This window comes from Dipteris shenzhenensis, chromosome 2 (genome assembly GCF_047967505.1).
Source record: "Dipteris shenzhenensis isolate YYH24624 ecotype China chromosome 2, Dip_SZ_1.0, whole genome shotgun sequence".
Taxonomy (NCBI): Eukaryota; Viridiplantae; Streptophyta; class Polypodiopsida; order Gleicheniales; family Dipteridaceae; genus Dipteris; species Dipteris shenzhenensis.
The window spans coordinates 36,043,869-36,115,957 of record NC_141597.1 but is presented as its reverse complement, the minus strand read 5'-3'; the positions used below and the strand labels follow the sequence as shown (position 1 = coordinate 36,115,957).

The following is a 72,089-nucleotide window of genomic DNA, read 5'->3' as shown; positions in this document are numbered from 1 at the left end:
GCTTACAATCCTCTCTAGATACCAAACCAGACCCTTCGACCAAAAAAAACTTCAAGCTTTCATAGTAGAGACACACCCGCTCGTTCAAGAATCTTCCAATAAGTGCAGTCGACTTCTCCTTTGCAACGATAGATGATCATAGTCTCTCTATTGTTCACAGAGTGTGACCGCATCGCCATGGTCCTCCAGCTTGTGTAGTAGTGATGCTCCCTGCCAACCCAGAATCCCTCCACCATGAGCTCCTCAGCAGAGCCTTCCTCCTGTGAACTCCTTTTCGGCTGCTCCTACTGATCGCGTACCTCTTGGCGACCTCCCTAGCTCCTGAAAGATCCCCGGTCTCCTTTTCTCTCTGCGCAATCCTCCCCCCCCTAAAACTGTCCTCCTTCCTTTCTCCCCGGGGGATTCACAGGGGGAAACTTATGATATCACGTGAGTGTACAACGTGAGTGTACAATAGGGTTTTTTTTTGAAATGAGGCATAAGCTTATACATTAAGGGTGGGGGCCCTTTTTTTTCCCCAATATTGAATTTAAGCTAGGGGGACCATGTCATATTTAAGAAGGGGGGACATAATATAGGTTACCTTGGGTAACTAGTCCAAACAAGTTTGATTTTTTGTATGGTTTTAAATAGTCATAGGGAAAGTAACCTGAATTTGCTTATTGTGTAATCTAAATGCTTGAGAGAGAATGTAGATTTACGGAAAGGGGGGGACATAATGGAATTTTGGTGGTATCTTATAAGCTTAAATAGGGGTGTTTTATCATCCTACGTGGATCTTAAATAGGGGGTTTTCTTGAAGTTCATGCACGCAGGTGATGTACCCCTTCAATGAAGAGTAAATCCCTCGGGCCTTTCTCTAGGTAGAGAGAGAGGCAACCAAGTAGCAAGATCCTCCGTTGCCACCTCGCCCTCCAGAAGTATCCTTTCCTCATGTAGCATGCATGGCTTCCCCAAAAATTGCCACATCATGCTTTCCTTTTTACCCCTCCCAAAACTTCCTTCAACTTTACACCAAGACCATTGATGCCAAAAATCCCATCCTTTAACACACCAATGCATGCCACAATCACTTAGCATCTAATCACCCACTGACCATCCACATATAATGACACATCTCGACCCTGGATACCATGAAGTGTTCGAAAGCTGCTTACACAAAATCTGATTGAATGCTAGCAAGCACACACACAAGTTGAACATCACACATGTACATATGTACAAGACAAGTTTGGGGTTTTCAAAAATCTTCACACACCGTGTTACATGCTTCATCCCAGAAAGTCTTTGGCAAATCTTTCCCTTTCATCATAATCCTACCCATTTTGTAGATGACGCGCATCTTGCGCTCTGCTACTCCATTTTGCTATGATGTATGTGGCGGGGGTTTCTGCCTCTTGATCCCGTGACTTTTGCAATAGCTTTTGAATTCACTTGATGTGAACTCTCCACCTCTATCTGAACTCAACTTCTTCACCTTCCTCCCTGTTTCTTTCTCGACTATTACATGCCATTCTTTGAACTTACTAAAAGCCTCATCTTTAGTCTTGAGGAAGTATATCCATATCCTTCTACTGTAGTCGTCGATCAATGTCATGAAGTAGTAGGAAACACCCAAGGCTTCCGTCTCCATCTTTCCGTGGAGGTCCATGTGAACGAGCTCTAGAGGAGCCTTTGCCCTGCTGGCCTCTTTAGGAAAGGGCTGCCGATGCTGCTTGCCCATCATGCAAGCTTCACATACATCAAACAGATCTATAATTTCTGGTAGGTTTGCAATCATTTCTCTTTTATGCATCTCCTTTAAAGAGCTAAGGTTTAGATGACCAAACCTCTCATGCCATAGCTTACTATTACTCACATCAGCTCGAGCACTAAAAGTTGAGAGTTCGTAGATGTTGTTGCGCTGTGTACCTTTACCACCATTGAAGATCCAAAATCTGTGCGCCATTCTTATCGAAGTGAACTTTGAGGTCTCGAAACGATCCGTGATCGCAGAATGGAAAACAAGTTCCTCTTGATATCTGGCACATAAAGAACATCAAACAACTGCTTTACAACTCCATCTAACTTGAGAGCAATCATACCTTTTCCTTTTGCTAGACATTTTGCATCATTGCCGACTACTACCAGGATGTCATTCCCTACTGGATGTAGAGAGGTATACCAATCCTTCTGACTGGTCATGTGGCACGATGCACCACTCTCAATAATCCAAGGTTCATCCGAAGGTACATGAACTACCTTCATGCAAATCTCCTCAATTGCTATGAATAGCTCTACTGGTACTGCCTGCACACTATTGCTGGACTCTTGCTTTACTCTGTTCTTCTCATCTGCAATCTTCTTCTAATACTCATTCTGCTTGTGCCCTGCCTTGTTGCAATAGAATCATTTGATCTTCTTCTTTCTCTTTTTATCATCAGAAGAAGATGGGTTACAAGAGTCCTTACCCTTACATTTCTTTGATCCAACCGAGAAAGCCGAATCTTCTCCAGTCCTCATCTTTTGACGCATCTCCTCCTCTAGAAGCATCACGTTGAAATCCTCAAAGTTGAGGGGTGGATTTTTGTTCTACGTATTTAGCATCGTAACAAGACCGTCGTACTTTGGTGGGAGAATTCGTATGCACCTTTGTGCTAGAATCTCACTGGTGATGGTGATGCCAATCGCAGTCATCTCGTCGCATAGATTCTTCACCCTGGTGATGAGCTTCTCTGCCGTTTGAGACTCAGACAGTTATCACTTACACTGCAAACAATAGAACACAGTGCATCTGCATTTCTTCTTCTCCATGGGAGAATAGGATCTGCAGTTGGTACTTTCTGTTATCCTGCATTGGCTGGATTCGGTCTCGCAACCGGCTTCATGTCCACTGTAGTAGTCTTCATCTTGAACTTCTAGAGTGGATAGTTAGTGTCGTCCAACTTTTCGGTTTCGCCGAACGGTGGGATTCGCAGTCTTGCGGGCTGGGCTATCTCTCACAATCTGCTTGCAAATAGAAACACACTACCAAATCTTCTTGCTAGAGCCCAAGCTCTGATACCATGTAAGAAAATAATACAACGTCTGTGCTCAACAGATAGCAGGATCTCATATGCAAGAGAGAAAAGCAGATAGTATGGAGAATCAAAATTTTGATTACTGTAAAACTGATACAATAGATGGCGCTGCCTCCTAGCCATGTGCTCTTGTGTGAGAATCTTTGATGGCATGCTAGAAACAGTAGAGGACGGAGGCTAGATGCTATGGAATCAGGGTTGCTGTAGCCAGTGATGATGATGGGCTTCATGGGCTTGCTCTTATATAGCCACCAGTTGGATGCGTCAATTTTACGAGCAAAAACCTATGAGCAGGTTTATCTGAGCGTGTTTTTCAAGAGATTTTTAAAAATGTTTTTCTTTAGGAAACATGGTTTTTACACTTCTATTTTCACTAGAACTAGATCCCTTTATCATAAAAATATACAAACTAGTCACTCATTCATTTTTACACAACATAATTTTCTTATTTAGAGACATCCCTTTGTACCCCTGTTATTACCTTAAAAAAGTGTTGATTCCTTTAAGAAACATTCCTCATAATCACTCTCAATGTAATAATACTATGCATATATAATTACTTATTAACACATTTATATCATATGGCAATATCTTTTTAGTGTTTTTATAGCATATTTATGGACATGTTTCTAAAGAAGTTTAAATTACTATAAATAAGTATTAACTTGGGCTTATATATCACTCTCATAAAATGCATGTAATATTTAACACTATATATGAAAGATTTTCCAAAATATAACTCCATAGATGTGCTCAAATTGGGTGTTCCGATCAATTTGAGTGGCTGAATGACTATATTTGGACATTGGATATGAAAGTTATGTCACTTTTAAAAGTGCTGTCCAAGGTAGTTTCGCCAGCGAAACTACCTTGGGAGACTTGCTTCAAAGGGGTTTCGCTGGCGAAACTACCTGGATGGCTTGCTTCAATGAGTTTTCTTTGAAGAAACTCTTTCATGAAGATAGGTTGAGAGAGGGTTTTCAATGTCACCCCCTATTAAGTAAAAGTTGTAAGAAGGATCATAAGGGAATTTTCATAGAGTAGTCTACTCTACATGTGGGTTTCTTCAAAAGCCATCCCATTATGCTCTCACCATTCCTACAGATTCACCTAAAGATTTTTGTATAAAATAGGCATAGCTATATTTCTAAGTGAAACTATGTTTTCTTCTGATCGATTTTGGCCATATTTATGCATAGTTGGAAGCTATTTTTTTCCTTCGCTCGGATGCTCGGAAGATTTCGCTCAGAAAATGCTCATCCCCCCACCAGTTGTAGTTAATTAGAACCAATTGGGAGACCGACCCAGTCGGCCCAAAACGACCGACTAGAGGTCAGTCCAAAATAGGCCATTGACCACATGCTAGAACCGTGGTGCAAAATAGAGCAACTAACCTATGGTCTCCGTTCAGCCCAGAGCCATTCAGGATCATCTAGGGCTCCAAACGGGCCCCGCAGCTCGAGAGTGGGCTGCCCCGAGAAATGTTCCATCTACCCTCAGTGTGGTAAGTCATGGGATGCCTTCCCACACTTGTATGTAGCCTAGTTGGCAATGTGCTAACTCTATCTGAAGCCATCCAGCCATCAGGCCACACATGGCCCCCATTTGGTGTCCAAACCAGGACCTACCAGATAAGCGAGCTACTCAAATGCCTTCTCCTCATATGGGGGGCTTACAAGTAGAGTTAGCTGGTTCCCACATAGTTACACGAGAGTGGAGCATTCATATCTAACGCTATGCTCGCCATGGTTTGATATATTTTTGGCTTCTTCTAGGAACAACCATCTCAGCTTGCACCCATAAATGTTTCTAGGACTTGCATACTATCATGGTCTGTCCAAGCTCCAAAGTGGTCTCCAGAAGCAAACTGGCAGTAATCCTTTGACAACAACCATTGCGATAAGAGTGCGATAACCATGATGCTACCTGTATAATCAAAAAATTGTAATGCATATGTGCAAGGACTAATGCCATATTTAGAAGTATGGTGAATTTTTCTTCCATATTTCATGCACACTTGTAAAAACTATCATCAGTAGTCATGATCGTAAAAACTATCATCAATAAGTATGCTATAGTCACACAATCGTGAAGGGTATTCCTTCCAAAAATACCATAAGTGCTTGTAAAACATGAGCTTCCCACCCAGGAAGGTAAAATGCATCAACTCACAGTACTTTTGATCCATCCACCCTGAGATCATAGAACTCAAGTCAAGAAAGCACAACTCAAACCACCATTTTAGGTTGTGCATATGCTATGAGCTCCATATATACACATTAAACCATCGAGCATCCCAATGCAAAACTGTATATGCATCCTATGGAAAAAGAAATGTGATATCAACATCAGGTCCTGCGCTAAAGTATTGTACTTTCCATGTATACACATGCCATCGAGGCTAGAACAACTCATTTCATGGTTGTGTTGGTAAACTAGTATGCCATTCATGTCTAGACCAAGAGCACTATGTTCTTACCTCTTGCTTTTGGGGATGTAGTCAGGTGCAGGGGGAGCCACGATAGGCCTACTCTCCTAATTTGGGAGCGATATGGCAAAATTATTGCTACAATGAATGACCCCTACCTTGGATTCTTTAACCTTGTGTGCTATCATTTGTTGTTTTGGATAAGACCCACATGCTTTAGAAGCACTCATCTTGGGCCGGAGTTGGAAAGGCTTTTTCACATATGTGAAAACCACTAATTATTCAACATCTATACAAACCACAAAATGATTATGTTCTCGTTCATTAATCCTAAAACTATCTCCATCTCTTGCTCTCTCATAAAATTTTCAAAGGCGTGCCAATATCTACACTCCCAAATATTGGAATGAATAGATGTTTGTCATAAAGATACAAGTGTTGAAAGAAAAGCTATTAGCTAAGTTTTTTAACTTCATCAATGGATTCATCAGCTAAGGACTAAAAAGAACCAACATCTATCAAAATATCCTACTCTTAACTCTTCACATTTATGTATGATGATACTTATAGATTTTTGTATGTTGATTAAATATTTTTAATGTGTGCTAGTACACACTCTCTCATAGAGATAGTTGGGAAGAAAACTTCTAACTACAATTAGATATTCCAAAATATGTTGCTTTCGGTGTCTAAAGCATGACACTTCATTACATGAGGGTATAAATCAAACTTTAGTAACATGATACTTGAATACATGTGGGTATAACCCAAACTTGTAATCTAAAAGCTACAACCTCTTGCAAGCCCATGGTTCATGGTTGGAGGCCGTACTTTCTTGCAGGCCCATGGTTCATGGTTGGAGGCCATACTTTCTTTCCACTTTGCCACATGACTCGCAACCTTATCAACATTACTCGGGGTTCTAGCCCTTTTCCCCCTGGGGTTAGGTAGATCATTTGACGAACTCCCCTTCTCATCATAATTCCTCTTGAAGTTTTTATTTGACCATCCCTTTAACCACAATCTCTAATAGGCTATCCCTCTGGATTTCTAGGCTTTGTGCCTATAGTTTCTACTATATGACTACATTATGAGAGCTTAAAAAGACAGGTCATGGACCCCTACCATAAAATCACCTCCATGGAACTAAATATATAGCCATCTCCTTTGTGAGAGTCTGTGCACAACCAAGTTGGAACACCAACAATTAGATAAATATTAGCCGCTTTTAAATAATCTATTTATTAATTGTAAATTTTTATTAGTACTTTAGGGTGGATAAAGGGTTTAGAATTAAGCATTTACGATATAGGATTTAGAATTAAAATCCAATATTGTAGGCTTTCTATGTATATTAGGCATCTATGGTCAAAACAAGATGAAACTTGGTAGGACTCTAAGACATCATGGCATAAAGATTTTAACTCGATGTTATTGCATCTCAATAGTCTCAAAGTAGTTAAACATTGCTCCAACCAGTCAAAAATTAGTTTCAAAGCATATCATGATGCCTCCAACCCATTAAGAAGAAGCCCAAAACAATTATCAAAGCAGTTCATTATGCCTCCAACCAATCAAAATGTATGTCAAAGCATGCTCAAAGTACTCCATCATGGCTCCAAAAAATCCAAAAGAAATCTAAAAGCATTATCAAACATTGAAAGTAGTTTGAAATCATTTTGAAATCATACAACATCAATCTCCAAGAAGTCTCAAACAAAGCATTCTCAAAGCAGTGTCAAATAGTTTGAAAGAAGTTTATCATGGCTCTAGCCACAAAGAATTCTCAAATCACTCTCAAACAGTCATCCAAAGAGTAGGTCTAGTTGGGTTTTTCATTGCTTGGGGGAGTAAAAAAGTAGTTACAAAGTAGCCAAAAAGCATCTAGTAACTTTAATGTATGTGCTCTTCATTATGGCCCTAGTAGTAGCCACAAAACATTTTCAAAGCAGTCAAAAGGTATCTCAATCCAAAGCAATCCAAAAAGCCATAGAATTCTTGGGGGAACAATGAATGTCTAAAGTAGTGTTGTGCCTATTGGAAGTACCCAATACCATCCACATGAAAGTCAAAGTAGTGGCTGCGCCAGACCTGAAGTTCCTCAAGAGGATGGATAGGCTGCTTCACATAGCATTTTTTTCCTATCCTCTTTCGACAGAGATATTTCTTATTGGGGGACACTCTTGTTTCTTGAGTCCAAAAAGCAAAGAAAATATCTTGAACCTCCTATGTTATACTGCTACATCATCATTGTTGTCTTTGGCATGTGGACAACATCATTCCTTGATGTTTGATGAACAAACATGATTTTGCAGAGTGAAAATTCCTTTTATGGAAACACAAAATCTTTGAAGCTTTTGTAATGTTGAATTCCTAGTTTTTCGGTCCATCAAAATTTATCGCCATCATCATGGTAGACCTTTTGAAGGAAACATCATAGGCTTGTGGTTGCTTGACATGGGTTAAGGTGTTACGAATGTTGGATACAATGGCTTCCAACAACTGAGCTCCATCATTGCCATTGTGCAAATTCTTGACATTGGGATGAAAAATTATTTGTTCGAAGACATCCTTCCTGGCTATTGAGTCCATTTTGCTTGTTTGTTTCTAAAAGAACGACACAACCACATTTGCTATCTTTTGCCTCTTATCCATGTCTCCTACAACATTAGCCTGATCTTCCATAGCTTGCTTCCTCCTACAACATTATCCATGTCTCTCAACTGGTATCAGAGCCCGGGTGATCTAGCTGAGCATGCGTGAATGCTTGAAGCTCAGCAGCTCTGTGGGAGGAAGGAGTTGTATCCATGCTTTATTTTCTTTGCAGCCTCATACTTTTTGATAGCATGCACCTCTTGTTCTTGAAGGGTCAGGTCCTTGAGCATCTTACATTGACATCCTCTATTACTGAAGACAAATACATTAGATGCACCTACAAAAAAGAAACATAAAAGATCACTACTTGGATAATTACATGACACCTTAATAGTGTCATTCTTAAAGATCAATCAAGAACAAAAAAGCCAATGGAAAAAAGCACCTACTATTTTGTTGACAGACAAAAGACCTCTTGAGCAAGAGCTTGTAAGACAAGACAATGAGACAAGAGTGAGCTTGTAGGGGAACACACAAGAGAGAGAGCTTGTAGTGAGGAGACATGAACCACGAGAGATGGAAATAGTTGAGGGAGGGAGAGAGTAGAGATGAGGTAGTTACAACATTGTTTTTGTTTTGGCAAAATAAACTTACAAGCTTGTTATGATCATGGATGTGGAAAGTGGTAGGTTGCCATGTCCTTTATTTTTTATTTGGAAATCTACATTTGCAAGGTACTTCTACAAGCTTTCAAAAAGAAATGTCCATGGACACCCCTTTTTAGTCCAGAAAATCATGCTTCCACCCACTCAATGTTTTTTCACCACCACATTACATTGTTGTTTTTTATGGTATATTAGTTACTGAATCATGTGCATGTTTCTTGCCTGATTGCAGTGTCCAAGGGATTTGATGCACATCACAACATGAGTAATTTGAGAATGATAACTATTGCACAAACAAGATAGTGACCCACCACAAGATACATAAGTGGAAGCTTGTCTACTACAAATGATCACTCTTTCCATTTGTAACATGTTGTAGTTGATGTACATACCAACCCTAGGTGATTGATTGATGTAGGCATGTCAACAGAGGATTGGCTATTGGTCTTTAAGGCCCCATCCCTATCCACAGACACTTGGCTTACATTATAGGGTCTAACATGAGGGCCGACTAATTATGAGCTTGAAATCCATTGTATTTTCTCATGGTTTTTTTATAAGAGTACCATGACAGCCACAATTGCATTAGCAAAGGAAAGTATAGGGTCGCATGAATCTTCTTGACGAACCTCCCATTGTGGCATATAAAACCCTCACCACACTAACCCATTTATTGGGCTTCATCTTCCCCCATCTAATACGGAGTGGTAGCATCAAGGAATCGGATGTGGGTATGATGGTCTCTATGTTAACAAATGATCCCAATGGATTTCCTTTTTGGATTTCTAAAGTGATGAAAGTGAAAAAGAAAGGATCAAAGACTAAGTTGACAAAGGTGCATTGGTTTTTTACCAAGTCGACAGATACTTTCACAAGACTTTCACAAGTCAATATAACCCAAACATGGTGGTAACAAGGAAGCATGGCCAAAAAGGAAAGAGAGCGACATAGAATTAACCAAGACTTTTATCCTCTGCATTTGATGAGGTAGATATTTTGGAATATGCATTTGAATTTAACATAAGCAGGGCATTTGCCAAGTGGTACACAATACATAATATCCCAAAATATTCAAAAGATATCGGTGAGATGTAGTGCACAATGGAAGCCAAGGCATGCCATGCAAAAAAGAGGGTGGTGGCTCCAATTTCCCAGATTGACTCAGAGAATATTTTAGTGGACAGCTTGGAGGAGAAAGGCTCTACAACTTCTACCTTGCAAATATTCTACTCTAGTGCATAATGGTGTAGAATCAAAGGATGAGTATTGTTCTTGTAGCATCAATGGCATGTACGTTTGTGACTCACAATATAATTTGTAGCTTATTAGGACTTTAAAATGTGCTACACCATGACCCTTTTATTTTCATTGGATGCAAAGGCCAATATTTTAATGGCTGCAAGAAATTATTATCTTTGATGCACTTTTAGTATTCCAAAAAAAGTTTTTAATGCCCGTTTTTCACAAAAAGTTGTCAGCAAAATTTCAAAATACGTGGTATTTATGTCTTTTTTCAAAAGTCGTGCAAAATTGGTATCTTTTTAAAAAATATGTAAAACTCAAATGGAAAGAAGAGAATCTCTAGAATATTCCTCTAGAGTCCTCTTTTTTAGATTACAGTTTTTGAATTAGATGCTACGTTGTTCCCTTCTCTTGCTCTCTTTACCTCTCGTCCTCTTTCTCTTAGCTCATTAATCCTCTCTCTCTCTCTCTCTCTCTCTCTCTCTCTCTCTCTCTCTCTCTCTCTCTCCCTCCCTCCCTCCCCCCTCCCCCCCTCCCCCCCCCCCTCTCTCTCTCTCTCTCTCTCTCTCTCTCTCTCTCTCTCTCTCTCTCCCCCTCCCCCTCCCTCCCTCCCTCCTTCCCTCCTTCCCTCCCTCCCTCCCCCCTCCCGCCCTCACCCCCCCCCCCCCCCCCTCTCTCTCTCTCTCTCTCTCTCTCTCTCTCTCTCTCTCTCTCTCTCTCTCTCTCTCTCTCTTTCTCTCATAATCCTACCTCGCCTCCTCTCTTAGCTCTGTCATTCTCTCCCTCTCATCTTTGAGGACTCTCTCAATGCACCAAGTTTCAAGAATACATTCACAAATTGTTCAATGCCAATGACAAAGAAAGTTTATCGACATACATCCCCTTCTTTGACTCATTACCAATCTTTATTATGAGTGGTGGAGTTGCATTTGAGTGGAGTCTTACTCTATTGGTAATGAAGAGAACTTCAAGTTCTCTCTCTTGAGTATCTCTCCCCTTTTTCCATTGCTCTCTCTTCTAAAGTGCTCAAAAGTGTTGTCTATTCAACCGCTCATTGCACACACATGGTCCACCTATTTCTCGAGCCACAAAGGGCATTATTTTCTCTCTCCTAGAAGACCTCTATGGTCTTTGGATCGTTGATGAAGTTAAAGCATGGAGGGACTATTCTCCCAAGTCGGGATTAGTAGGAGTGTGTGGTTTTCATGACTGCTTGACACCCTGTCAGTGTTTCGCTCATAAATTTTTGCTCGGTGGTCCGATTTTGACGAAAATTATATTAGAGAAAAGCTCTTTAAGGCACATTTCATTGTGTCATTATATCTTGTGTCTAATACAACCCAAAAGTCATGAGTCTCTTTATCAGACAGTCTGTGTGTATGACAATTTTTATCCCCGTCTAGTAAACTGCTCATATCTTTTCGATTGCTTCTCTGTTTCTTGATAAACTTATATCAGAGAGAAGCCCATTTCAAGGCACATCTCTAAATGTGTTTAAATCTTTGATATCATGTTTTTGTAGGAAGTTATAGGCCTCTGTGTCTGATGATAGTTTGCAGAGTGTTTTAAGCTAATTGTAAAGGTATCTATGATGGAGGTGCAATGTTTCCGTCGAACCTACCCATCCTACCCAATCAGCCCCTTCAAACTCCTCAATATATATCAGTTCATGTCATGTTGAGTTGCAATATTTTCTTTCAACAATGTATCGCTCTTCTCTTTGGTGCGAACCAGCTTGCTGAGATTATGGCCTCCGCTGATCCTTTCCTTCTCCCTATGCTTGAGTACAACATCACTTGGGCTGTTACCATATTCATTCTCATCTAAGGGAGGAAAGTATAGTGTGGTCTCTTGGCATAAAAGCTTCTCTTTAATGTTCCTTTACCAGTGATAAAGATCTCTGTCACTAAGATTGGAAGTAGTAGGAAGTGAAGAGGTGCGTGAAGTTTTATTACCCCTAACTTCATGTCACACATGATAAATGAGATTCTTGGCGAGCATGATAGTACTCATGTTGGCATAGTAGATCACCACTGGACCGTAAATGCATACACCCAACTCATGAAGAAGAAATCTCAGCCAAGTTTCTTCACATGCAACTATGGAAGCACTCTGCTTCTGTATTAGACAAAGCAATAGTGGGTTGCTTCTTGCTGCTCCAACTAATCACACTACTCCTAAGAGAGAATGCATACCCACTAGATGACCTTTTATCATTAATGCTACCAACCCAATTTGCATTAGTATAACCATGCAAGCATATTCCTCTTTTCTTAGCATAAAACAAGCCAACATTTATTGTGGCTTTCACATATCTAAGTATTCTTATGACTGCATCAAGGTGACTAGTGCAAGACTTTTGCATAAATCAACTCACCAAACCGAAATAATAACACAAGTCCTCTCTAGTGATGGTAATATATGAGAGACTCCAACCATCTTCTGGAACATAGTCACATCTTGCAAGTGGTACCCATCATCAAACATCTTAGCATTGTGTTGAAGTGGAGTTTCAACCCATTTGCATGCTGTCATACCATATTTTTTCCCAACATGTCCACAAAATATTACTGTTGTACTCCTGTTGTAGCATATTTGAGAAAACCCTAACCCTAAGGGGTTCTCATGTATATATTCATGGTTATGTTGAATACAACATAGTGTATAGGTAGCTATATCTTGTGTACTCCTCTCTCTCTCTCTCTCTCTCTCTCTCTCTCTCTCTCTCTCTCCACTCTATCATGGTATTAGAGCCGATGGTGCCCACACTCTATTGTGAGTGATAATCCCTTGCTTCTTGTCAAGGCACCAATCCCTCCTTCTGTGAGTGATAATCCCTTGCTTCTTCTCAAGACATCAATCCCTCCTTTTGAGAGGCATTCTTCTTCTCTGAGAGAGAGATTTGTGAGGTTCATTCCTCGTGAGAGATTTTTCATGAGAGAATCAAATCCTTTGCCTTGTCAAAGGTGACAAGCCTGCCATTTGAGGAATCTTCTTCATTTTTGGAGTTCCATCTTGTAGAGCTCTTCTCCATCTCTGATTTGGTTCAAAAAGTTCATAATTTTGAGCAATAGAGCTTCAGTTATGATCATTTTAGTGGTGTTGTCTTCTTGTTCATTTCTTGAGAGATACATGTTAGATATCAATGCTCCACTCTCGTGTAACTACGCAGGAACCAGCTAACTCTACTTGTAAGCCCCCCATATGAGGAGAAGGCATTTGAGTAGCTCGGTTATCCGGTAGGTCCTGGTTTGGACACCAGATGGGGGCCATGTGTGGCTTGATGGTTGGACGGATTCAGATAGAGTTGGCACACTACCAACTAGGGTACATGCAAGAGCAGGAAGGCATCCCATGACTGACCGCACTGAGGGTAGATGGAGCATTTCCTAGGGCAGCCCACTCTCGGGTTGCGGGGCACTTTTGGAGCCCTAGATGATCTCGAATGGCTCTGGGCAGAATGGAGACCATAGGTTAGTTGCTCTATTCTACACCACAGTTCTAACGTGTGGTAAGTGGCCTATTTTGGGACCGACCTCCAGTCGGCCATTTTGGGCAGACTGGGTCAGTCTCCCAATTGGGTCTAACTGACTACAACTGGTAGCTATATAATCTTGAGCAAGCCCATGAAGCCCATAATTATCACTGGCTATAGCAACCCTAATTCCTTAGCATCCAGCCTCCATCCTCTACTATTTCCAGCATGCCATTAAAGCTTCTCACATAGGAGCGCACAGCTGGGAGGTAGCGCCATCTATTGTATCAGTTTTATAGTAATCAAATTTTTTATTCTCCATACTATCAGCTTTTCTCTCTTGCATACGAGATCCTATTATCTATTAAGCACAGACGTTGTATTGTTTTCTTACATGGTATTAGAGCTTGGGCTCTAGCAAGAAGATCTGGTAGTGTGTTTCTGTTTGCGAGCAGATTGTGAGAGATGGCCCAGCCCGCAAGACTGCGAATTCCACCATTCGGCAAGAGCGAAAAGTTGGATGGCTCTAACTATCCACTCTGGAAGTTCAAGATGAAGACCGTCCTAAGTGCATATGAGCTTTGGGATATTGCTACTGGGGTGGATCTGAAGCCGGTTGCAAGACTGAATCTAGCCAATGCAGCACAATAAATAGTACCAACTGCGGTTCTGATTCTCGCATGGACAAGAAGAAACGCAGATGCAATGTGTTCTATTGTCTACAGTGTAAGTGATTATGTCATGGTGTTAATTCAACATGTCACCACAGTGGAGGAGCCATGGACAGTCTTGAAAAATCACTACGAGACCATGAGAACTCTCTCTCTTAGTACAAAAGGAATAGATGAACCCTATATGTGGGTCTCAAACCAAACTCAACTAACCTAGGTGGCATACTAACTGAGCCACTAACTAGAGTACCTAAAGATATCTTTCATCCAGCTATTATTCATGGGCGGTGTACCAATCGCATTTGTAGCTAACAAGTCGGTGACATAAATGCACAATGGTCACCCTGGCATATCACGAGTGGTGGAGCTCGATATCTCAACACTCCCCCTCAAGCTCAATCCCAATTCCTGCACACCAAGTAGGTCTTTGAACTTGCACACCTTCTATGTGCCCAATGCCTTCGTGAATATGTCTAATAAAATAGTCCATACTGCAATGTGGACTTCACATACCTCAGTATGTGTCTAACCGCATCCAAATGCGGTTTCCTTGGAGCCTACATAAACTGACTTACCAACCCAACATCATAGCTCAAATCTGGCCTGGTAATAGTCATATAAATCAAACTTCCTACTATGCGTCTGTACATAGTAGGGTCTTCCAGAAGCTCACCTGCATCTGTGCTCAACTTCACATTCTACTCCAAAGGAACTGAAATAGGCTTACATCTTGTCATCCCATATTTGGACAGCATATCCAATCCAGACTGCCTCTGCAAGAGCCATATCCCACTTGACTCTAGTTACATGGATTGGATAGCTTGTCACTCCTTGAGTTATACTGGTTTCTGTAGCTACCCCGTGATGAGGGTTACAGGAGCTACAATTTTGGTTAGATTGGGTTGGAATTGCTGTAAAGCTATTTGATGCCCAAAGCTGATTAGTTATGGTGAACGTTCAAAGGGGTTTACGTGATAGGATTGGTTCCTTTTTCTAAGAGGTGAATACTGGGCTGAGATTGAAGGTTTTGGAGTGCATTGCCCTTAAATGTTTCTGATTAGGAATAATTGGTTCTTGTTTAGCTGCAGTAATGAACTCCCAATGCTTTTTCCCTTAAAGAAATTCGTCATTCTAAACTTCCATGCTGGGAAGTTGTTCTTGTCAAACGTTTCAGTGACTATCTATGAAAGAGCATCAGACACCATTACAGAACACTACAAAAAACACTTCTGCCTCACAAGGGCAAATCTGCAAAACTAACGAAAGTGGTATTTGACCACACAGTCACTTCCTAGTGACAATTTTGCATCAACAGGCAATGAGAGTGATTCTGTCACTCCCAAAATCTCTGTGCACAGGCATACGATGCAATTTTTGCAGCAACTTTTCACGGACCTGAAAAATAGTGGTCACACAGCAAGAATAGAGCACTTTTATGAGTGCCTGCGAAAAACTTCCTCCACCAAAATGCGGGCCCCGAAACGGCCTTGAATAAAAAATAATGTCCTCTCATCGTACCACAAAGGGCATCCCAATCTGAGACAATGCACTCTTACACTTGATACTGTGCTATCTTCAGAGATTTGCTCCCAAACTCGAACAAGGAAAGCAACACTGATCCTCTTACCAAGACACCGCGAACTTGGTTTGCTTTCTTGAGCTCCTTACCACAAACCAAGCTCTGATACCATGAGAAGAGAGTGGGAGAGAAGTAAGGAGTCTCACTTGTAACTTTCTCACATACACAATGGGGGAATACACACAAAGGTGGAGGCTGAAAACAGTTTTGCTCTTCTTAGTTGTGAAATCCAAAAGAACTCTCTCTTTTAGTACAAAAGGAATAGATGAACCCTATATATGGGTCTCAAACCAAACTTACCTAACCTAGGTGGCATACTAACTAAGCTACTAACTAGAGTACATAAAGATAGCTATCATCTAGCTATTATTCATGGGCGGTGTACCAACCGCATCTGCAACTAACAAGTCGGTGACATAAATGCACAACGGTCACCCTGGCATATCACGAGTGGAGCTTGATATCTCAACAAAAAGTGACCATCTAGAGCCTATGCGAAGAGCCACTTTGCACTTCTATAAGCAAAGATGATGGACATGTGCTCAGGGGCTAGTGACACCCATCGACCTACAATGACTCCTAGCACCACTCCAAACTACAATGACTACCTCAACTCTGCAATGCTTGACTACACACAAAGGATGGCAAAGCAAAAAAATGCACAACAATGCCTTGACCTGCATCTCTAAATGGCTAGCTTCAAATAATGCCATCAACCATCTATATCGGCTTGCTGACAAACAATCTTCATCATTGGAATGGAGATGGTCCTGATGAAGGCCTACAGAATTTTAAGAGACTCTATCAAAATCTTTGAAGATTACATCTTGCCACATCACCAAATGTTATCCCCCCTCACTAGGGTTGGTGTTCAAGTTGACATGTGGCACTAGCAAGGGTTGGCCTATGAATTGCCACATGGAAATCCTATCTACCACCTGTCACCTTATCTTGCCATGTAGGTAGGTCAATCACACTGCCATGTTAGTGAGTCTTACCCTCTACAATGTTAGCGACCCACCGACTAGCACATTGTCACCTATAGTCCTTACCTACCACATCATCACCATGACTCAACTACCACATAAGCACATCATGTCATCTTACTTGCCATGTCAACAACCATCTGTGCAACCATGTCATCAGGCTACAATGTCACACTACCACATCAATAGTGCCAAGGCACCACTGTACCACCTCACCTACTTGCTACATCATCCTGACATGTGGTAGTGCCATGTCAGCACACACAGTGCCATGTTAGCATGCTACCAATCAGCATGTCCACCTCAGTAATAAAGAGTGACACACAAGCATAGTTGTAATCAGCATGTAACCCACAGTGCAACATCACCACAACCACATCATCATTTTCCCCTCTCTCTTGTGATCAAAGTTTGGCCATTTTTCTAGAAGCCATAACTTTTGATCCAGGTGGAATTTGGAGGAGCTGCAAAAATTCCTTAGTAGTTCATGCTCTATGCACTCGTCACCTTAGATCTGCATTTTAACTCATGCATAGGTCAAAAAAAATTTAAATCTTCTACCTCAGAACCACCTCATGATCTATTGCAACGTACCTAGCACATAAAATGCATCAAGATAAAATCCGTTTGCTACATTTTGCGGTTTGACATGTAGTCTAATGTAGAATAGCATAGCCATAGAGGAGATAAAACTCCACCAAGCCAAGTAATCCATTGCCATATCACCTAATTAGTTTCCACCGACATCAGTCCCTATGGACCCATCATTGGTACACACACACTCACATACCTGATACCTGCTCAATCTCTTTGCATTTGGTAGTTTAGCACATGAGTGTGATGTGACACTTGTGTTGGGGCCAAAGGCCCCAATGGGGTGGGGTTCTCAATTCACAAGAGACTCTCAAAATAGCGAGATGAGACAAGGAAGAAGATGAATAACTACTCGATAATCGTGTTGCCTTGTATGCATACATATAGAGATGTCTATGCCCTTTCATTGCCCACATATGTGTCTCTTGATATTCCCATGTGCTCACACCTCTTGGCATCCCCACTTAGGGCTAAACCCATTTGGTTTTAGGCCCTAACACATGGCACTCACGGTGGATTGCACGAACCTCATTTGGAATTCTAGTGAAGAACCTCATCCAATGAAGAACCTCATCCAATGAAGAACCTCATTTCACAATGAATGTCGTCCATAGAATTCGCTACCACGACCACCGGATGAGGTACTCAATGACTACTTCATTTTGAGGTTGTCACGGGATCTGCAGATGGCGTTGGCCACAATGGATCAAACACAGACAACACTCGAGGTGGTCATGGTGCAAGCGGTGTAGGCGAGGGATTCGCTACATGGGAGGACATCCAAGAACCACAAATCCACGAAGAGTAAAGGCAAAAAGAAGATGCCAAAATCTAAGAAGTCGGATGATAATGATGAAGACACGAATGTGACTAGAGCTCAGAAGGAAGCCCTGAAGGTACTAGTTCGGAGGCATCCGACTCGAAAGGGGAGACGAAGATCCGGAGAACCTCTAAAGGGGGCAAGGGCACAGCAGTGGCTTCTGAAGAAGGATCAGTATCTAAAGGCTTGAAGGGTATCTGGTGCACTCACTGTCGTAATCCTGATCACTCCGCAATCGAGTGTGCTCTTAACGCGAATTGGTGCGTGATTTGCTTGACTAATACACACAACACAATGGGATGCCACTATAATGGGCACGGCCAGACAGTGGTTGGTCAACATCATCTAAAACCAGACAATGGCTGCATCTTTTGTGCAAGAAGAGCCGCAGCCCCAACAAGCGTTTCAACTGTAGCAACAAACATTCCAATGAGGCACAAGCGATAATGGCTCTGCAGACGCAGACACGGAGGTGGGGGTCGTGGTCAAAATTGACCGAAAACATGTCTGTTTTGCTTGGGCAAAGGCCATTGGCGGAACAAATTCATGGAGGCTTAGGAATGGGATCAGCAACGTGCGGAATGGCAAAAGATGTCCGAGAAAATGCCCAGCACTTCGATGGTACACATTGTTGATGATGATCTGCTAGTGTGTCTGGAGATTAGTATAATCACCCGTGCTAGTACCAAGTTGCAAGGATCGACTCCCAAGAACGATGACAAGCTATTAGATTGGCCAACCGAGGAATCTGTCTCTGGGACACACGTGGGCCACCAAGACTTGTGCTGTTAGCCATGCCACCTGTCTCGCAAGTCGTCAGCCACCACCACCACATCACATTCCTGTAGGTTGTCAAGGTCTCAACAGAGTCAAGACGACGTGATAAACTCCAGTCGATGCATGTGGCATTATGCCCTCCTTACCCAAACCTCCTGCAAACCTCCTACCTCCAGAATTGCTCCACATTGAAACCTCTCCTTAAAGAATAGAGTAGATGTCTTCACATACATCTGACTCTCCAACTGCCATGCTACATTGGTCGCACTTTCATGCTTTCACACATTGACTATTTGACTGCCAGCTATAGTGGTCACATTTTCACATGATAATCGATCCAATTCTCATGTGTTTACGTTTCAACTCCCATGCATCAACATAGCTATGATCATATATAATAATATTGCCTTAGTTGGAACATTTTTATGTGCCATGTCATAGCCATAACGGCTCAAATGGATGTATATACGCCCAATGTAATCTAGTTTTGGAGTAAGATAACATGACCACTATTGTTATAACCTAAACATCATGAGTATCATTGATTTTTCTTTCATATACTCACACATTCTTCAAAGAACATAATACATATCACCATGTGTATGCGCGCACACGTGCACGTGCATGCATGCATGTTCATTTGACTTTTGTGCTCCTAGTGTAGTAGATTTTAATTTTTTTAGAAAATTGATTTAAATTTACAAATAAGATGAATGAATATAGGATTTGTAAATCATCAAGTGTTTAAAAAATCATTTGAACATATAAAGTTTTTTCCTTAAAAATTAATATTTTGGAAAAAGTGAAAAAAATTGGGTTTCTTAAAATATTTTGCATCGAAAATCTTTAATTTTATAACAACCCATTTTGGTTGAGCAATGTGAGGTGAGTAAATCCCCTCTTAAATATGGAGTCGTCTGTTACTAGGAAATTGATAGAGCATGCTTCCCTATCCTTATTTCCATGCCATTTTAAGTTGAGAATAATAACCTCTAGGAATTATTCTACTTCTTATTTCCATTGAACATGTGGAAGTACTTAAGAGTGCTTCAAGCCTCATAGCTTATATTTTCTTTGAAAATGTTTCAAAGTAGTGAAGAGTGCATTTCTTGCATGTGTCGCATTCCTTAGATGAATGAGAAAACCAAAGATCAAGGGGGTTAAGTGTGTTCAAACAACGAAGGATCATGGTTATGTTTCTAGAAGGAGGTGGGGTTGAGAGAGTTGAATTCTGCACAAGAAGGAAGACGATATGGGATGTGATTCTAGACGGGGGATGGGGTAGCTTAATCACATCCGAGGAGTCACATCGAAGAAGAAGATATGGTGTGTATGTCATAATCCAATTACGACAAGATCCAATTGTGACACATCGGCCGCGTTTCCTTGAAAAGTTTCCACTAGGTAGCTTCTTCCTAGCTTCTTCCTTTGGGCCTTTATATTCGCTATCGCTTCTTCCTAAACCATTCAATACTTCCTTTCTTCTTCCTTTGAGGTCTCGATATTCCTTATCACCTCCTTCCTTGATGCACCCACAATTCGTTGCTTCCTTATCACCTCCTTCCTTGATGCACCCACAATTCGTTGCTTCCTCCCCTTCAGTCATGCCTTGCCTCTCCTCCCTTTCCCTTTCCTCTCAGCCTCACTCTTCCTCTACCCGTTTTCACTTCTCTGAATTACCGGCTCGACAATCGTATCGTATTCGCCCTTCTAGACTCCTATCGCACCCTCTGCGCCTCGCCCACTACAGCCACCCGATCCTTCATCCTCCCCGCTGCCCTCCAAGACTCGCTATTACTTGTGCCACTCTCCTCGACACCTCGTCTCCCACCTCTGACGCTGCATCCCTGTATGCCGTTCTAGATCTGCCGCACAATGTCGTAAGCCCAGCTGAGATCAAAAGCGCTTACAGAATGATGGCCAGGCGCTACCATCCTGACGTCTGTGCGGCAGCTGACAAGGAGGTTTCGGTTCGTAAGTTTCTTCAAGTGCAGGAAGCTTATGAGATCTTGTCGGACCCAGAGCGACGAGCGGAGTATGACTACAATCTGCTACACGCGTTCTGTGCCCAAGCGTTGGGGAGAGGTTTTGCTTCGGATCTGACAATGTCAAGTAGGAAACGTCGTGGGACCGCACATCGACGTGAAGTGTCAGTCGCGTGGAAGCTCCAATGGGAGGCACAAGTGAGCAACCTTCGTCGAAGGCAGCAATCCAAACCATTTGCGAGAGAATCTTGGGGTGCAAAGATGCGCCGTAATGATATCTCTTGAGCCTTAACCACAAATCCTTCATAATTTTATTCTGAAAGGACATGAGCGCGCATTAGCATTGCTCTGCGAAATCTGTGCACAGAAGGCAGATCGTCATCTAGGGGCCGGTTGTTTGACTAGCAGCACTGGCAAGTCAAGCTGTTCGGTATCGACGATTGATCGATTTGTCCATAATTTCATATCAATCCTGCAGATCACTCCTATGCCGTAAGCCAAGACTCTTCAGATTATTGTGATCCTAGCAGCTATAGTTGAGATCGCAGCTCGCTCGTGAGTTACGAGGGCGTTTTCCTCCACACCGCTCGAATTCCTCTGTCTGCGTTCACAAGTATGTGAGATACATCAACAATGGCAACTGCATCGATCAGCTCACACATGAATCATAATGCAACGAGACATGTGGCATCTGCTGAGTAAAATTTGTACTCCATCGTTAGGGCCAATATCTGGTTGACAAAGAAGTCCAATACATTACAAATCTAGTTTCAAACGTTAGAAGTTTTTTCTTGAGAATTTGCAGATATTTTACTAAAATATAATTGAATTGTCTAAAATTTCACAAATTTTATAAAATTCTAGTTTTTTTTTTCCTGGTGAAAATGAAAATGTTCTAGGTTCATTGTATATACTCTATAGTTTTTTTGTGAACACTCGTCCAATACTCTTCTTGGATGGAAACATATGTTATGGAAATCACTTTCTATTATATAATAATTTTCTTAAGGAGACAACTCCAAAGCGTGCAATTGTGCATAAGCCATGCGAATCCTTAGAGTTCATAGCATTTCGGATCAATTGCGGATATGTATAAGTAGTTGGCAGAGACTAGATGTGGCAAGTGAATGGTGGGCTTTGAGCAACCCTGCACATTTCTGAGACTTTTCTCATAGCTCTCGATAAGCTTGCACAAATGCTCCCCATTGTATTTTCTCAAATTTAGCTTGTGATTTAAATACTCTCAACCTCTCATGAACCTACAAGATAGCACACAAAACACATTACCTAAATAAGATCTCAAAACACAACCATCACAAATGTACAGCAAAAAACAAACTAAAAAGACTACTGAAAGGCATCACAATCATGTATTAGGGGAGATTTGGACTCAAAAAGGGACTCTTTGATAGGATTGTAAGCAACCGTTAATCTAAACTTATTATGGAGGAGCCCACTCCCTTCCCCTAGCCCCTCTCTTTGCCCCTACCAACTCTTGTGGCATTTACTGACATGTAGGTCTCAACATCTTTTTTGTGTCATCTAAGTTTTTCCTCTAAACAAAGAAAAGTTTTCAAAAGTTTCACAGATAGCCTAAACATCTCTCCATTTAGACAAATTCCCCAATGCATGTATCCAATCCCTCTTCTTGACTGAAAGTACCCTTCTTTTGATTTAACTTGTAAGATCTCAATGAGCTCATTCCTCCTTAAGGAACCCACTTCTCGTGTAAGACCTCAATGAATGCCTTCTTCCTCTTTGTTTAAAAATAGTTGCAGATTGTTTGGAAATCTACCTGCTTAGGTAAAATATTTGGAATCTTTAGAAGATTCCCCTAAGTTCTAACAATACACACTTTGTTGAATGAAATTTGGAAAATGATTTACGCATAAGTGAAGAATTTTCTAAAATAAACAAAAAACCCAAGGTCTGTGAATTGCAAAGACATTTCAATACTCTAAAAAATGACATAATTTTATGAACACAATATATTCAACATAAACATGAAAGCTAAATATTAAGGTTAATCTTCTCTTCTTGGAAGTGAAGATGAGTTGAAGGTGTTAGACATTAGCTTGAACCTTGTGCTCGATGTCTAACATTGAGCTCAAGGTTCAAATTTCCCTTGCATATTTTAAAATTTTAAAAGAAATCCATGCATGTTATATCTAGACCTTGTCCCCCCATACCTTGGATTTTGGACGAGGGTAGTAACATATTACATATTGAGTTGGCGCCCCAGGTCTTGAACCTTGAGCTCAAGGTTAGACATTGAGTTGATGGTTCAAGTTGATGTCTAACGACCCCCTTGAGCATTGGATTTAATTTCCAACATCGTGTTCAAGTCTCATTTGGATACTTGATCTTGTTGTTGAAAATTTCTTGAAAACATGTATACTTTTCTTGCATCCCAATCTTGTTCTTAAAATTCTTTTGAAGACCAAGTGACCTTCAAGTTGTTCTTGGCATGAGGAAATTGATGATGGCTATGGACCTTGATTCCCATCTCCATCGGCTTCTCTTCATCTTCTTCATGGCCTTATCCTTGCCTTCTACCTGTCCTTCTCCCACGTGATGCAATCACTAGGCACGTAGGGTCCACGCACTCTTCCATGAAAGCATGGGGTTGAGACTTCAACTCGATTTAGCATGTCATCAAATTGAAGGTTCAACGTCGTGCCTTCATGACGGGATTGAACTATTATAGACATTGTTCTCTATGTGAATAAAACTTTATTTGAAACTTTTGAGTAAACTCATTAGTCAACTAAGTGCTCCATGGAGATGAAGTCTCAACCTTGTGCCTTGATGATGGTTATGTACCTTGCTTCCCATCTCCATGGGCTTTTCTTCATCTTCTTCATGGCCTTTTGAGTTTTCGTTGCCTTCTACATGGCCTTCTCCACCGAGATGCAATCGCTAGGCACAGAGGGGCCGTGCACTCTTCCAAAATACTACTTTTAAAAATTATACTCTTTATATTTAATAACTTTGAGGATTGCACATCACTTCATTAAATAGGGATGGAACCTGTTCCAATTTCATAGCCTTGTTGTTGAACATCCTATTGATTTCCATGATTGGAAGTCAAAAATGTTGTTGCTCCATTGCTTCAATGGACCTTATTTTCTCTCCTCGTCAAGAAGGATGATATGACTCCCTTGAGCAAAGGATTGGGAACATTCTTCTAGGCTAAGACTTTAATGTAGAAATATAGTTTGACCAAAAATTTAAGAAGCACTGCAATAGTGTCATTTTCCTCAATTTTATCTTCATTGATGCTAATTGGGATACAAAACCCTTCATGTGAGGAATAGATAAACCAAGGTCTCCTTGAGCAAACCAAAAAAAACTTATATTTCAATGCAATTTTTAAGTTTTTAACTTTCACCCCTTACAATTTCTCAATTTGGTTCCAATTGTGCTTTTTCATTGAGAGACAATCAACACGATGGACAAGGCATTTATTGAGATGAAACATAATGATGGGTTGAGGTCATTCATCGTCCTCAACTTCATCTAGTTTTGCCAAGTTGGGTGTCTTATTCCCATTCACGTATAGCCATAATCCCTTTAACATGAAGAGATACTTCACTTGAGTTTTCCATGCATGAAACCAATCACTATTGAAATTCTCAATGGTAGACATCTCCTTGCCCAATGCATCCCAAGATATGCAATACATAGTCTCAAGAAAGTAACAACTTGACTATGGGCAGCAAACAAAAAAAAGGACTTTCTACCTCTTGGAGGTCTCATGTGATTGAACTAATGTACTACATAGCAACTCATGACTCGTACTTGTCAAAGACTTTTAAGGGATAGAATATGATGGAAAATAGTGTGTACAAGTCCAAGTTCAAAAGAAAATAGAGGAGGGAAATTGAAAAATATAGCAAACTGTTGGGCAATGATACTAATAGTAGAAACATGCTAAATAAACACTCCTACGAGCTTCCTTAAGGTAGGTGATGAGAGAAGAGCTGCCCACATCCACAAGAACATTGCAAGAAGTTGTTCACCATGCTCCCTACATGAGAGAGAAATTATTTTAAGGCTTCATTGTTGGTAATGTATTGGTCTTCTACAAGCTATGCTATAGTCACTTCCTAGCAACCAATCATGGGAAAAGCAATTGCTCCCTTCAATGCTAAGGATGCCACCCATATGGTGGTGGATATGTAGCTCTAGCCAATAAAGAATGAAAGCCTCAATCCTCTCAATGAGAGACTTTGGAAGCAATTAACAAAATACTAAAAAATTTGGACATTTTTTCTTCTTTCGAAAATTTTCCCCAACATGGTCACCTTACTCCATGTTCACCTACTTTATGCCAAAATGGGGCGAATTTGAGATACTGCCTCGATACTGCATAGGCTACTCCACACACTATGCATAGGAAGACACAAAATGAGGCACATTGTGCAAAATATGAAAGGAGTATTGCAATTGGCTAATTATAACCGTGAGATATAGTACATGATGGAAATTTTCTAGAAAAGGTGGTGTATATATACACATTTTTAGTATTGAAATACGGCAATTAAGTTTGGAGGAGAAGGTTTGCTTGTGGGTGGGGTCAGGATGTGGTGCACACCACATCTTGGCAAGGGGAGGAAGCAATAGGAGGAATTGAGAAGGAGGCATGGGAGGCAGGAGGCTGGGGAGGTGCGCAAGTTGTGGCACATGCCACATCTTTGGGGTAGATGGATGGCACATTATAGTGGAGATGTGTGCAATCCCATACATCCCCAATATAAAGTCTCTACCCTCTCCTCATTCTCTATTTCCCTCCTATCATCCTATTCCCCAAGATGTGGCATGTGCCACATCTTAATGCCCCTGCTAACCCCAACATGTGGAATGTGACACATTTTCTTCCCCCTAAGATGTTGCATGTACCACATCTTTCCCACCTCCCTAAAGATGTGGCATGATCCACGTCTCACCCCCTTCCCACCTCACTAAAGATGTGGCATGAGCCACATCTCGCCCCCTTCCCCCTAGAACCCCTACATCTATCCCCCCAAGCCCACAAGCAAAACCCCTCCTCGTGCCTTCCCTATAAGATGTCGTGTGTGCCACATCTCACCCCCACCCTTGTGCCCCCTCCCACCTCCAACATGTGATGTGTGCCATATCTTTCTCCTACCTCAAACTCCATTTCTTACCAAGTCAAATAGCTCTCCTAGTGTATGTTGACCATAGCCTCACCATCCCTATATCTCAATCAGTAAGTGTTGTTCCTTCATATCTTGGTTCTTTCTCCATAATTCACATTGATCTGAGGTGCTGCGGTCCAAGATGCCTCATATTGAGCTCTATTTTTCTCCTTCTTGGCTTGCTTCTTTATTCATAATTCACATTCAGACTTCCAGTGTCAAAGACTCAGAGTGCATGGTAGTAATAACAAATGATTTGCACAAGCAGTACATTGGATACGTCAACAGGTCACTACTTAGGTCACAAAGGTCAGCATGCCTGATCAAACTGAGTTGCTAGAGACAATGGTGGTGCAACTGCTATGGTGGCAACCATGGCCCCACCCAATAAATTGTTGTGGCACACGTCTTTAAAACATACTAGTGCTAATAATGTGCTATCATTAGCCTCGCAGTTGGCATACGGTCGATTTGCAATTGAAATATGTGATGTCAAAGAGTGTTTGGGTTGATGAAGACATGTATTTTGGATTTTGGAATGTTTATAGATTTTTTAAATTAACCCAAGGCCAATTTACAATGGACATGCTTATACTGCATGGAAATGTGTTTGAGCCATGATGATGATGATCATGTGTTTTTTGAGATGTGAAATCAGCCTAAGGTTGGATTGCAATTAAAGGACCTGATATCTAGGAGTATCTATGAACAATAGGTATTGAAAACATCTATTTTCGGTTTTGAAATTGAGCTTGGGTCAATTTCAACTTCAAATACGTAGTAAGGTATGACATGGGAGAGTAAGCAAAGCTACTAATGATGTAAATGTGTTTTGAGTTTTGAAATCAACCGAAGGTCGATTTATAATAGACATGCTTGTACTGTATGGATGTGTTTTAGCCATAATGGTGACTATAATATATTTTTCAAGTTTTAAAATAGACCTAAAGTCGATTTACAATTGAAAGACTTGATGTCTAAGAGTCTATTCAAAATTGACATAAGGTCGATTAGCATTTAAAAGATGTGATGTTTAGGAGTGTCTAACATACATTTTCAGTTTTTTACTTGGACTTGGGTCTATTTAAGTTTTTAAATCAAACTTGGGTCTATTTAAAGTGTCAACATGTAGTTAGATATAATGTGGGAGCCAATCATTTGTGTTTTCAAGATCTTGCAAATCATTGGCGATTTCTTTCAATTACATTACAAAATCTTTATTGGCAGTGTGTAAAGGAGGTGCTTATGGTGGACACTCAATGTTTTAAAACCCATGATGGACACTTGTTGTGTTATGGAGTACATGAGATTGAGCAATTGGTACTGAAAACATCTATTTTGGGTTTTGAAATTGACATTGGGTCAATTTCAACTTCGAATACGTAATAAGATATGATGTGGCAAAGTAAGTGAAGCTACTAGAGATGTGAATTTGTTTAGAGTTTTGAAATTGACCCAAGCTCCATTTTCAATGGACATGCTTGTATTCTATGGGATGTGGTTGAGACATAATGGTGATGATAATATGTTTTTCAAAATTTAAAATTGACCTAGGGTCGATTTAAAACTAAAAGACTTGATGTCTAAGCATCTGTATGAAGAAATGGTGTTAATGAAAACATCTATTTTTGGGGTTTGAAAACGAACTTGGGTCGATTTAAACTTCAAATATGTAATAGGATATGTGGGAGAGTAAGTGAAGCCAATGGGAGAAGGAATTGTTAGAGTCTTAAACTTGACCCAAGGTTTTTTTGCAATGGACATGGTTGTGCTGTAATAGTGATAATAATGTGTTCTTAGAGATTTGCAATCTACCTAAGGTGGATTTGGATTTAAAAGATGCGATATCTAGGGGTGTCGAACATACATTTTAAGTTTTGAAATCAAATCTGGGTCGGTTTAAACTTTAGACATGTAGTTAGAATCTATGATGTGGGAGCCAACCACCTGTGTTTTCAGGATCTTGCAAATCATTGGTGATTTCTTTCAATTACAAAATCCTTATTGGCTGTGTTTAAAGAAGGTGCCTATGGTAGATGCTCATTTTTTTAAAACCCATGATGGACACTTGTTGTGTAATAGAGTATGCCCATTCCAAGTTGCCCAAGACTCTTTTTGAACACCCACACTTTGGACTCTTCTTGGAACCTTTTCATATAATATAACCATAAATCAACTAAGGTTGATTTACAATTGAAGATCTTCATTATGAAAACATGTTTTCTTAATTCATCTAGTTTATTTGAAGTTCAATTAATATGGATTATTTTTTCAAATTTCAAATAAAAATGAGATAAGAAAATGCACAAGGAATGTTAAACCCTGGGGTGCATATGGTTCCACAATAATCCAACTGTGAGGACAGAAGATTGGTATCCGATGCACTTGCTCGGCTATCTTGTGTGAAGTTAGCCATGACTCCATAATCATACGTGACTCTCTTTAAATCGATGCGTTCCACGTGAAAATGTCATCCATATGACCATAATGCACTGTACTTTTTGTACTACAAAAGAGCATCATTGAAGATGCATCTATTTTATAGCGTATATTGCCACAAATAATCACTTAATTATGTCAAGAGGTAAGAAACTTACTTGCATCATACATCCAAATGATAACTCCCGCTCCCGCTCGTTTATTGTCTCTCGATTGCATTCGGCTTTACGTAGAGGCAGTTGTAGCCAATCAAGTGACGTGAGTGGGGAGAAGGGCAAGATCCCATGGATATGGTTGCGATTGCCTGTACATTACTCTGAATCTCGTCCTTGCATTTATTCTTTCTGCTTTGGCTGCTTCATATCTCTCAATCCACTTCTGCATCTCCTTACTATTGAGGATACAAAACTTATTGAATTTCTCCATTTGCTCTTCGCTCATATTTCTTTCAATCCCTTTTCCTTGGGGAACCTCACCAACGATGCGATCATCGTCCTTGTTATGCCAAGCTTGCAGCATATCGAGATCCGTGGATGCAAGAAACTCCTATACTAATGACTCTTGCACAAGCCAACCCTCTGCCATGCTTGCTTCTGGTCTTGCTCTTTGTCTTACAAATCCCTTCAAAGTTTTCATAAACCGCTCGAGAAAAAACATCCACCAACTATGAACGGTACCGGGTGGTAGCAAGCTAAGGGTGTCCACTTCCGAACCACTTTCGGGTGAGTGTGACACCCGCTCGAGTGAAAATACAAAGGTTTTGCTTTGGTCTGCAATACCTCGATCGAGGTATTATCTCCAATGAAAATCACACACGAGGACAACCGAGCCAAGCCAATACCTCGATCGAGGCGCTGGGCGTTTTTCACCGAACCGAGCCTATACCTCGATCGAGGTTTGCTGGCATGCCACATATACCTCGTTCGCGAGGTATCGTGGCAATCCAGCTACACCTCGATCGAGGTAGTGTGGCATGTCCAGCTATACCTCAATCGAGGTATGTGCCATCCGACAGGGCAGCTGACATACCTCGATCGAGGTATGCTGGACCGATGACTTGGCCGCATGTCGAATACGTCAATCAAGACATGTGGCATCCGGCTGCTGCTGACATACCTCAATCAAGGTATCGTGGCATGTCAATACATATCGGTACATGTACCGATATGTATGGGCATGTCAAAATACCTCGATCGAGGTATTGTGGCATGTCTATATCTCGATCGAGGATGATGGAGCGATATGTATGTTGCATGTGAAATACCTCGATCGAGGTAGGGAAACCCTAAATTTTCTTATAAAACGAGAGCGACCCCCCTCATTCTTCATACCTCGATCGAGCTCCTCCTCATCGACCGATTTTGGATTTGCGGGACGTTGACGGAATTGCGGCAGCGACGGAGAGCGACCGACGGAAAACGACGGAGATGGACGGAGCAGGAGAGTCCAGGTAAGGTTTTTTTTATGTAGCTTTTTTTTTTTGCTAAAATTTATTTAAATTTTAGTTTATAGAAATAATTATAAAATATTTCTAAATTTCAAATGCATTTTAAAGTTTTTTTAAAATTTTTGAATTACGACATTTTTTTATTTAAAATGTGAAAATGTAAAAATTTTGTTTTTTAAAATCATCTTTGAAAAAAAAGAGATTAAAGTTATTTTTTAAATTAGAGCTATTTTTATTTAAATAAAAAAACGTTTAAATTTTATTTCATAGAAATAATTATAAAATATTTCTAAATTTCAAATGCATTTTAAAGTTTTTTTAAATTTTTGAATTACGACATTTTTTATTTAAAATGTGAAAATGTAAAAATTTTGTTTTTTAAAATCATCTTTGAAAAAAAAGAGATTAAAGTTATTTTTTAAATTAGAGCTGATTTTATTTAAATAAAAAACGTTTAAATTTTAGTTCATAGGAATAATTATAAAATATTTCTAAATTTCAAATGCATTTTAAAGTTTTTTTTTTGAATTACGACATTTTTTATTTAAAATATGAAAATGTAAAAAATTTATTTTTTAAAATCATCTTTGAAAAAAAGAGATTAAAGTTATTTTTTAAATTAGAGCTATTTTTATTTAAATAAAAAAACGTTGAAATTTTAGTTTATAGGAATAATCATAAAATATTTCTAAATTTGAAATGCATTTAAAAGTTTTTTTAAATTATTTTTGGAATTACGTAATTTTTTATTTAAAATGTGAAAATGTAAATATTTTGTTTTTAAAATCATCTTTTTAAAAAAAAGAGATTAAAGTTATTTTTTAAATTAGTGCTATTTTTATTTAAATAAAAAAACGTTTAAATTTTAGTTTATAGGAATAATTATAAAATATTTCTAAATTTGAAATGCATTTTAAAGTTTTTTTAAATTATTTTTGGAATTACATAATTTTTTATTTAAAATGTGAAAATGTATATTTAAATATATTTTTTAAATTAGTGTTATTTTTATTTAAATAAAAAAACGTTTAAATTTTATTTCTAAAAATGATCTTTAAAAAAAAAAGAAAATAAGAGTTTAAGTTAGTGAAGTTTTTATTTAAATGTCAAAAAGTATATGATTTGTTTTTTTAAATCATCTATTAAAAAATTGTTATAACTGAAGTTTACAAATTACTGAAGTTTTGAATTTAATATAACATTTAAATTTTATTTTTAGAAATCATGTATTAAGAACAAGAAAATAAGAGTTTAAAGTAGCTTTTATATTATTTTAGTTTATAGGAATATGTAATCTAATTATAAAATATTTCAAAATTTCAAATGCATTTTAAAGTTTTTTCAAATATTTTTTTTTAATTACGTAATTTTTTATTTAAAATGTGAAAATGTATATATTTTGTTTTCTAAATTCATCTATTTAAAAAAAGAGAGATTAAAGTAGGTTTTATGTTATTTTTAAATTGGTGCTATTTTTATTTAAATTAAAAAACGTTTAAATTTTAGTCTTCAAAATCATCTTTTTAAAAAAAAGAAAATAAGAGTTTAAGGTAGCGGTGTGCGTTTATCAATCTTTATGTGGAATATTATAGATTATATAGTTGGTTAAGAGTTGTTTCATAATTTAGGTAGAGTAAGTAGGCTGTATAAAACACCACATGGGCATTATCCCTAAAACACCACACCACATGGGCAAAGACCCCAACACTAGAGTGGTTAGATGCATAAGCGTATGGCTAATTGGATCTTCTAAATGCATCAACGCATGGAAAACACATACGTAAATGATTGTCCAAAGGTCTCCTCTCTCCCCAGGCATGGGAACCAGGTGATGATCTATAGGAATGGCCACTAGTTGAGGTGGATTGCCCAACCAAAATAGATAATATTGAAAAGGCCTACTTATTTTCTCAATGTTCACGCTTTAAAAGGTCTGTAGTGTCAACCCGCTCTCTTTTTTAATGTGTAGTCCGAGAAATACTAGATGCGCCTTGCTTGTGTATCGTTCAAAGTAATGTATTAGATATCCTTCTATCTCCTCCATATCTATTGCAAACCCAAGGCAGTAAAGCATTCAAAGAAGGTCTTATTAACCAAACCTCTCCACTATCTGTCCTTAGTATAGGGGCCATAAGTGGACAATGTGGTCCTTACTCCACATGTGAAAAAGTTTTCAAAGAGCGAGAAAGGCATTTAAAAAAATACAATTCTCCTTATTTTGGAAAATAAGTTAATCAAGTATAATAATACTTGCCCCAACCATGTGTGTATGTGTGTGTGTGTGTGTGTGTGTGTGTGTTGTGTGTGTGTGTGTGAGAGAGAGAGAGAGAGAGAGAGAGAAAGAGAGAGAGAGAGAGAGATTCCACACACAAAAAAAGTGTGTGTGTGCTTAGATTAAAAAGTCCCATCAATAATTGAGCCATACAGTTAATTCCATCAATTGGATAAAAAGTAAAAAAAGGGGAAAAAATATTTGAGACATCTAAGTTTAAAAATGCAACAACTACAGTTTGAAAAAATTTTAATCAAAATTAAGAATTTTTAATAATATTGAGTTTGATAAACATAAGATTGAGCCACACATTTGGCCCATCTACCGGTAGGTGCATAGGATGATCCCAATGACATCTTACCTCATCAAGGAGTACTACAAATAGTTTTCATTACGTAAATAGATTATAAGTCATGTTGAATAGAATATTATTTTCATTACCCAAATAGAATATTAATTTCCATGTGTTTTTTTTGTGCATGCGCTAGCCAGCGCACAGGCTCTGGCACCACTATTCGTATGCAGAGATTTTGAGAGCTGAGATGAGGGCACTGCAGGATGCTAGGGCACCCCGTCACTTGGTTGCGAGTCTAGATTCAGTTATTGAGGCTTTGGGTCGATTGGACACATTTTTGGAGATTGTGGATAGCTTTCAGGCACAGGCTGAGGCAGAGATCACTGGTGATGGCTTGGATTGGAGAGCCATTCGGAGCGTGAGTCACATCATAGGCAGGCCTTAGAGGATATGTTTTGGGATGGTCACACTGAGGCGATGCGACCACGATCAGGGTTGCCCTTGCATATTTTACGTTGTAGGCACCCCATCATAGCAGCACACATTTATCCGAGATATCTCTCTGCGAATGGTGGTCGATTGCCTCACAACCGTCAGATAGCCAGGTCATTTGCCATGCAGCTATACGCTGAGTTTGTGCTTGGTCATCGAGTAGACTACCTTAGTACCCGTCCAGGATCAGGAGCGGGACATGGTAGGATGGGGCATCAGGAGCATCAGTCTGCAGGTATTTGGTGTCGACGCGAGGCACCAGAGTTGCACACCATCCCTGCACAGGCATTGCGAGCTGTTGGAGGACGGATTAGGGGGGATGTTCATTCAGTGGCATCATCCTTGCAGCACATGGTCTCTGCCCTATCGAGATCACTTTCGATTCCACCTCCCCCACCTCGATCATCGATGGAGCCTCCCACATCTACACCACCTCCCACATCTACACCGCCTCAGCACGAGTTGGAGACTCGAGACGCACGAATTGCAGAGTTGGAGGCATTGTTGGCCGAGTCTAGGGATGAGGTTAGTTATTCTGATTATGTTAGTTTATTTTTTTGTAGCGTGTTTTGAACTGAAGTTTTTTGGTTAATTCTCACCATGTACGCAACATGTTTGCATTGCAGGCACATCTATTGCGATAGGATATGGAGTCTCGTGTACGACTGTTGGAGGCAGATTTGGAGGAGCAGAGGATTAGGACACGCATAGCATACCATCGTGCGGAGCACTATATTTTGCAGTTGAGGCATATTAGTCGTGATCCATCTCACCATAGGATCGACCCAAGCATGGCCCTATACCCTGCTCCTCCTGTAGATGTGTCGACTAGGACACCCATAGACGCAGCAGTCATAGCCAGGCTTCCTACTGCCACTTGCATCCTTTGTCATGAGGAGTTTGACACCGTAGGGTGGTTTGGACTAGGGTGCGGCCACATTGCACATCTCCATTGCATGACCTGCCACATGGTGGCACGATCAGTGTGCCCTGTATGCTTTGCTGACATTGATGTGGCCACATACAAAGGACTAGGCATGGATGATCTGTATCTTGGTCATCATCAGGCCATTGATCCATTCGCCTGCGTGGTCTTGACAGAGCACTACAGGGAGGAGGCATAGAGAGCATTGCTGATGCAGGAGGGTGCTGATACATCTGTGGTTGCAGCGTGTGTTCCATGACGCTTCTCATATGGTGATTTCATGCCAGGTGACGAGGCACGAGCAGAGGAGGCACGCCGTATTGAGCGAGAGGCAGAGCTGCAGACATCATTGCAGTAGTGGGTGGAGCAGCAGCTTGGGCGGGGCCGAGACCAGCATCTTCTACATGTAGAGACGATTACTCACACTGGATTTGAGGCACGAGTATTTGCAGATGCACGACTATAGGAGCTGAGACGTGCATACATAGAGGAGGCAAAGGAGGCAGAGATGGTAGCGGTGGCTCGTGCAGCATGCCCTCCTCTTCATCAGGATGAGGCTAGCCCATCTCATGCAGGAGATGAGGCTGGCCCATCGGCTTTGCCTGAGGGCACACAGTGGATGGTTGGGCATCGGGTCATACAGGAGCCACGTCAGAGGATGACTAGAGGATCATATGTGGAGTTATCAGATTCTGATTCAGGATGATTGTTTAGGCTTCACACATTTCTTGTTTAGGGATGCACTTCTGCATGATGATGATGATGATGTACACATTCATTTTGGTACTTTCATGATATTGTTCTTACTTTTATGATGTATGAGCATTTTCGTACTTTCATGATGTTCTTTACACTTTGTTTATCTCAGTTTATAGTTTCTTCAAATCTAACATAAACATTTAAAATTAGGAGTATGATTTTGAATTTCGAATATCTCAATTCACACATCTAATACATAAGGTATTTAAAAAAGAATGCCATGTGAAGTAATTGTAAACATTAAGCATTGAAAAAGTGTTCAAGTATAAACTTTATCATTTTGAATATCATATTGAATTTCGTATATATCAATGCTTGCAATTATTAAACTAAACCTAAGAGCCATGCAAAGTTTCATCCCCATGTGCGTATTTAAAATTAAGAGTATGATTTTGAATTTTAGATATCTCAATTCACACATCTAATACATAATGTATTTTAAAAATAATGCCGTGTGTCGTAATTGTAAACATTAAGCATTGAAAAGGTGCTTGCAAAAATGTATGCATTATACCTTCCACGTGGCACATACCAAATCAGTTGGAGACCAAATCTTGCGTGGATGTACGTCTAGGGAGCCTAAGAGCCGTGTGAAGTTTCATCCCCAACAGGGTTTAGGATTTAGGGTTCAGGGTTTAGGGTTTAGGGTTTAGTCGTGCTAGTAGGGATTGTAAAAATGTATGCATTATACCTTCTACGTGGCGCAAACCAAACCAATTGGAGACCAAATCTTGCATGGATGTATGTCTAGGGTATCCTAAGAGCCGTGTGAAGTTTCATCCCCAATAGGGTTTAGGGTTTAGAGTTCAAGATTTAGGGTTTAGGGTTCAGTCGTGCTAGTAGGGATTGTAAAAATGTATGCATTATACCTTCCACGTGGCACATACCAAATCAGTTGGACACCAAATCTTGCGTGGATGTACGTCTAGGGTAGCCTAAGAGCCATGTGAAGTTTCATTTCCAACAGGGTCTAGGGTTTAGGGTTCAGGGTTTAGGGTTTAGGGTTTAGTCATGCTAGTAGGGATTGTAAAAATGTACGCATTATACCTTCTACGTGGCGCAAACCAAATCAGTTGGAGACCAAACTTGCGTGGATGTACGTCTAGGGTAGCCTAAGAGCCGTGTGAAGTTTCATCCCCAACAGGGTTTAGGGTTTAGGGTTCAGGGTTTAGGGTTTAGGGTTCAGGGTTTAGGGTTTAGGGTTTAGTCGTGCTAATAGGGATTGTAAAAATGTACGCATTATACCTTCCACGTGGCACATACCAAATCAGTTGGACACCAAATCTTGCGTGGATGTACGTCTACGGTAGCCTAAGAGCCGTGCAAAGTTTAATCTCCAACAAATGAGTCCACATGCATATTTCGTTAGTACATGCGCCATTTTTCATACGTAGTCGTGCTAGTAGGGATTGTAAAAATGTACGCATTATACCTTCCACGTGGCGCATACCAAATCAGTTCAAGACCAAATCTTGCATGGATGTATGTCTAGGGTGGCCGAAGAGTCATGCAAAGTTTCATCCCCAACAGATAAGTCCACACACGTATTTCATTAGTACGTGCGCCATGACTTTGCCGCAGTCGTGCTAGTAGGGATTGTAAAAATGTACGCATTGTACCTTCCACGTGGCGCATACCAAATTAGTTCGAGACCAAATCTTGCGTGGATGTACGTCTAGGGTAGTCTAAGAGCCGTGTGAAGTTTCATCCCCAACAAATAAGTCCACGTGCGTATTTCATTAGTACGTGCGCCATTTTTCATACGTAGTCGTGCTAGTAGGGATTGTAAAAATGTACACATTATACCTTCCACGTGGCACATACCAAATCAGTTGGACACCAAATCTTGTGTGGATGTACGTCTACAGTAGCCTAAGAGCAGTGCAAAGTTTAATCTCCAACAGATAAGTCCACATGCATATTTCATTAGTACGTGCGCCATTTTTCACACATAGTCGTGCTAGTAGGGATTGTAAAAATGTACGCATTATACCTTCCACGTGGCGCATACCAAATCAGTTCGAGACCAAATCTTGCGTGGATGTATGTCTAGGGTGGCCTAAGAGTCATGCGAAGTTTCATCCCCAACAGATAACTCCACATGCATATTTCGTTAGTACATGTGCCATAGCTTTGCCACAGTCGTGCTAGTAGGGATCGTAAAAATGTACGCATTGTACCTTCCACGTGGCACATACCAAATCAGTTCAGACCAAATCTCACGTGGATGTATGTCTAGGGTGGCCTAAGAGTCATGCGAAGTTTCATCCCCAACAGATAAGTCCACACGTGTACTTCATTAGTACGTGCACGAATTTTCTTAGTCACATTTTTAAAATGTCCTAAAGCACAAAACAAATTACGACATTACTACTAATAAATAATTTTTTGTTTTACGAACACAACAAATCCCATTGAGAAGACATCAGACATCATGTATAAAATAGAATCTAATACAATGATGTGTATGAACATGTATACAGCCATCAGAGTGAAATACAAAATATGAGTCCATGAAAATTACAATGGTATGGTCAAACAGTGAGCCTATACATATCGAATAGAAAAATGTGTAATCAACTAGTGATACCCAATAAAAATCAATCTGATCAACTGATGATCCCAAAAAATATGATATGTAATGTGCTACTCCTCAGGATCAGCTCTCATGCCAATAGTTGCAAGTATGCTCTCGTGATCCGCCACTGCAAGGCGCCATCGTGGAGTGGACGTCGCCTTGCGAGTGCGAACACGACTCAAAGTAATCTTGATCCTAACAACAAGATGAGAATACATGTATGCCTCCTGATCCGCCATGTACTCCTGGAACTCAATATAGTGACCACGCCTCTGTATCTGCTGAAAATAGTGGCCACCTACGATCATGCTATGAGCATTGAAGTGCATCCCATGCCCATCCACTGTATCCTCATTCAGCACACTCTTCAGCATAGACCATCGCAACAAGTAATAATCCACACCCTCCTCATTGCCCTCCGAAGCAATAACCGCGAAGATATCACTAATACACAAAATATCTGTAAGTTGGTCATAATCTCTAGAGGAACTGAATCCCGCATCCTGATCATCATGTACCTCCTCCCAAGGCTGGAAGGGAGAAAGCACTCGCTGTACCCATGGATCGGCCCATGGTATCATGGAGCACCCTCCCCAATCATCATCAATGCATGCAGAGCAAAAACATGCAAACCGTCGAGAAAAGATCGTGGGGTGAGACTCACCTATGCTCCTGATGGAATGGAAATCAAGAGTGCTAGGCACAGAATGACAATAAAAAGGCCTAGACCGATCAAGACTCCCAATGTCCATGCACCAAAAATACCGGCTCACCACCCTATCGTCACGCGACTGAAATGAGGAGATAGCACTAGTGGATAAGTGCTAGCTGCACCACCGCACCACATCATGTGCATCCTTGAAGCAATCGGCACTGTGACGCAACTGGTATCGACGCAAAGCACGCTTCATGCAAGCACTTGCACCATCGTGCTCTCCCTTACCGTGCCATGTCTCGAAGTAGCTCCATGTGATCGGAATGCCTGTCTCATGGTGCCATCTGCAGAACCAATAAAACTGTCTAGCGGATTTGAACTGACCACCGTAGCCATGTGACCAGATCTAGCACCGCTGCCATGTGACACCATGATCCCTCAAGAAACTATCATGCAAAGTGAAGCAATGCTACACAAAATGGGCATCATGCGATCGATCATCACTAATGTAGAAGTGATACTCTCGCACAATGACGCGTGAGTCCATTCTGCTATCAATGCCATCCACATGAGCCTGTGCATGACGATAGCTAATGTGCACAAATATAGAAACCTGCAATATGGCATTGAAAAAAAATATGACTATTGAAATAATTCAATATAATGAGGTGGGGAAAAAATCAATACTCAATCACATGTCACCTGTTCGGAGAAATAATACTCCGATTGGATCTCATGCTGTGGTGCAAAGGTGTAATTCTACGCAAAGTCCACCACTGAGACAACCACCCCTGTAGGAAATGTCCTCAAACATGCACGGAACTGACGATCCTCCCATTTCGCAGTGTGCGAGTGGTGTATGTAGCGGTACAGCTTCCCTCAAAAACTGTCAATGAATACAACACGTGGTGTCTCCTTCCCCACAAGCTGCAATCTCCTCGACTGTGCACCACCATCTAATGTCAAGGTACTATACTCATACTACTGCCAACGAACCATCTGCACATCACAAGTATCTAGTGCAACTCGTGGCACTCTAGTAAAGTCACCACACAAAGTACACATGCCTTCCACACAATCAAGGGAGTGGAATAAAGCATCACCATCTCGTGTACACAATATGGAATGAATGAAGTCGCGAGGGCTAGTAGGAACAATCCCCTATGACCATCAAGGGAATGGAATATGTCATACATCAATCCAAAATCCACATGGTAGCGACAACAGCATGTGTCATGCTCCTGAGAGCATCGCACAAACCATGGCCTGCATTGCTCAAATGACCTCTGCCCAATCTAAAACCCTGGGTGCGCCTCTACAAACTGAGTGTACAACTCAGTCTGGGTACACTCCAAAAAACATGCACCATGCTCAATGTACACACCGCGTGACACCCTCTTCTGCAATGCCTTCTTGAACACTGGGGATGCTCTACAATGCTCCTCCCAAAACTGTTGTATGAAGGACCTAGTGGAATCATCCAACAATCGATCGCTGCGAGGTGCACGACCACTCGAAGCCCAAAGAGCATCAGTCTCACTATCCTTTAGACTCTGCCTCCTAATGATGCCTGCTCGCAATGCCTGCTCGCAATGTGCACGGTGCAATCTGAAGAAGACGTGAAGCGGTACGCACATGGCCTATCATATGAGGTCTACTAATGGAAGCCACAATAGCACGATGTGTTGCCAAGGCATCACTGGAGTTCCTATGCTTAATAGAAGCATAGGAACATCGAACACTGCTAAGGACCTCGCTAGATACAACCCTATCTCTATGTGCACCAAGACCAGCAAGCCTCTTACACTCTACCAAGTCAGGGTGATCAATCAGGGACGTGAAAAGAGAAGACTGCGAAGCTAGCATGAGGTCACAAAAAAAAGACTGCACAATCTTGCTAGTACGACGACAGATAGTGGACTTTGGCAAGTCACGTCGTGAAGCAACACTGCTGCTGCAAGGTGGGGCAAGGGGATCAATGGGAGATGGTAGGGTGGACGAGGGAAGGGAGGCACCAAGGGGAGCGGGGGGAGGGGGAGGGGGAGGGGGAGGGGGGAGGGTGGAGGGGGAAGAGGTAGAGGTGGAGGCCAAAATGTAGGTGGCTAGGGGAAGGGCGGAGGCTAGAGGTAGGGGAGCGGATGAGGATGGGGGGACAATGGAGGTGGGGGTGGGGGTGGCGGTGGAGGTGGGGGTGGGGGTGGAGGTGGGGGTAGAGGTGGGATGTAGAGGTAGAGGTGGAGGTGGATCAGTGGTGGCAGTGCGAGCTCTAGCTCTAGAGGCTCTCTTGTGCTCACGAGCCTTCCGCTTGCGCTCCTCGTCAATGAGATTTGGGGGGGGGTCCCTACATCTTTCACATCTACTAGCTCTACGGCTTTGAGAGCCCATTCTCAATGAAAGTAGGATGGAAGGTGTGACAAAGTGATGAGGAGGCAAGAATGGCTAAGAATGGGTGAAATGAACCAAAATGTGGTGTCTTATAGAGAGCCTCAACTCATCCACTAGATTGCTCTTAGATTGCTCTTCATTATTATTGGTGGAGAGGTGCTAAGATTGAAACTAATTGGCTAAGTTTTGTACCTTCAAATACCTCGATCGAGGTATGCTATGCCTAGATCATATACCTCGATCGAGGTATTCAATGCATCACGTAGGTATAAACCTCGATCGAGGTACCCCTCGGTCGCACATACCCCTCGGTCATATACCTCGATCGAGGTATTGTATGCCTCACGCAGGTCATATACCTCGATCGAGGTATTCTATGCCTCGCACATCGTGATGTGTATACATGTGGCTAATGTGGCACCATGCATGGTCATGATGTGGTGATATAGTCTCTTCCATGACGTGGAAAGGTGATGTGGCGTGATGAGTTGGCATTCATGAGGTGGTAGATTGACATGGCAAATTGAGGTGGAGGGATTGGTGATGTGGCAAGGTTGACGAGGTATGCCAAGGTGGCAAGGTGTGATGACATGGCTCATGATGTGGAATGATGAGGTGGCACATGTGGCAGCACGTGTGGCAATGTAAGGTGACATGGCAAGGAGTGATGTCACATCTCCTTGATGACATGGCACCACGTGGTCTAACAACGTGGCATGGTTTTGATGACTCAGCCTTCCGCATGGGCAGCATGCACACTCCAAAGGCTTGCCACTAGGGTCGGTGATGCTCCTAGCCTACCTCACCAAGCCTAATACCAAGCCTACCTTGTCTTTGTATTAGGCTTGGGTGGCCCTTTTTCCCCCACAAAAGGGAGATTTCACTCTTGGAGGCCATATCGTACGTTTCCCTTACTCAAATTTATCCAAAATTTTTTCCTCTTATTCATCATGCAGAGGACTAAAAATATTGACATTTTTGAAATGTTTGGTCATGTTTGAGAATTACTAGATTTATTTTTAATATTCTTTGTTGATCCTCTAAGGAGTAAAAGTAAAAATTAAACTTTAATCTTCCTAAATCTAACCGTTGGATTTGGGATTTGATGATTCAACCACACACCCTTATGTGCCTACTAACCTTCCACTAAATTGGATTGGCTTAATTATTCAAAATACTAAAAAAATGTGGTGCGCTACTAAAATGCATGTATTTTATGACTTTATTTATTATAAATAATTATTTATAATTAGATAAGTCATTCAAAAAATTACCAATAAATCAAGTTAAGCTCTACATAATGCAAAGAGACCACTTACAAAGTTTCAATAACATTTAATCTAAAATGAGTGAGAAATTTAGAATTTAATATGACACTCTCTATTCGTGACAAATGTGTGACCACCCTGGAACCATGCTGTGTGACACAAAGAAATTTTTTGTGTGTGCATCGAATTTTCGATCAGACTATACGATTGTGTGCACAATAGCAAGTGTGATGTTGTGTCAGAAGACTTCAAAGACTAGATCCATAGGGAAGTAGGTGAGATTTACATTTTTGTGTGTTAAAAAGCTTGTTTTTCCACCTCCTAAGGATTGGGGAGTGAACAAAAAGTGGACACCCTTAGCTTGCTACTTCCCGCAATTGAATTGAGGTTTTATGAAAACGCATTAATAGCAGAGCTATTGCAAAATCCAGACCCATACCCAACTGGTACAATTGTAGTTATTGTGATTTTGGAACGTGCTAGAACACACAAAAGTGAAAGAGTTTCAACTCCCTATCTAAAAATTGCTGATGGAATAGATGCAAATGACTGCACAATTGTAAGTACCCATTATATGGCATCAATTTCCTTGCTTTTTATAGTGTCCTTTCCTCTCTCTAATTATTGACTAACAATTTCAATTTCTTTTTCTTTTACCACTCTCTCTCTTTATTTCCCTCCTCAATTACTTCTTTTCTATGCAGTTAACATTTTACAATGACCATGAACATATCAAATATGAAATGCTTTCTCTGTTAAATGATGGGTGCCCTTCTCTATATGTGATAAAGAATGTGACAACAGGAAAGTACACCACAAAGAAAAAGTTATAGTTTGCAAGCTATTAAATAGCAACCCCAGTAACTAATCCACCTACAATATAAAGTTAACTGAGGGTTGCCAACATTATGTAGGCCAAGAAAGAAACATTGAATATATGAGTGGCAATACAACTTGCAACAATCAATGATTGGAAGACCTAGGTAAATATCAAAAAGAAATAATTAAGTTTCACATTCTTGTTTCTACAGGTATATGGTGAATTGACATTTGCTCAAACTTCTTGCCCATTCTTTGTTACATGTTCGCTTTGCAAGGTACCAAGCAGCTTGCAGAAACATACAAGAGCATTTTCAGTTTTATGTGTTGCAATAGTTTGCAAGTTTTGTGTTGTCTTTTCATGGTAATGATAATGAAGCAATAAACTTCTTGCAAACATATGTGCCTTTGGATTTCATATATGAACAACATGGAATGTTCACTTATATTGAATACTTTGCACGAATGGGAATTCCAGCATGTGATGGAAGATTGCAAGGTGATCATTTTGCTACTTTTTGCATTTCTAAACTCCTTGAACAAACAATACATGTGTGGTAAATTGTGGAAAAAAAGGTGTATTTGAAATTTGGAGAGAAATATTGTTGGTATATGCGCAATGCACACCATTCATATGTAACCACCAATGTTCCATAGTGCTCTTTTGTAAGGCCCCCATTATGAGGAGAAGCCATGGTGTGGACATTGGTAGGATCCTAGTTTTGACACTAGATGAGGTCTCATGGTGACTGTTTGATGGTTAGGAGATGGTAGAAGGATCAATGTACTCCTCGGGGGTTTGAGGGTAGCGCCCCCGATCCTGGGGGTCTGGGGGCAATTCCCCTAGCGAGGGTTCAATGACAACGCCCCCAATGGGGGTGTGGGGGCAACACCCCCAACAGTGAGGTTCGGGGTCTGGAACGGTGGGGTCCGCAATGGTATGCCCTCCGTTGCATGCGTGCAATCATTTGCATTTGATTTTGCCCTTGCACGTGTGATCGATGATCGGTGGTCAATGGTCTTTGGCCGATGGTGAAACTCAAGCAACATGTGCCACCATCCTTGCACTTAGTCGCATACTATGCTAAGTCAATATGCATGTGCCACCGCCAACCCACCATTGTGGTGGAATTGGTCTACTACAAAGGGCTATATAAAGAGGCCACTTCTCAAGCCTCAGCATCGAATGCCAATACCCCTACCTCTAGTCCTTCTCTATCTAGAGTCTATCTAGATCGCCATCAAAGCTCTACTGGAGCGCGCACGGGTGGACAACACCATTAGCTGTATTTGATATGAAATTTTTATTTAGATCTATTGTGTTTATCATCTTATTATTGTACTATCATCGTTGTTAAACAACCTCTCCACTGCATTGTATTTCTATATGGTATCAGAGCACTAGGGGCTTTGAGCGGCGATAGTGCAAGAAATGCTGTTGCAATAAAGCTTTGGTGTGACGACTACTGCTGATGGCTCCTGCTCCAATGATTCGGATTTGACCACACGCCTTCACGAAAGAAAAACTTAATGGCACAAACTACACTCTTTGGAAGTTCAAAATAAGTGCAATTCTAGACTCATATGAGCTGCTAAAGACCATTCTCGGGAGTGATCCAGAACCAGTTGGCACTGTCGATCCTGCAAATCCTAGCAACATAATTCCCCCTGATGCTACTCTTCTTCAAGCATGGAAGCATCACAATGCTGATGCACTTTGTGCCATCATCACAAGTGTATCTAATTCGATTCTCACATTGATTCAACACACATCTAAAGCATCCCAAGCTTGGAACATCTTGAAGAACCAATACGAGACTCGGAATCACACACAGATTCAAAATCTAGAGGATCAACTTGTTGCCAAAAAGCTTGCAGAAGGGGAGTCAGTTGAGACATTCATCATCACGAGGATCAAGAATCTACGTGATCAAATGGCTGTTGTGGGCATTGCAAAGACTAGCAAAGAGCTAGCTCAGAGGTGCATACCAATTCTTCCACATAAATTGACAGTTTGGTAACTGCTGCCCTTAACACTCAAGTTCGAACTCCTACACTTAGCTTTGAAGAACTTTGTGCATTATTACTTGAGGAGGAGATGCAACTCAAGAGTCGTGATGGTGGGAGCGATGCTAATTTCACTACTTTTACCAAAGGGAGAAGTGCCAATCCTTCTGAAAGGAAGAAGCTAAAGAAGAAGAAGTTTCAAGGGTTGTGTTACTACTGTAGCAAGAAAGGTCATGCTGCAAAAGATTGTAGAAAGAAGTAATATGATGAGAAGAACGGGACCTTGAAAGCTTCCTGGAAGGGCAAGGACACTATCAACAACACTGAAGTTGAGCTTGAGCTATTTGTGGCTATTGAGGAGATGTGCTCCATGGCTCAATCTTCACCAAGCAACACTTAATGGTGGGTATTGGATAGCAGTGAAACCCGAACATGACAGGTACGAACGAGTGGTATAGTTCTCTTCAGCCTCTATAAGAACCCATAAATGTTGTGGTTGGGAATGATGCAAAATGTGCAGTTCAAGGGACCAGTACCATCTCATTTGTGGTAGCCAATGGTGAGTCTGAGAAGCAATCTGATGTACTATTTGTTCCTCAAATCAAAAGAAATCTACTTTCTGTTGCTACTATAACTGATCAAGATCTAGAAGTTCGCTTCAGGAAATCTGAAGCCCAAATATTAGATGCAAAGGGCAATGTTGTGGGCACAAGTTCTAGGAGAAACAATTTGTATGAGCACGCTACACTTTTAGTCACTTCAGATTTGGAGACAGGAAGGCTTTGGCATGAGCGGTTTGGCCACATCGGCTATGCTATGCTAAAGGAAATGCAAACAAAAGGTATGGTTGCACATTTGCCTACAATGACAAGTAATGGGGAGCCTTGTGAAGCTTGTTTGATGGGCAACCAAGCAAGGAAACCATTTCCACAAGAGAAATCGAGCAAAGGCACCTCTAGAGCTGGTACATGTTGATCTCTGTGGTAATATGTCTACTACTGCTTTGGGTGGATCTCTCTACTTTATGCTAATAGTTGACGATTTTAGTAGAAAGATGTGGATGTATTTCCTTCGGGTAAGGCTCAAGCTCTTGAAAAGTTTAAAATGTGGCACAAGCTTGTAGAAAATGAAACAAGGAAGAAGGTCAAGAAGTTTCACACCGATCGAGGAGGAGAGTTTACGTCAAACGAATTTGACAATTATTGCAATGAACATGGCATTAAGTGGCAACTTACGATTCCCCATACTCCTCAACAAAATCCTATTGTAGAACGTTAGAATCAAACAGTTGTTGAGATGGGATGCTGCATGTTGAAGGTAAAAGGGCTTCCCAGCACATTCTAGGAGGCAATAAATACAGCTGTCTATATTCTCAATCGATGCTATACAAAGGCTCTCAAAGGGGTGACTCCACAAGAGGCATACTCGGGTAAGAAACCTTCAATTTCTCATTTTCATACATTTGGATGTGAGTGTTATGCACACATTCCAAATGCAGTAAGAACCAAACTAGATGCTAAGAGCAGGAAATGTATCTTCTTGGGATATAGCATGGAGTCAAAGGCCTATCGACTCTATGATGTAAAGGCAAAGAAGATCATGTTGTAAGCTGAGATGTGGTGTTTGTTGAATGACCACACTCAGTGGTGGATACAACTCCAGCCACTCCATCATCAACTGAAGAAATAGCTCGCCATTTACCCAAAAGTATGAAGAAAGCATTAAGGAGGAGGTGTTTTCTGATAGTGAGGACTAAGAAATCTAGTCTGTTGCACCAATCACACCACAACAAGGCCACAACCAAGGTGGGTGCAGCACCTCTTTGATGATTAGAACCTAGAATCTATGCAAGAAAGTCCAAAACCCAATGGACCTCGAAGATCAAAGAGAATAGAGGAGCAATGCCGATCAGCTGATCTCATAGTCAACATGGCCTTGATGGTTGAGATTATGGAGACAATCAAGGAGCCAGCAAACTTGGAGAAGGCATTGGCAGATCCAAAATGGAAGGAGGCTATGCAGTCAAAATATGACATCATAATGAAGAACGACACTTGAGAACTTGTAAATTGACTTGCAAAGAGAAAGGTAATTGGTACAAAGTATATAAAGCTGATGGTAGTCTAGAAAAGTATAAAGCTCATCTTGTTGCACAAGGCTTATCACAAGTGGAAGGTTTTGATGTAAGTGAAACTTTTGCACTTACAGCCAAAATGACCACTAGTGCTTGCTATGGCTGCTCATAACAAATGGATGTTAAGTCTGCATTCTTGAATGGGCATCTCAAGGAGGACGTGTATGTAGCTCAACCACCAAGTTTTGAGTTGCCCCATTCATAGAATAAAGTGTGCAGGTTAAAGAAGCATTATACGGGCTGGAACAGGCCCCACGAGCATGGTACCAAAGGATAGATAATTTTTTCCTAAACTATGGTTTTCTGAGAATTGCTTCTGATGCTAAGCTCTATGTAATGAATCAAGATAGAAAACAAGTTGTTATAGTCTTGTATGTGGATGATCTTGTCATCACAGGTGACCATGAGAAGATGATCTAGTAAACACACCAGCTATTGAGCTCTGAATTTGAAATGACTGATTTGGGGCTCTTGCACTATTGTTTGGGGATTGAGATCTGGCAAGAGCTAGGTTATGTCTCAACAAAAGTATGCTCGAGAGATTCTGAAGGCATTTGGCATGACTGAGTGCAAGCATGTGGCCACACCCATGGAGGTGAATGCAAGGCTTTCTACAGAAGATGTTTCACCATTAGTTAACATCAAGAAGTACAGAAGGCTGGCGGGAAGTCTAATTTTCCTTTGCAATACTAGGCATGACATCAGTTTTATAGTTCGTGTCTTAAGCAGGTTCTCGAATCATCCTCGGCAAAACCATTGGAATGCAGGCATCCGAGTTCTTAAGTATCTCAAAGGACCTCTTGACTATGGCATCACTTATAGATCAGGAGATTCCTTGATTGGCTACTGCAACTCCGATTGGGCAGGTGATGTTGACTCCAGAGAGTCAGTTTTAGGATATTGCTTCTTACTTGGATCTGGGATTTGTTCTTGGGTAAGCAAGAAGTAACCCTCTGTGGCCCTCTCTTCTATAGAGGTAGAGTACAAGGTAGCTTGTTTCGCTGCATGTGAGGCAGTTTGGCTTCAAAGGATCTTGGTAGACATAGGAGTTCTAATGAGAGAGCCAACAACACTAAAGTGCAACAATCAAAGTTGCATGGCCATCTCTAAGAACCCTGTATTTCTTGCTAGGACAAATTGTAAGAAAACAATACAACGTTTGTGCTCAACAGATAACAGGATCTCGTACACAAGAGAGAAAACAGATAGTATGGAGAATCAAAAATTTGATTACTGTAAAACTGATACAATAGATGGCACTGCCTCCCAACCGTGCGCTCTTGTGAAAGAAGCTTCGATGGCATACTGGAAACAGTAGAAGACGGAGGCTGGATGCTAAGGAATCAGGGTTGCTATAGCCAGTGATGAAATGGGCTTCACGGGCTTGCTCTTATATAGCCACCACAAGTAGTCGATTAGAGCCAATTGGGTGACCGACCCAGTCTGTCCAAAACAGTCGATTGGGGGTTGGTCCCAAAATAGGCCACCGGCCACATGATAGAACCGATGCGCAAAATAGAGCAACTCACCTACGGCCTCCATTCGGCCTAGGGCCATCCGAGATCATCTGAGGCTCCAAATGGGCCCCGCAACCCGAGAGTGGGCTGCCCCGAGAAATGCTCTGTCTACCCTCAGTGTGGTCAATCATGGGATGCCTTCCCGCACTTGCATGTCGCCTAGTTGGTGGTGTGCCAACTCTATCTGAAGCCGTCCAGCCATCAGGCCACACATGTCCCCTATCTGGTGTCCAAACCAGGACCTACCGGATAACCGAGCTACTCAAATGCCTTCTCCTCATATGGGGGCTTACAAGTAGAGTTAGCTGGTTCCTACATAGTTACACGAGAGTGGAGCACTGATATCTAACACCCCCCCTCAATGTCCACCCCCAAGTGAACTTACTTTTTTGGTCCAATGCCAAGTCGATGAAGATGCCTCTCCAGCAAGTCTCTTCCAAGAGCCTTCGTGAAGATGTCTGTAGCATTCTCTATAGTCGGACAGTATACCAAGTCGAGCTCTCCATCCATGATGAGCTCACGTACAAAGTGATATTGAATCTCAATGTGTTTTGTGTGAGCGTGGAACATAGGGTTCTTTGCAATCACCATGCAACTCTGATTGTCACATGATAACTGCGTAGGCTTGTTCTGCACTGCACCCATGTCCCCTAAAGTCCTCCTCAACCACATTGCCTCCCAAGAAGCAAAGCATACTGATTTGTACTCGGCCTCGGTAGAAGAAAGAGCAACTGTGGGTTGCTTCTTGCTGACCCATGACACAACTCCAGATCCAAGTGAGAAACAATAACCTGTGATTGATCTCTTGCTATCCACGTCTCCTACCCAATCCGAGTCACAGAATCCAGTGAAGATGTTGCCCTTGGTATAGGTGATGCCATAATCAAGTGTGCCTTTGATGTATTTTAGCACCCGCATCCCTGCCCTCCAATGGTTCTCCCGGGGCTTATTGGAAAACCCGCTTAGTACACCAGGCACAAAACTGATTTCCGGCCGTGTGTTGCACAGGTAAATCAAGCTACCCACAAGCCTTATGTACTTCGCTTCATCCACCAGTGGTGATGAATCCTTGTTTGAGAGCTTCGCATCAACCTCCATAGGGGTACCAACTGTCTTGCACTCAGCCATGCCAAATGCCTTCAGTATCTCTCCAGCATACTTCAGCTATGAAATGAAGATCTGTTTCGGCTCTTGCCAAACTTCAATCCCCAAACAGAAATGCATTAGTCCGAGGTCTGTCATTTCAAACTCTCTTCCTAGCAAATGCTTTGTCTGCGAGGTCTTCTCTTCATGGTTCCCTATTATGACAAGGTCGTCCACATAAAGGACCACGATCATACACTTGCCTCCTTCTCTGAAGATATACAAATTTGCATCAGATGGGCTCCTCCTGAACCCGTTTTGCAGAAAGTAGGCATCAATCCACTGGTACCATGCTCGTGGGGCCTATTTCAGCCCGTAAAGTGCCTTCTTCAATTTGCAGACTTTACCTTCTGAACCAGGGATCTCAAAACCTGATGATTGTTCCATGTATACCTCCTCCTTGAGATCTCCATTCAAAAAGGTGGATTTTACATCCATCTGAAACACGGGCCAACTTCCCTAGGCAGCTAAAGCCAAAACACTGTGAATTGTGGTTAGTCGAGCTGTGGGAGCAAAAGTATCCTGATAATCAAAACCATGTACCTATGCAAATCCTTTTGCCATGAGCCGAGCCTTGTACTAATTTAACATGCTATCGGACTTGTACTTGGTCTTGTACACCCACTTGGTTCCGATTATCTTGCGTTTTGGTGGTCGATCCACAAGGTCCCAAGTGTTGTTCTTCATTATGGAGCCATACTCCGACTACATAGCCTCCATCCACCTGTCATCACCCTATGCTTCTTCAAGACACTTGGGTTCATCAGCATGGATCACCTCTATCATCAACGCATAGTTGACCAAGTGTTCCTGCGCCCTTCTTTGCTCCTCTAATCTCTTGGACCGGTGGTGTTCGGATGGTTCCTCCTTAATGGCTGGAGGTTCTCTGCCATCCAAAAGCTGCTTTATCCACTTCAAGAATGGCCATTGCTATTGTGGTTCTGTAGGCTCTTCTTCCGCTTTTTTGTCTTGAATGCTCCCAAGCACCGTTGGGGGAGTTTGGTCTGCTGTTGGTGGCAGTACTGGATGGATATCCTACTCCTAGTTGTCTGGGAAGGAAGAAGCATCCTCCAATTGATGCGGTTGTTCTGAGAAGACCACATCGTGACTTACAATTACCTTCTTGGTAACAGGGTTATAGAGATGATAACCCTTCGCCTCTTCATTGTAGCCCAAGAAAATACTTACGGCACTTCGGTTCCCATTTGGTCCTGGTAGCATCAGGGACATGCACAAAACAGTCACATCCAAAAACTCTCAAATGTGCAGCTAAAGGTTTCTTACTAGAAAAGGCCTACAGTGGAGTCATCCCATTCACAGCCTTCGTGTAGCTATGATTGAGAATGTAAACTGTAGTGTTACATGCTTCAGCCCAGAAAGTTTTTGGGCAAATCTTTCCCTTTCATCATACTCCTGCCCATTTCATAGATGACGTGCATCTTGCGTTCTGCTACTCCATTTTGCTGTGATGTATGTGGCGGGGGTTTCTGCCTCTTGATCCCGTGACTTTTGCAGTAACTCTCGAATTCAGTTGATGTGAACTCTCCACCTCTGTCTGATCTCAATTTCTTCACCTTCCTCCCGGATTCTTTCTCGACCATTACATGCCATTCCTTGAACCTACTAAAAGCCTCGTCTTTAGTCTTCAGGAAGTATATCCATATCCTTCTACTGTAGTTATCGATCAGCATCATGAAGTAGTAGGAACCACCCAAAGCTTCCATCTCCATCTTTCTGCAGAGGTCCGTGTGAACGAGCTCTAGAGGAGCCTTTGCCCTACTAGCCTCTTTAGGAAAGGGATGCCAATGCTGCTTGCCCATCATGCAAGCGTCACATACATCGGGCAGATCTAAAATTTCTAGTAGGTCTGCAATCATTCCACTTTTATGCATCTCCTTCAAAGAGCTAAGGTTTAGATGACCAAACCTCTCATGCCATAGCTTAGTGTCCTTCACATCCGCTCGAGCACTGAAAGTTGAGAGTTCGTAAATGTTGTTGCGCCATGTACCTTTAAAGACCAACGACCTTCCCTTGATGATCCAAAATCTGTGCGCCATTCTTATCGAAGTGAACTTTGAGGTCCCGATCTGTTATCGCAGAAACGAACAACAAGTTCCTCTTGATATCTAGAACATAAAGAACATCGGACAACTATTTTACAACTCCGTCGGACTTGAGAGCAATCATACCTTTTCCTTTTGTTGGACATTTTGCATCATTGTCGACTGCTACCAAGATGTCATTCCTTACCGGCTGTAGAGAGGTATACCAATCCTTGCGACAAGTCATGTGGCGTGATGCGCCACTATCAGTGATCCACGGTTCATCCGCAGGTAAATGAACTGCCTCCGTGCAAATCTCCTCAATTGCTACGAATAGTTCTACTGGTACTGCCTGCACGCTGTTGCTGGACTCTTTCTTTACTCCTTTCTTCTCATCTGCAATCTTCTTTTGGCACTCATTCTGCTTGTGCCCTGCCTTGTTGCAATAGAAGCACTTGATCTTCTTCTTTCTCTTTTTATCATCAGAAGAAGATGGGTTACCAGAGTCCTTACCCTTACCTTTCTTTGATCCAGCGTGGAAAGCCGAATCTTCTCCAGTCCTCGTCTTTTGACGCATCTCCTCCTCCAGAAGCATCGTGCTAAAATCCTCAAAGTTGAGGGGTGGATTTCTGTTCTGGGTATTCAGTGCTGTAACAAGACCGTCGTACTTTGGTGGGAGAATCCATATGCACCTTTGTGCTAGCTTCTCATTGGTGATGGTGATGCCAATCGCAGTCATCTGATCGCGCAGATTCTTCACCCTGGTGATGAACTTCTCTGCCGCTTTAGACTCATACAGTTTCTCGTTCGTGAGTTGAGTCTCTAGATTCTTAATCCGCATCCGATTCGTGGTCTCGTACTGATTTTTCAAGACCGTCCATCCCTCCTCCACTGTGGTGACATGTTGAATTAACGCCATGACGGAATCACTTACACTGCAGACAATAGAACACAACGGATCTGCATTTCTTCTTGTCCACGCAAGAATCTCATCCACAGTTGGTACTATCTGTTGTCCTGCATTGGCTAGATCTAGTCTCGCAATCGGCCTCACGTCCACCCCAATAGCAGTATCCCAAAGCTCGTATGCGCTTAGGATGGTCTTCATCTTGAACTTCTAGAGTGGATAGTTAGAGCCGTCCAACTTTCCGCTTTCGTCGAATAGTAGGATTCGCAGTCTTGCGGGCTGGGCCATCTCTCACAATCTGCTCACAAACAGAAACACACTACCAAATCTTCTTGCTAGAGTCCACGCTCTGATACCATGTAAGAAAACAATACAACGTCTGTGCTCAACAGATAATAGGATCTCATACGCAAGAGAGAAAACAGATAGTATGGAGAATCAAAAATTTGATTACTGTAAAATTGATACAATAGATGGCACTGCCTCCCAACCGTGTGCTCTTGTGAAAGAAGCTTCGATGGCATGCTAGAAATAGTAGAAGACGGAGGCTAGATGCTAAGGAATCAGGGTTGCTATAGCCAGTGATGAAATGGGCTTCATGGGCTTGCTCTTATATAGCCACCACAAGTAATCGGTTAGAGCCAATTGGGTGACCGACCCAGTCCACCCAAAACGGTCGACTAGGGGTCAGTCCCGAAATAGGCCACCGACCACACGATAGAATTGGTGCATAAAATAGAGCAACTCACCTACGGTTTTCGTTCGGCCCAGAGCCATCCGGGATCATCTCAGGCTCCAAACGGGCCTGCAACCCAAGAGTGGGTTGCCTCGGGAAATGCTCCATCTACCCTCAGTGCGGTCAGTCATGGGATGCCTTCCCGCACTTGCATGTAGCCTAGTTGGCGGTGTGCCAACTCTATCTGAAGCCGTCCAGCCATCAGGCCACACATGGCCCCCATCTGGTGTCCAAACCAGGACCTACCAGATAACCGAGCTACTCAAATGCCTTCTCCTCATATGGGGGGCTTACAAGTAGAGTTAGCTGGCTCCCACGTAGTTACATGAGAGTGGATCATTGATATCTAACACAAATACTGTGCTGACATCTTCACCAAAGCTTTGGGGAAGGAACATCTTATTCAGCATCTTCATGAGCTTGGCATTTGGGCCAAGAACCTAGTTCACCTTTGGGTGGACATTGAGTGGGGGTGTTGGTATATGTGCAATGCCCACCTTTCATATGTAACCACCAATGTTCCATAGTGCTCTTTTGTAAGGCCCCCATTATGAGGAGAAGCCATGGTGTGAGCACTAGACATTGGTAGGATCCTAGTTTTGACACTAGATGAGGTCTCATGGTGACTGTTTGATGGTTAGGAGATGGTAGAAGGATCAATGTGCTCCTCAGGGTTTCAAGAGCAGTGTCCCCAATGGGGGTGTGGGGGCAATGCCCCCAATGGTGGGGTCTAGGGCATCATTCACGTGTGAATTTGCCCTCTGCACGTGATCGATGGTCAGTGGTCAATGGTCTTTGGCCAGTGGCGAAAGTCAAGCAACATGTGCCACCGTCCTTGCACTTAGTCACACACTATGCTAAGTCAATATGCATGTGCCACCTCCAACGCACCATTGTGGTGGAATTGGTCTTCTACAAAGGGCTATATAAGGAGGCCACTTCTCAAGCCTCATCATCGAATTCCAATATCCTACCTCCAGTCCTTCTCCATCCAGAGTCTATCTAGATCGCCATTAAAGCTCTACTGGAGAGCGCATGGGTGGACAGCACCATCAATTGTATTTGATAGGAAATTTTCATTTAGCTCTATTGTATCTATCATCTTGTTATTGTATTATTGTTGTTGTCAAATGACCTCTCCGCTGCATCGTATTTCTACAAATATATGTCAGATCCATTGTAAATTCTATATGATGATGCTCCTGAGCATGCTCCTCACTTTGAACTGATTATTAGGATAAGTGCACTTTCTCAACTCCAAGTTCCATGCAATTAGAGATCTTTTAACTAAAACTCAAGGCTATGTCATTGGAGCGTACTTAGATCTACTAACTAAAGCAAACATTCAACAAGATGAGGCAATTGACCTTGTGCTCTACAATCAAGGCTTGCAATGCATAAGAAACTACAAAATTTATACACCGGGCAATTACTTATTCGATACAGTATTTAACAAGGACAAGATTAACGTTCGAGGAAATATGGGTATCTGCAATGCAACAATTTCACAATTTCTTGCACAATAACAACGAAAAAGAAACCAAATGCTCCAAAGCATTTCTGCGTTTAGATTTTCTAAGGAGATCTACATCATGTGCAGAGCCATGAATAATACTTGGCTCGCATGGGCAAATCTGCAACAAAATGCGGGATTTGGGGAGATACTTTGCTGCTATGTGGATATCAATGATTCTTGAAAAAGTCACTCTACATATGGTCTTTCTAAAACAAGAGAATTTGTGTAAACCATGGGGAAAACTTCAATGCAGAGCCACTATAGATAGTGTATGATGACGGGATGATGACTGCCCTTTACACGCACCTCATTTTAAGCCTATCGTTAAATTGAATTCGAATAGAGGAAATGTACCTTCCATTACATGCCTAGTACCTATCTATAATTATTGAAGAAGTGGTAATAACGAAATACCCATTCTATAATTATTGAAGAAGTTGTAATAACCAATGTAACACATGCTACATCAATGGAATCGGATATCAATCGAGATCAAACAATTCATGTTGTACTGCATGAACAACATTTACATCATATAACAATTGTAACCTTGTGCCAAGCGATTTCTTATTTGACACAATAAAGTACTTAGCTAGCATGCAATTGATAGTCCAACAATTCCTCAGTTCTTTGATCCATATTGAAAAGGTAGCAACAGGTGGCACTCGGACATATCTATCATTGGATTTTTTGCAGACTCTACATGATGTGGGAACCTCTGACCAGAACTTGGATCGAATGAGATCATGTGGGAACCTCTGACGAGTACTTGGATTGAATGAGCAAGTCAGCAACCCAGAATGGCCTCTAGGATGAACATTTTTCTATTTATGGGCATCATCCTTTTTGCAAAGGCCTATTTAAATGTGGTCTCTATTGCATAAAAAAGTTTATGCAAAGTATGGTAGCCACTTCGGCACATCGCCCTTGCAAATTCTATACAATGAAAATGCATTACACTTTGAGCCCGTCATTGAAAGTAGGAAAGCGCCTAATTCAGCTATAGATGTTGGCCTCATAATGAAATTTGGCATAGAAAACAACACAGTAGCTAATCAATCTACCATTGCAACCAATCATCAATGTGAAACAATTGACGACATGCTATTCAAACAAAACTTAAATCGTGCAACAGCTTACAAGTATACACCTGGTGATTGCTTGCTTGAAGCAATAAAACATTTAGTTGAAATGAATCTAACATCCAGTGAACTTTGGAAAGCAATTGGATAGTAGTTTCTTACTTGCCTACATGGTAATGAAGAACAAGCAATATAGTACTTGTAAACAAAACTTCTACTAAGTACTCTCTTCTCACTACATGGTGTGCAAAGATATAGCAAATATGTAACATGCAAACCAGTGACACAAGATGGTATTTTGGGGGATGAGTTTGCTATTTTATGGGCAAATTGTTTCTTACAAAGGCCTAGATTTTTGTATGGGCATTGTTCACAAAACAAATTTGTATCAGGCATGGCTAATGTTTTAGCACTTCTCCACTGCACATTCTATATGATGACGACCCCTCATACGTGCCTCATTTTGAGTCCATAATTCAAACCAATTCACAAACGATGCTCAGACTATCAAGCTAACCACCGAGACATCAGCTAGACTAAGTATGAAACCAAAACTTAAACATGCAATAGCTACTACACAAACCTTAAAGAGAAGCAAGCGACATGTTTGTTCAGTCGAGCAAAATTGCTTGATAGAAAAAATGTTGGATAAAAAGTCTACTACAAGAGCAATAAACATCAGTAAACAATATTTAAATTCTTATGGTGCTTGTGATGTTCCTTTACAAAAGATAGTGAACCATGTACGATACCTAAAGAGACATAACTCCATTGGTAGAATTGTAGATTAACCTTCATTAGAAGCTATGCAATAGAAGAAACTACCTACCACACCTGTAGATTGTGAAAAAGATGGGGACACATAAATGTTGCTACTTGCATATATTATGGCTTCATTGCCATGAGCTGAAATAGCTAGAGTTGTTTCAAAGCAATGTACAGAATACCGATACGATCAATTGCTCAACTGGCTCAATGTCTGCAACAATTTCTCCAATATAAATTGCAAACATCATCTCAAAAGAAAAGGAAAAGGAAAATGCTAGAAACAGATAACAACAAAGCCATATAAACATTCACTGTGCTCATTTCAAACACACCCACGCACCCTTGTTGTTGCTTTAGTAGGCTATTCTTTAAATGTCAGATTAAACAAGAAACAATAGAAAACATTGTGCTATTACTCAATTCTTGTTACATGCTCCTATGCGGTCTTCTGATGTTCTTACAATTTCAAAAACTGTAAACATATCATGAGACCGCATAGGAGCCAGGAATGTTTTGATTGAAGCTATACTTATATATTAATATAAACTATTGGCGAAATTTTATCGAGCTAGTTTTTTTAGCTTCACAATATTTGTAGAACATGTTACAATTTTATATATCTCCTTTTGAATTTTAAAGAAAAAGTTGTAAATCCTGGCAAAGCTTTAAAATTTTTCTCCTAAAAGTTTCAAATCTTGGCAAAATTTTCAAACCTTTATTTCTATCCATCCATACAAACTTTCGACACCAATATAAAAGTTTCGCCTCTTAACGAAACTAATAGGAAAAAATCATCCATGATAGGAGCATGTAGCAATGCCATCTATTTCAAGTGCAAGCAACAAATCGACCAACACAAAATTCCTACTTGGGCATCGCCTATGCATATGAAACTAAATGACCAAATCCAAGAGGTGCAATGCTTTTAGATCTTGAAGAAAGAGTAGTTGTGCAGCGAGTGACATTCGATCAAATATGCTAGAACATGTACTTCGGCTAATATTTTTTGAAGGGAAGCATTATAAATGTCACTACTGGCATTGAAAATGTTCAAACTGTGCTTCCACCACAACTAGATGATAGAATGACCATAGGAATTGCGATAAAAAGCAAACTGGAATACCATACCGCATATATAAATGGTAATGTCTACCCCAATGTGGTTATGAAGGCACTAAAATAGCTTGTCAAAACATCCTTGTATAAGCACAAAGCTGTGACCATATCGCACCTTCGGCTCCCACATTTCCAACTCAAAACACAAGCACATCAAAATAGTGGAGCTGACATATGACGACTACTTCCAGATAATCAAATGTAGCCTGAACAAGAAGATGAACACGATGATCCATTTACAGATACATTAGTACATGGCCACATAGATGCAAATGAAATTTTTGATAGAGCCTCAAGTGTCATAGCAATTGCACCTAGTGAGAACAAAAAACCTTTAGGTATTTACAAATACAAATATATCAAAAAGTGAAACTACCCAACTTTGTTTTTGTCCTACTGAGACACGAGCACATGCTTCAAATCCTAAGCTACCAAAAAGTTGCGCAATGGGAGATAATGCAGGAGGACCCGTGCTTTGCAATGCACATTCAAAGTCTTTTCTTCAAAGCAACAAAAGTATTAATTCATTTCATTGGAGGTTCAGTGTGGATCCGGATGCAAAAAACACAATTACATGATAGAGCTATAACTATTGCAAATGTTTAAACTAAACCCAACGTGAATTTGCTTTTACAACACCCCAGTCCACCAACTTGTACATGACAATCCGGTGTGCATGTTATTACAATCACTATATCAGTGCATTAGAGAAACTCCTAAAATCTAATAGTCAGAATTTTGGACAGGTACAAGATTTTTACTTTGCAACTAAATTTCAAAATCGTGGGAGTAAGCATGACCATGGTTTCCGATGGATTAGAAACGCTCCTACTTACAACCAGGAACCAGATGAAGTTGTTATAGATTTTGTTGACCAATACATATCCTATGACCTCACCTTACTCCTTGAATCATTATAGGCAACACAATGTCATAGACATACATGTACATGTAGAAAGAAGGGGAGAGCAATATGCAGGTTCCATTTTCCATTACCACCAATGGACAAAACAACTATCCCGTAGCCTCTAGAGCAAAAACTTTGTTATAGTCATATCACCCTCACTAAAGTATACAAAGAGCTAAACGATACAATCATGAGTCCATTGCAAAGCTTAGAGTAATTGTTAGTGAAATTGCAACTTACCAAAGGAGAATACATCTTACTTAAAGAGACCAACACTCTTCTTGAAAAGAAAGCCATCAGATGCTTGGACACACCCATTTCCCAAATTATTAGCACCATTATGGGCTGCAAATATTGATGCTCAATTTATATTAGATCCATATGCAACAACCGCATACTGCCGCCATCTACCTTACAAAAGTAGTCAACACAATAACCAAGGCATTTCACAACATAATAAAAAAAAGAAAACAATGAGAACAGCGATGTTGTTGGCCGCATCAAAAAAATGGGGGCTGCATTCTTAAACCTCCAACAAATGTCAGGGCAACAAGCAGTATACACAGTACTCTTGTTACCATTGCACCATGCCTCCAAAACAACATAGTTTATTACAACAACACATTGCTATCCTAAAACTTCATAAAATATTGCAAATTCTCCTAGATAATTCAACTGATATAATGTGCACTTCAATTAGTGACCAATACATAGTAAGGACAAAGACACTTGACTGAATATGGTTGGAAGAATTTGTTTCAGAATACAATAAGAAAACCTATATATCTGAAAAGAAGACAAAAACTGATTAGATTCACACACTATGACCAACAACGAGACCTTGGCAATTCTAGAGAACAGCTTAACATGCATTATACTCCTTACTGTTATTCAAAAAATACCCTAAGGAAAACAAAAGAAACTTGGAAAGATGCTTACTATAGAGCTATAGACTAGATTTCTAAGACCAGAGAAAAAATTCAACTTCCATATAGACTCAAAAAAATAAGATGTTGAGGCTTAGCAAAGCTTCAAGAACAATAGATGAGATGGCTACGACCGCAAACAATGACTTATGGGCAAAAACATTTAGCAATGCTACTTTGCTAGAGTCATTTGGCATGGTTGACATAACACATCACAATTACACAGAAAAGCAATGAATTTACATCTCATTATCCAAGCTCAAAATGTAAGAAAATAGTACGCAGCGGAAGATAACAACAAAACGCAAGTACACGATGGAAAAACTGGAGAGAATACAAAAAATTCTGATATACCAAACTGCTGATACAACTGATGGTTGGCTGTCCACCCGTGCGCTCTACAGACAGAGCTTCGATGGTGATCTAGACAGATGCTGGACGGAGGACTATGAGCGTGAAGAACTGGTGATCTGATGATAGGGGGTGGCCACTTATATAGTGTAAGTGGTTGACGGTCGGCCCTGTAATAGGCAGTCGGCCTAATAGACAGTCGGCCTGGAAGACCACCGACCCTTCAGAAAACATGCCGTCGGGCAGATGAAGGATCGCGCATAGGTCATACCGTCGGGCCTGGGGCTACCGGCAGCCCCTGGACCCTACCGCTGGGGGCTTTGCCCCCAGACCCCCACCGGGGGCCTGCGCCCCCCGGACCCCCTGCTATCGGGGGGGCTATCGCCCCCCTGAACCCCCCCTTTGTGCAGACGGGTATCTACTCTTGGCTCCTAAGCCGTCTCATAACCATCTGGTCTACTCTAAGACCCCTTCCAGTGTCTAAACTGGGGATCCCTCCCAATATCTGATACCCATCATGGCTTCTCCTCATATGGGGGCCTTACAACATTGGGTACACAGAATATTGGTGGGTTACATGAGAGGTGGACATTTGAGCTAACTCTAACACCCCCCCTCAATGTTCACCCGAAGATGAACTACGTGTTCGGACCAATGCCGAGTCGATGTAGATGCCGCAACAATAAATCACTCCCAAGAGCCTTCGTGAAGATGTCTGCGCAATTGTCCTCTGTGGGACAATACTCCAGCTCTATGACTCCATCCTCGATGAGCTCTCGTACATAGTGATACTGGATCTCTATGTGCTTTGTACGAGCATGGAACACAGGATTCTTTGCAATGGCCATGCAACTCTGATTGTCGCATTTTAGAACCGTCGCATCTTCGATTGGAACTCCTATGTCTTGCAGGATCCTCCTTAGCCAAACTGCTTCACAAGCAGCAATGCATGCTGCCTTGTACTCAGCTTCTGTCGAAGATAGTGCCACTGTTGGTTGCTTCTTGCTAATCCAAGAGAACACTCCTGAACCAAGTGAGAAACAATATCCAGAAACTGACTTTCTAGAATCACAATCTCCCGCCCAATCTGAGTCACAGTAACCCGCCAAGGTCTTCCCTGCTCTGTAGGTAATGCCATACTCCAGTGTACCTTTCACGTACTTTAGCACACGCATCCCTGCTTTCCAATGGTTCTCTCGAGGTTGATTTGAGAACCTACTAAGTACACCAACTGCAAAGCTGATATCAGGTCTAGTGTTGCACAGAAAAATGAGACTCCCCACAAGTTTCCTATACTCCTTCATGTCGACAAGTGGTGATGCATCCTCCACTGAGAGCTTACCATTCACCTCCATGGGAGAGACCACGTCCTTACACTCGGTCATACCGAATGCCTTCAAGATCTCGCGAGCATATCTCTGCTGAGAGATGAAAATCCTGCCAGGTTTTTGCCAAACCTCAATGCCGAGGCAAAAGTGCATGAGCCCCAAATCTGTCATCTCAAACTCGGAACTCAACGACTCCCTCAACTGTTGCAGCATCTTCTCATGATCTCCTGTGATGATCAAGTCATCCACGTAAAGGACTATTACCACATACTTGCCATCCTGCTTACAAACATACAGGTTAGCATCAGAAGCACTTTTTGAGAAACCAATAGATATGAGAAAGCTATCAATCCGTTGGTACCATGCCCTTGGGGCCTGTTTCAGCCCATACAATGCCTTCTTTAGTTTGCAAACCTTGTTCTCTGAATTGGGCACCTCAAATCCTGGTGGCTGGAACACATATACCTCCTCCTTGAGATGTCCATTCAAGAACGCAGATTTCACGTCCATTTGAAACACCGGCCACTGCTTATGAGCAGCCAAGGCAAGTACCACCCGAATAGTTGTCATCCTTGCTGTAGGAGCAAAGGAATCCTCAAAATCAAAGCCTTCAACTTGAGAGTATCCTTGTGCAACAAGCCTAGCCTTGTACTTTTCCAAAGATCCATCAGATTTGTACTTGGCCTTCCATACCCATTTGGTACCAATGATCTTCCTTTTTTCTGGACGATCAACCAAGTCCCAAGTCTGATTCTTCATTATGCTGTCATACTCCTCTTGCATGGCAGCTTTCCAATTTGGATCAACCATTGCCTCATCCAAATGCGTAGGCTCTTGAACTTTCATAATCTCAGCCATCAAGGCCATATTGACTATGTGTTCAGAAGCCCTTTTCTGCTCCTCTATCCTCTTTGATCGTCGAAGTCCATCTGCAGATGACTCCGCCAAGTCTGGAACCGGATTCTTCTCATCAAAGAGCTGCCTTGCCCACTTTGGAAGTGGCTTACCTTGTGGAGCCAAGGCATGTTGTGGTGTTGGTGGAGTCTGTTCCTCGAAGTACTCCTCCTCATTCTGCAACTCTGCTTTAGATACGGGCACAAGGTGAGTTACTTTTACGGCTGATGATAAAGTGGAAGGGCATACCTCCTCCTCCACTGTATGTGGCTGTTCCCAAAACACCACATCACGACTGACCACGATCTTCTTTGCCTCTGGATCATATAGCCGGTACGCCTTTGACTCCTGGCTATAGCCCATGAAGATACACTTTCTGCTCTTTGGATCTAATTTCTTTCTGGTGCTATCTGGAACATGAACAAAACACTCACATCCAAATGTTCTGAAATGAGAAGCGGAAGGCTTTTTACCTGAATAAGCCTCCAAAGGTGTTTTGCCCGTCAAGGCCTTTGTGAAGCTTCGATTGAGGATGTAGACTGCTGTATGACTGCCTCAGCCCAAAAAGACTTAGGCAATCCTTTACCTAGTGCCATGCATCGTGCCATCTCCATGGTAGTACGATTGCGACGCTCTACAACACCATTTTGTTGCGGAGTATGTGCAGTCGTGAGTTGGCGCTTAATGCCATTCTCGTGCAAGTATGTGTCGAACTCTTTTGACAGGAACTCTCCTCCTCGATCCGTGCGAAGCTTCTTTACCTTCAGCCCGCTTTCGTTTTCCACCATCTTTTGCCACTGTTTGAATTTTCCAAGAGCTTCAGCCTTATCTCGTAAAAAATACACCCACATGTATCTACTGTAGTCGTCGACGATAAGCATATAGTAGTTACATCCCCCCAAAGCTTGAGTCGGAGCTTTCCCACTGAGATCAGCATGAACCAATTCTAGAGGAGCCTTTGCCCGATAGCCGCTCTCATGTGGAAAAGCCTTCCTTTGTTGCTTGCCCATCATACAAGCTTCACAAGGTTCCTGCACCTTTGAGAGTGCAGGCAAGTGTGCAACCATCCCTGTTTTCTGCATTTCCAAAAGAATAGGATAACTAAGATGACCAAATCTTTCATGCCATACCTTACTGATGCCCACTCCTGAAGAGACTGTTAGTGCCGTCAGCTCGTACAGATTGTTCTTCCTTACTGCCTTGCCGACCACCTTGCCCGCTGCATTAAGGATTTCTGCTCCGGTCCTCTTGAAACGCACCTCCAAGTTGCGATCAGTTATCGCAGCAACCGAAAGCAAGTTCTTCTTTAGCTGAGGAACTAGTAATACATCAGAAAGCTCTTTAGTTTCACCCTCTTGAATGGAAAGAGAGATAGTACCTGTACCTTCCACAGGGCATTTTGCATTATTACCGACCGTCACGTTCATGGGCTCTTGTAGAGGCTTGAAAGAGCTATACCAGTCCTTCTTTCTGGTCATGTGACGGGACGCTCCACTATCAAGGAGCCACGAATCATTCATTGTTGAAACTTCTGTTGAGGAGCATATTTCTTCAATTGCAACCCATAGCTCCAACTCAGTTTCAACTGTGTTGGCAGATTCCTTGCCTTTCGAAGAAGACTGTGTAGTGCCATTCTTTTCGTCCTGCTGCTTCTTTCTGCAATCCTTGATCATGTGACCGCTTTTGTTGCAGTAGTGGCACTTACCTGAAAACTTCTTCTTCTTACCATTCTTCTTCTCTCCACCCTTCCCTTTGGATGTGGTTGAGAATGCTGCATCACTTCCGCCATCGCGGGTCTTCATTCGCATCTCCTCCTCTAGAAGCATCGCGCTGAACTCTTCAAAAGTGAGGGGTGGATTTCTTACCTGCGTATTGAGTGTCGTGACCAACGCATCGTACTTTTGTGGAAGGATCCGAATGCACCTTCTGGCCAACTCTTCGCTGGTCTTTGTAATCCCAACCGCCGCCATCTGATCACGTAGATTCTTGATCCGTGTGATGAATGTCTCAGCTGATTCTCCATCAGAGCACCTCTCTGCAGCAAGCATATTCTCCAGATTTTGAATTCTGGTCTGATTCCGCGTTTCATACTGACCTTTCAGTATGTTCCAAGCCTCACTTGCCTTGTCTGTATGCTGAATCAGAGTCAAAACAGAATCACTTGAACTGGTAACAAGAGCGCAGAGTGCATCTGCATTCCTTCGTTTCCATGCTCGAAGAAGATCTGCATTCGGTGGCGTTATGACGTTGGGGTTGTTTGGATTCGGTGATCCAACCGGTTCTGGATCCAATCCCAGAACAGTATCCAGAAGCTCATATGAATCCAAGATCGCGCTGATCTTGAATTTCCACAAAGTATAATTCGTCCCATCGAGCTTGCCTTCATTGAAGGCAGGTGGATGAATTCGCAACGGGGTTGGTGCAGCCATCACTCCTAGTAGCCTTTGCTAACAAAGCTCGTTGAACTTGCAATAAAGTCGTTACTCAGATAGCCTGAGCTCTGATACCATGTAAGAAAATAGTACGCAGCGGAAGATAACAACAAAACGCAAGTACACGATGGAAAAACTGGAGAGAATACAAAAAATTCTGATATACCAAACTGCTGATACAACTGATGGTTGGCTGTCCACCCGTGCGCTCTACAGACAGAGCTTCGATGGTGATCTAGACAGATGCTGGACGGAGGACTATGAGCGTGAAGAACTGGTGATCTGATGATAGGGGGTGGCCACTTATATAGTGTAAGTGGTTGACGGTCGGCCCTGTAATAGGCAGTCGGCCTAATAGACAGTCGGCCTGGAAGACCACCGACCCTTCAGAAAACATGCCGTCGGGCAGATGAAGGATCGCGCATAGGTCATACCGTCGGGCCTGGGGCTACCGGCAGCCCCTGGACCCTGCCGCTGGGGGCTTTGCCCCCAGACCCCCACCGGGGGCCTGCGCCCCCCGGACCCCCTGCTATCGGGGGGGCTATCGCCCCCCTGAACCCCCCCTTTGTGCAGACGGGTATCTACTCTTGGCTCCTAAGCCGTCTCATAACCATCTGGTCTACTCTAAGACCCCTTCCAGTGTCTAAACTGGGGATCCCTCCCAATATCTGATACCCATCATGGCTTCTCCTCATATGGGGGCCTTACAACATTGGGTACACAGAATATTGGTGGGTTACATGAGAGGTGGACATTTGAGCTAACTCTAACACAAAATAGGCTAAAACGAGAAACTCCTACTCTTTTTCAATTCCTGCAACCTACAGAGAAGCTAATACCAGAAGAAGAACACTCGTCACAAATGTGATTGTTAAACCCAAAGCTATGGCATATATTCGATGACATAACGTGGAAAAAAAAGAACCCTGACAAGCCCATCTACATATTTCTAACATGAGGAGTTGGAACCGGTAAAACAACTGTCATGTGCGCTCTCAATCAAGAGCTACTACATTGGTATAACAAAAACCCAATTCACATCAACTGAAGACCAAAGTATTAAAAATGGCATTCACATAAAGAGCTACATACAACATAATCAATGCAACTCTACATTCAACATTAGGCATACCAGTAAATTGCAAAGAGATGCCGGAGAAATAATACATGGATGTTCAAATAGTAATTATAAATGAGATATCACTAATTGGTGAGAGAATGTTCAGCTTCATCAATAGAAGACTGTGCACCATTAAACATGTTTATAATTTACCATTTGGTGGCTTGGATGTCATAATAACATGTAACTTATACCAATTGCCTCTTGTACATGACAAATGGGTGTTCCAAGAAGAGAACACTTTGAAGCAAAGTTTCTGGAAAGAAAACCTCATATGTTATCAACTCAACAACGTTATATGACATGCCAATTTCTTCTTCACTAGCATCCTAAACAAGTTCCAAACAAACACACATCTAGAAGACATTGGCGCAATCAACTTTGTATGCTTCTGTAAGGTGCCACCAACCTTGACATTACCTTACTTGTTCTATACAAACAAATTAGTCCGAAACACACCGACGGTGATATTTACATTTTCCCTACCAAAGATAAGAAAAACAACAATTTTCCCCATTCATTATCTCTCTCAGATGGTCCCAATAAAACTATTGGGCTCCATAAAGAAATAAAACTAAAGGTGGGCATGGTAGTCAAGCTATGTGCAGGAAACTACAACACATTGGATGGTCTTATAAATGGAGTTGATGGGCAATTCAAAGAAATTATTACGTCTAATTAGGTTGCAGTTGTGTGGATACAATTTTCAAATCCCTACATGGGAGCATGGACATGGAAACAAACCCAATACCTATACCCAAATTCTATCGACCAACAATGGACTGCAATACCTCCAATTTTAAAAAAGAAATCCAAATAGGAAATAGTACAAACAATGTTGTGACGCCAACACAATACCCGATCCAACCGGGCCTCAGCAAGAATAGTGCATCATGCACACGATTCAACACTAGAATCGCTATGCTCTGGTCCCACGGGTAGGCCACAACACGACATCACATACACGACACTTTCAAGAGTACATGCCAAGGAAAATATTTACCTCATAAAACCCTCAAGCACTACTCACATCCACGTAGATTCAATTGTTACTATAAAACTGTAAAGACTTCTTGCCTTTGTAGCTTAGCAATTTGATGTATTGTGTCTTGAGAATGGGAGTAAAACATATATTATCTTATAGACATTGAACACACTTTTGTTGCAATTACATGCAGTTGATTTAAGTGTAGATTAAAATCTCCAGGCATCTGACTTTCTCTATCTCACCGCAACTAGAACCGCACATCCAACAGACTTCATAAAAAGCTGCAATCACAACGTTCCAAGGAATGGGTTTCAAGGAATGGCTACAGGCCAATTTCTTCTTCACTAGCATCCTAAACAAGTTCCAAACAAACACACATCTAGAAGACATTGGTGTAATCAACTTTGTATGCTTCTGTAAGGTGCCACCAACCTTGACATTACCTTACTTGTTCTATACAAACAAATCAGTCCGAAACACACCGACGGTGATATTTACATTTTCCCTACCAAAGATAAGAAAAACAACAACTATCCCCATTCATCGTCTCTCTCACATGATCCCAATAAAACTATTAGGCTCCATAAAGAAATAAAACTAAAGGTGGGCATGGTAGTCAAGCTATGTGCTGGAAATTACAACACATTCGATGGTCTTATAAATGGAGTCGATGGGCAATTCAAAGAAATTATTACGTCTAATTAGGTTGCAGTTGTGTGCATACAATTTTCAAATCCCTACATGGGAGCATGGACACGGAAACAAACCCGATACCTATACCCAAATTCTATCGACCAACAATGGACTACAATACTTCCAATTTTAAAAAAGAAATTCAAATAGGAAATAATACAAACAGTGTTGTGACGCCAACACAATACCCAATCCAACCGGGCCTCAGCACAAGAACAGTGCATCATGCACATGGTTCAACACTAGAATCGCTATGCTTTGGTCCCACGGATAGGCCACAACACGACATCACATACACGACACTTTCAAGAGTACGTGCCAAGGAAAATCTTTACCTCATAAAACCCTTAAGCACTACTCACATCCACGTAGATTCAATTGTTACTATAAAACTGTAAAGACTTCTTGCATTTGTAGCTTAGCAATTCGATGTATCGTGTCTTGAGAATGGGAGTAAAACATATATTATCTTATAGACATTGAACACACTTTTGTTGAAATTACATGTAGTTGATTCAAATGTAGATTATAATCTCCAGGCATCTGACTTTCTCTATCTCACCACAACTAGAACCGCACATCCAACAAACTTCATAAAAAGTTGCAATCACAACGTTCCAAGGAATGGGTTTCAAGGAATGGCTACATCGCTCCTATACAAATGCAAACTTTCCTTGTTGTCACATAAAATGTTCATAGTCCCCGGCCTCAAAATGATTACAACAAATTTCAACCAAATCCAATACAATCAATGTTTATAACTTCAATATACCGAACCGAGGCATGTCACCTTCACACTTTCTTAGAGCACTTATCACAAGCATTACTCACAAAACTCTGACTTTTGCTTTAGGATATTTCAACATCAGCATGCTTGAACATTCACAAAAGAAAATGCAACTAGCAAACCTCATGGAACAAAATCATTTGCAACTAGCGAGCAAAGAGCCAACAACAATCTATGGATCTCAGATTGATCATATATGGAAAAATGCGCCACTTTACCAATAGTTATGTTGGGACAACTCAAACATATTCTACTGGCCATACTCCTATTTACATTACGTATCAATTCCCACCATGTCTACCATCATTTGTAGCACCTTATAATTCCAAACACAAGAAGCTAATAAAATTCAAGCAAACACACCAATTCCCAACAACTGCTTTGTAGCAACTCGAGCATACTCTGAATCACCCCCCCTTTATTTATAGCACCTTGCAAATCTATCCTTAACTTCCCAAACTCAAAACAAGCGTTGTGCATTTCCTTGATGTAATTGGCACCCAAGTACGTGTTAAAACTGATGAAGTTGACCAAGCAACGAGGTTTGGACTTTATGGCATGTCAATTTTTTTCTTTGCAACAACAATGCCGGTAAGTACTTTGTGTGGTTCAGTTACTAGTCTTGTGCTTGGTTATTGTACTTAATTGTTATACTTCATCGTTTGCTTAGTCAACCATTAATGATTACTATAGTTAGTGGCTAAGGTCCAAGTGATACAACTACCACAATGGATGCGAGTTAATGTTGTGGGCCAACCTTGTATTTCCCAATAAAGTACCTAGAAAAGGAATTATCGCAGCTTTTTCTTTTAAGCAAAAGCTACTGCCTACGTGCACTTGTTCTCTCTTTTTTTTTGAAGGAAAAATTCTACACCATATTAGAGGTTCCCCAGAGAGGGGAAGATTAAGGAGCCTGTCCAGAAAGGATGTGGAGACCTACCATGTGGGTAAATGCCCTATATGTTGGGGGGATTACAAGGGAGCCCAAGTGGTAATAGTGGGCACAAGGGAAGATCTCCTCACCCATGGTAGGCCAATATGGATTTGTCCAAATTTTAAAGGCCCAAGTAGTACAATTGGTTATCTCCCTAATCTCAGTTGCTTACATTCCTAATCCAAGAGGCCCTTATTGACTCCAAACCTTACATTAATTGACTCCAAATCTTACCTAATGTAAGGACAAAGTTTTAGGCCTACTTGATACCTTTGTCATTTAGGTGGAGTGGAGGGCACACATGCACTCATGTGTATATGCATGTGTGTGTGTGTGTGTGTGTGCGCGCGCGCGCACGTGCGCATGAATGTGTGTGTATGTGGATTTGTATAAGTTGTGTATGTGTGTATGCACATTTGTGCATGCATGTTATGCATGTGTGTGTGTGTGTGTGTGTGTGTGTGTGTGTTTTACCTACTATTTCATTGAATCTAAATCTCCACTACAACATTCTTAGTCATAGCTTCGAAAGGCCCCTAGCAACCATTGTTTCATCGTGACTATATTTACATTTATGTTAATGCTTAAGGGTGCAGCAAAGAGAATCATTGAGCAAGAAGAATTCTATCTAATTACTCTAGCTGCATTTCTAATCGAGAATCCAAGAGAATAAATTCTAGCTGTATCTCTAAACGAGAATCCAAGAGAATAACTCCTTATCAATTTGCCCAATGGTAAAAACCATAACATAGTATCTAAATTCAATAAGTTACAAGGTAGTTCAATTTTCAGTTCTCATTACTAACACATATATTTCTGTAAGTGTGCATGATAGGGTCGAGAGTACTATATCTCTCATCATGAGTCTCCCAAGTGGATCCTTCAAGGTTGCCAACATCCTTTTCCACAATACCATGCCTAAGACTCTACTTGCAAATCCGATGGAGAGGTGTGCCAACTCACCTGGCACCATCACAACAAGACAAAAGTTAGAACTATTCATCCATGTTGTGGAAGCTAGGCTTCAAAGCTGACGCACAGTTGTTATCCATGTCACACCATCTAGATAAAAAAAATTCAAACCTTGGCATGTTTAATTAAACGGAAGAGTATAGAAAGACCCAAAAATAAGCAAATGGTAATCAGCCTTTACAAAGGATTCCTTTCTTAAGTAGTGACAGAAACTTATGGACAGCCATATTACAAGCTGCATATCTTCCGATACATAAGGAATCGTATTCTGACTTGAAAAAATAAGTTGCAGATCTTTGGACAAGCTAAATTTTTCCTTGTGGAAGCAAATCAATTAGACATTTGTAGAAAAAGATATACCGTTCTCAAAACAGCTAAAAGCTGCTGAATTACAGCCAATGAATCATTGCAATTAGCCTATGTTGGACAGCTGGATATACTTGCACTATTTCAGCCACATATACTTGCACTATTCCAATTCTGCCCTTAAATATCCTCGTGCCAAGATGATTAGAACCCAAAGTATTAAGAAGAGTATAGAAAGACCCAACAATAAGCAAATGGTAGTCAGTTTACAAAGGACACCCTTCTCAAGTAGTGATGGAAACTTGTGGACAACCATATTGCAAGCTGCCTATCTTCCGATACATAAGGAATCACATGTTGACTTGAACTGAGATGTTGCAGATCTTTAGACAAGCTAAAATTTTCTTTTGGAAGCAAATCAATCAGACATTTGTAGAAAAAGTTATACTTTTCTCAAAACAACTAAAAGCTGCTGTAATTACACCTAGTAAATCATTACAATTAGCCTATGTTGGACAGCCTGATATACTTGCACCATTTCACTCAGATAAACCTGCACTATTCCAATTCTGCCTTCAAATATCCTTGTGCCAGAAGGATCAGGAGATCAAAATTCTCTTAAGTGTAACTCCATGCCATAACAGTCTAGTAATCATGGTAAGAGCCATGCCACATAGAGTATAATGCTACACTATATAGCAGTTCTAGCACACTACTAGGCATGACAATGTAGAAATAGAGCACGCTTAAAGCATATCATTCAACATTGCAATGCTAAGCGTCTATCCAAGCTTGTGTACTTGAATTTCATGCACCAGTTGTGGGTAGGGGGTATCCAAATCATGAGCATATGAGTACACCATCTATTTGCATGCTCAAGCTAGATGACAATCCATGCTCAAACTGCCCATAGTCCTTAGTTTGATCAGCTCGAGTAAGGTAAACTAATAAAAGTTGTAGTGCTTGAAATCCTTTCACACAAATTGCCCATAGTCCTTAGTTTGAGTAGATCCACCAGTAAGGTAAAGTGCTAGTCTCTAGTATGCCCCAAAACCTTCACCAAAGTGCAATGACATTTAATATCACAATGGGGAAGATCAAGGAAAGGGCTATCGTAGTCTTCCCTTTTGTAGCGACAATCTAGATGCAGTGTAGCACACGGAAGTAAGGAAATGGACAAGCTATTGCAACTTGTTTAAATAGAGTTGTAGAGAAAAGGTAACAGTCGTGCTGGTCTAAAACCATGAAGCAACTAACACCGGGATGAGGTAACAGCCATGCTGGTCCAAAACCATGAAGCAACTAACACCGGGTGCGCAACGTGATAAGGCTTTTCAATTTCTAGTTTAGCATGAATCTGACTGAAAGTCGTGGACACGGCTTCATGTAGAAAGAGCTCCGAGCATGGACCTAACAGAAGGTTGAGATTCTATTGATGTAAGAGCTCAAGTAGAGAGCTCTGAGCCATAGGAGAGACATAGAAAGCTGTCGCCGTAGGAGAGCCAATTATAAGCTGTCCGCCTAGGGTCACCTAGAGGTTAACATATTGTAAACAACATGTTATCTAATTTTGTTAATTGAGTGGACAAGAAAATGGGCTGAGACCTCGAGCAAAGTTCCATCCGTTGAGACCTCTAGGAGTCAGCAAACGAATGAAAGTTGAGTGTTGTTGCACAGTAGCCTAAAAGTGGAGCCTGCCCACAAGAAGCATGGATCGTAGTTTCTCCATGCCCATGTGTGTGCTCTCTCAGCATCTCACTACACAACATAAGCTCCCATATTCCCAATAAACTAGCTAACTTTGAAAATCGAAAGCATTTCTGCATTGCCCAAATGTCAAAATGGTTGAGAAGAGTCCAACATTCCAAGTGTTGCCTACCTCTTTTCACGTGATTTATGTTTGACAGATTCTAAGTTTGTAGGCATACATGCAGCAACTAATAAGTTGGCAAATCAATGCATGTGAATGTTCATTAGGGATGATCTACAAGCTTGCAGCAGCAACATCTGTGGAGGTTTGGTGTCACGAGACCAAAAAACTCCAGAACGAACGGTGCTCTAAGTTCTCGATATGATTGAGTGCACGAGGAAAATCCTGTCCAGAGCTCTGT

The 72,089-nt window shown here is 41.4% G+C and overlaps 1 protein-coding gene across 1 annotated transcript; it reads left to right on the top strand.

The window, feature by feature from the left end:
• Window positions 1-20,444: 20,444 nt before the first annotated feature.
• On the top strand, window positions 20,445-21,188 carry LOC147904694 (chaperone protein dnaJ 20, chloroplastic-like). Its single transcript, XM_087397886.1, has one exon. It carries the CDS (start codon window positions 20,460-20,462, stop codon window positions 21,159-21,161), a length of 702 nt encoding a protein of 233 aa, XP_087254012.1. The 5' UTR covers window positions 20,445-20,459; the 3' UTR covers window positions 21,162-21,188.
• The last annotated feature ends 50,901 nt before the right edge of the window (window positions 21,189-72,089 follow it).

Coding starts and splice junctions, on each gene's coding strand:
- LOC147904694 (XM_087397886.1), top strand. CDS start 20,460: ATGCACCCACAATTCGTTGCTTCCTCCCCTTCAGTCATGCCTTGCCTC.